The following is a 71,102-nucleotide window of genomic DNA, read 5'->3' as shown; positions in this document are numbered from 1 at the left end:
ATGAGTTCAATCCTTGAGGGGGCCACTTAGGGATCTGGGGCAAAGATCAGTACTTGGTCCTGCTAGTGAAGGCAGGGGGCTGGACTCAATGACCTTTCAAGGTCCCTTCCAGTTCTAGGAGATAGGATATCTCCATTAATTTAAGAAGTAATTAGCCAGCATATCTTGGAGGGCCTATTAAAATTGAGTGGCCCATCGAAAGAACATTTAACTGACAATGGACCATGGGAGATGCCCATCTACACTTAATGAAATTTCCTGCTGTGACTAGGTGAAATGCATGGACATGTGACTTGCCCATGTAACTCCAAACTCCATCTTGTTGCTGTAATTTTACACAGTAAGAACAATGGGAAGCCCTCCACATGGCAAAAGCTATAAAAGGCCCTGGAAACACCTCCACTTTGGGCTGGTCCACGCTAACCCCCCACTTCGAACTAAGATACGCAACTTCAGTTACGTGAATAACGTAGCTGAAGTCGAAGTATCTTAGTTCGAACTTACTGCGGGTCCAGACGCGGCAGGCAGGCTCCCCCGTTGACTCCGCGTACTCCTCTCGCGGAGCAGGAGTACCGGCGTCGACGGCGAGCACTTCCGGGATCGATTTATCGCGTCTAGACAAGACGCGATAAATCGATCCCAGAAGATCGATTGCTTACTGCCGGACCCAGAGGTAAGTATAGACGTACCCTTTGTCTTCAATCCTGCTTCTTACCTCTGGAGGAACTTTGCTACAAACTGAAGCTCTGAACAAAGGACTGAATGACCCATCCAAGCTGGGGATGTACTCCAGAGGTTTGACTTAGTCCAACAGTTTATTCCATCACTGCTACAAGCCTGAACCAAGAACTTTGCCATTACTTTAACCAGTTTTAACTCTCACTTTTCTTTCTTTTTATAAATAAACGTTTAGATTTTAGATACTAAAGGATTGGCATCAGTGTGATTTTTGGGTAAGATCTAAGTTATATATTGACCTGGGTGTGTGGCTGATCCTTTGGGATAAGAAGAACCTATTCTTTGAGATAGGTCATAAAGAACCACTCATCTCTGAATCCAGTGATTTTGGTGGTGATATAAGAACTGAAATGCCTGAGGAAACTGCCTTTATGTTTTCTTGTTAGCCAGTGTGGTGAAACAGGAGTTTATTTTGTGGCTGGTTTGGTATATCTTCTAAAAGAATAACCACCAGTTTTGGGTTGTGTTTGCCCTATTTCTCAGCAGTTCGTCCTGAATTTGGCATCCTCAGTTGTGACCCACTAAGGCACGGTTACTCCCACACGGGATTTTTCGATCAGGATGTTGAACCAGCCCATCTGGTGGCTATTCTGGTAGGTCCATCAGAGGGGGGGAAACACGTCTAGTGGGGAAAGCGGAGCACTGGGAGCCAGCAGTCCTGGGCTTTAGTCCTCTCTCAGTGCCTCAGTTTCCCCATCTACCCTGGGGCTAATATTTTTTTGGGGGGTGAAGTTTAATGAGCGACTGTTTGTGAGGCTCTACATAATCTTCAGTTGAAAGTGCACAGTCCATGCATGCATGTATCTGGCAGAAGCATCCCTGATGTGGATTAAATGTTGCTATCGCTTGCAAGGTCTGTTTTTTTCTTGTAAGGTCTGTTTTTTTTTTTTTTTTTTTTTTTTTTTTTTTCTGGCCACCGGGAAGAGCAACGCAGCATGTGGTGCTGGCCTTTAGGATCCAGCACCCTGTTGTCCCAACCTGAGCTGGGCGACACTAGGCTGCCTGTCGTGTGCTGTGATCTGTCGCAGCTGGAGAGATCTGGGGATAGGGTGACCAGATGTCCCGATTTTATAGGGACAGTCCCGATTTTTGGGTCATTTTCTTATATAGGCTCCTATTACCCCCCACCCCTGTCCCGATTTTTCACATTTGCTGTCTGGTCACCCTGTCTGGGGACGAGATCTCCTCTCTGGCGCTCAGTCTAAACCAGCTGTTCGTGTGTTAAGTGTGGCTGGTGCGTGCTCCAAGCTCAGCTTGGTAATTCTATTTGTATTTTTCGACTAGTTTCCAGTGAAACAAAAGGCTAACAGAGGAAATGAGCCAAGCGGATAACACTGCAGGCTGCCCCAGCAGACAGGCGACGTTTCCTACGTGAAATCCAACGCTCTGTTTATTTGGGCTCTGTTCAACTTTTGGGTGTTGCACAAACGTGTATGGTAACGAGCAGCGGTTTGTCAGCCCTGGCAGTCACCAGAAGGTCTGAACTACCCACACGGGCTTTGAACCCAGAGGAGCATGGTGGGGATCACATGAGGCCTTTCACCTCTGATCTTTGGGGATACTGGACGGCGAATTCAATTTCAGTCCAGCTCTGAGGGGGCATGTGCTCACTGCCCACTCCTGAGTGGCTGGCTGAGACCAGAGCAGCCAAGGGCTGGAAGAATGGGGGACTGCAGGCCAGACTGAGGGGCACTGTCAGAGTTGGAGGGTGAGGGGGCTGCAGGACAGGGCTATGGGGCATTGGCAGAGCCCAGAGGGCAGCAGGGCTGGAATAGTAGAGGTGCTGCAGGTCAGTAGTGGGGGGGGAGGGGCATCATCAAAACAGAGGTGGCTGTGGGTCAGTGTGGGGGGCATCGGCAGGACGGGGGGCTGCAGGTCAGTAGTGCAGTGGCAGAAAGGGGGGGCTGCGGGTCAGTAGTGGGGGGGCTCTGCAGAAGGAGGGGCCTACATGTCAGTACTGTGGGGCAGTGGCAGAGGGGGTGAGGGAAGCTGGCCCAGCACCAGCTTGCTGTACACTGGCCCTAGGCAGGGATATCCATCCCTCAACCCCCCCCCCCTTTTTTCTTCCCCAAAGGGCTGTTTCTTCCTCCCTAGGGAAGAACCAGGTCAGTGACGCACGGTGCCGGCAAAGGCAGAAGCAGGCGGGAAGTTTGCCCCATGTCAGAGCAAGAACAACGGCTGGTGTGGGGCAGAGGAGTGCCGGGGTTCTGTGTGGGGGACAGGGAAACGGGGAAGGGGTTCATGCTGGGCCAGTGACCCATGGCGATCAGTGCTTGCTTGCCTGTCACCACGCTGGAGGAGGGTGTTGGCTCTGTATGTAACCAGGGCACCCCGGGGGCTGTTCTATACAATTCCCCACCTACCTCCCAGGCAGTCACTATTCTTCTCCTTTGGTTTTCTCGGCTGTCTCCCTGAAGAGCTCACTGGCGGGAGGCACTAAAAGCCCAGGTGTGAGGATGCACTTTTCTCCCTCCTTTGTTATGGTGCAAGGACTGCTGCGTATCCCTCCAGGGCTGATGTTTCATAAATTAAAATCAATAAAGCTACCCAGACAACTAGCCTTTGCCTTCAAAAACATCTTGGCCTGGGGATGTAAGGGGTGGTGAAAAGACGCTTGTTGTATGTTTCAGGTGGGGCTTTGCCGCCTGCAGTCTGGTGTCAGAGGGGAGAGCACCCCACACTGGCTCTGCTTTTAGGGTGTCTCTTGGTAGCCTCTCCTATGTAAGGTAGCTTCTGTTAGGGAGGCAGGAGGCTTAGAACCCAGGGCTTGGGAATCAGGAGATCTGGGATCCATGTCTGGCTCGGCCACTGACACTATGGGTAGGTCCCCCACTCACCTGGGGAGCACTCCCCTTTCTCACTGGGCTTAAGGCACATTCGGTCACCGAGCAGGGCAGCCTCAAAAGTGATCACTGATTTGTATTACTCTATGTCCTCAATAGGCAAATTACCCACTGTCCAGACTCAATGTGAAGGAAAAGGGGATCGTAGGGGAATAGGCAGCATTTTACTGCTCAAATAAATTTACTCAGCCAGGCTAATGGTGAGAAAACGTAAGCTCTTGTCTGTGTGTATCTGTCTGTCTTTCCATCTTCCCAGCCTGTCTTGTCAGAAGAAGAGGTTGAGAGGGAATGTTTGTGGATACTTTTGACCTCCTCCTGTTCATCTCTTTGGGTTGCTGGGTGTTTTTCAGCCACACAGCTGCTGTACAAACAGTGGAATGGTGCCAGATTGGAGCACTGAATCTGGTTGCCCGGTGTGAACCTTACAGGGGCTGGGTTAATGATCACATTTAGAGTTGCCTGGTATTCAGTGAAGGCTTACACTGCGATCGCTTTCCCACCCTAACTCTTCTCCCCACAACCTTTCTCTGGAGATGTGTCTGCTCTTTGTATCGGCAAAAACAACGAGGAGTCTTGTGGCGCCTTAAAGACTAACAAATTTATTTATTTATTATTGCTCTAACACAGCTCCACTCTGAAACTTGTCACCAGGCAAGTCTCTGTATCAGGGTAATCACACAGAATGGCAACATTCAGGTCTCAGCATGGTTTGGTGTGAACAGACTCCAGCTCCCTCACTACTCTGGAAGTCAGTAAAACGAGCGGGGAGCTGGAGATACTCTCTCCAGCCCCCAAGAGGCACAAATCAGTCATGTTGCTTAGACCTGCGCCCATTCCGTTAGCAATCCAGTGATCTCCAGGCCTGAGTTAGCCTCTAGCTTTTCTCTGACTCTTGGGGGTATGGACATTAATATATAACTGATTAAAGGCTGGTAATGTTAGTTTAATGGTGTTCTGCCAGCATTTCTCTGCCAGCCAGTTATTTTAGCTGGATTTAAAAAGAGTTGGCTGCTTTTATGATCAACAAAAATAGCATCTGTTGCCCTGTGAGCTAAGTGCTCCTGCTGCAGGCTGTCGACTCATGGCCACAGGGTTCAGGGCAGAGAAATTTTCCTCTCCTATGCAGTGTTGCACAACTGGCCAGGTGCATGATGGTGAATTTCGCCTTCCTGCAAAATGTCGAGTGTGACTCCATGGTCTGTTCTCAGCAGTTCTGTCTTAGTAGGATTGTGATTTTAGTTAAAATCATCCTCCCAGCATTGTCTGTCGCTATTGTCTGATGTTCTGTCTGCACACGGCCCTCTGCTTGGACACAGTTATATTGATAATAAATCGATCAAGTAATTAAACAGAAGAAAGATTTCAGAGACCAACAGTGTAACTTCCCCAGTGCTACTGCAGTAAAGACACGCTGGCTCTGAACAGTTGGGCCCCCTGGACGGTGAGACCATCACCTGCCCTCTGGCCTGGCTGGCCAGTCTGTGGGTTCCTACACAGTATTCCCCCACAAGCTGTATAAACTTCCGTGGGCTTCAACAAACACTTCACAGGACAAAGGCTTCTCCTTTGCAGTTGCTGTCAGTTGCACCTGGGCAAAGCTGCAGTACGTACAATTAAATCCGTGGAGTTACTCTGGGATTATACCAATGTAACTGAGAGCAGAATCTAGCCCCAGAGAAACTGCCCCCAAGAGCCCTCATGACCCAGCATTTCTCATCCCCTGTTACCTTTGGAGGACATTGCCCAGCAAACCTGAGGGGGGAAAAACCTCTGGAAGTTTACAAGCAACAATTATGCCAAGTATATAATTGTGGGAACATTATTTATGAATTAAAGCAACAGAGGGTCCTGTGGCACCTTTAAGACTAACAGAAGTATTGGGAGCATAAGCTTTCGTGGGTAAGAACCTCACTTCTTCAGATGCAAGAAGTGAGGTTCTTACCCACGAAAGCTTATGCTCCCAATACTTCTGTTAGTCTTAAAGGTGCCACAGGACCCTCTGTTGCTTTTTACAGATTCAGACTAACACGGCTACGCCTCTGATACTATGAATTAAAGGTAGCTGATAGATATGGATTTATGCCATCAGAAAGTCTCTTCTCCAGTAGTCCTGGAGCATTAAGGGAAAAGGCTAGACTGGCATTTCTAGTCATGCTCCCTTCAAAATGGGGCCCAGCCCTAGCTGACTGAAGCCCCAGTAGGTGTGTGAAAATGTAAGAACCTACAATTTAAAAAAAATTAGGTAAGTCAAACAGCTATTAACAATGGCTCTCTTCTCTAAGTACCTTCCAGTGTTAAAGGGCTGGATGATGTCGTCAAAAGATAAAATGCTCAGAAAACCCCCCATACTCAGACTAGATTGTTTCAAGACAGTCATTGCGGGGATGGGCAAAAGGTAATTAGTTCCTGCAGGCATGTCCTGGGTTGTATTGCCCTGTCAAACAGAAAAACTTGGGGGCTGTATTGTTGCAGAATGTTTCTCTAATCAAAATGTGCCACATTCTGTATTGTAACAGTTAATGCGGTAACTTCCGGTGCTCATATGATAGTGATTTGTAAAAGTACTGATAACTTTCTAATGAAACCATTAGTTTTAAAGAAACAGAATTGAAACCAATCCAATGTTATGAGCTGGCTTTGGCTCTCCCATCCCTGCTAGAAACTATCATATTCCAACCCTGAACAGCAGACAAAATCTCACCAAAGGAGCTCTCAAGTCTATTCACTCTGATCAGGCTGGGAAGCGTTCACAGCCAGGGCCCAGCATTTGGACACGTCAGGAGCATAATGACATGGTAGCTGTTGTGGGGTGGGTGGAGGGATCCCTGTGTCTATAGTCTGGGATGAAAGTGGGTGATGTGCTGAGGCAGGAAGCTGGACTAGACCATCTAGTGAACCTTTTCCAACTCTCGTGATGTCTGAGGTAGGTATAGGGAGCTGCAGGCTGTTGTTACTGCTTTTGGATTGCCAGTAATGGTTCTCGCTGCTCTTTTCAGTGTTAGGTTTGGCCATGGTGGGTCTTTCCAGCTGCCAGTTAGTCATTGACTCAGTCAATGTCTTCCTTGCTCCAGCAGAGAAGGGTAGTTTGCCGTCAACCTTCCTGCTAGCAAGAATTGTCACTACCTCTGCGGGATTTTGCTTAATTACTTGTATGATTATCATCCTCCTATTTCTACTAGTTGTGCGCTGTCAGCATGCTCCATGACAGGTCACCTTAGTGAGGGTTTATTTTAACTTCCTATCTTGCTGCTGGGACGATGGCTGGGGGTGACCTTTTTAGAAAGGCAGCGGCTTTTCCCTGCTGTGCTCCACGGCCTCATCCCTGCTCGGTTTGCACCATCTGGGCTGTATGTGATCCCTGCAATAGGAAGAAATAAATGTCGTCCGAAGGAGTGAGTCATTGGCTGGCACGCACTAGTTCTGCATTTGCAAGTTGTTTCCTTTTAGCCAGGGAAGGGTTGCTTTATAGAGCTGTTCAGGAGTCATGCAATGTTTTCAGGCTCCCTGTTCGTATGGTAAATACAGAGATTCGCAAGAGACCGGTTAGCTGTTTTGCCCAAAAATAGAATTGTTTGTTAAAGTCGGAGAAACATTTATGGGGCATGGCTGCAGGAAAAGCAGCGCATATGTATAGAATCTGTCATGCTGAGAATATTCAGATGGAGCTGGGTTATTTTTCTTCATTAAATAAGTTTTAGTTCTGCCTAGATTTTATTTTATGCCTTGTTGGGTCCGAACTTCTTTTCCTGGTAATGCTATGTCTTTGGTTTTGTTACTGATGAATGCATTTAAAGGGCCAGACTTAGTCCTGGTACAAGTGGATACACCACCACTGAAGTCAGGCTGAATTTCTGCCAGATATCTCTTTTAATTAAATTTATTTTTTTCTGTCTATATATTTTAAATAAACTACATAAACTTCTTATTATATATTAACTATTTGCTATCTAATTGTAGCTATATGTGAAATATTTAATTTTGTTATATATATGAATGGTTAAAATATAAATCAATTAATTGTGTTACACAATTCAAACAAACCAAATTTGTTTATAAAAATCCAACTAGCTAAAGAAAAAATTAAGATAATGTGAGAATAGAGGCAAAATGCAGAGGAGTGGACTAGAGATGGGAAGGGAAGGAAGTAGGTAGAGAGGAGGGGAAGGCGAGGGGGCCTCATGTATTTAATAGGATCATTTGTGTCCCATCTTAAACAAACTGAGGACTGTCTAAATGTCTCTTTGCTAAGATGTGTTTTAAAGCAGTCTCTGTATATTGGCAGGACCATTCATTCTCACTGGTTCTAGGCCCAGGGCTGGCTTCTGAGCTGTGACACTGCCAAGGCTGCCCAGAGGATTCAGGGGGCCTGGGGTCTTTGGCGGCGGGGGTCCTTCCGTTCTGAGTCTTCGGGGCACTTCAGCGGCAGGTCCCGGAGCGAGTGAAGGTCCATGGGTCCATGTTTCGTCTGTGTCCCATCTCCATTTGCCAGCTCCCTGTAGCCCAGAGCTCTAACTTTTATTTGGCATCAACTGGTGCTTGATCTGTGTGGCTCCCAGTGGCTGGGGTTCACGTGACCCCTTCTCTACAGTCTGACACTTTCAGTTCTGTTTGAAAACACGGCACCTTCCAGCTGATGATGCAGCTCTGCCTAGCGAAACTAGATGAGCCAGATGGTCCCAGCCTGCCAGGCTCGTTCCATTGTTCAGACTGTGGCTCATTCTGAGACTGGTCTGCAGGACTTGCTGTTAGAACGAAGGCGGGCGGGTTAGGGATGCCTCATGGCCAGGTGCAGCAGCAGCTGTCTAGTTTGCTATAGGTCAGGTGTGAATGGTAAATACCCCATCCCCTCTCTCTGCTCTAACCCAGTCAGTGTATTAACCTACCTCGGAAGCACCACAGCTTTGAATCCCAGCAGCCTAACTCAGCCCTTCATCCTTCTAACTAGAGCTGTACGCAGCCCAGGCAGGTCCTGGGCAAATGTTCACTGATGTATCTCCCTCCCAACCAATAGCACCACGCTCTGCTTCAGTCCAAGGGCAGGCCTCTCCTGAGCAGAGAGAGCTGACGGGGCTGAGCTGAACCACCATGTGACAGTGTTGTGATGTACAGTGTTAAAACCACAAACTACTGTAACTCAGCTCACTTTCCCATTGACGTCACGACTCCGGAGATGAAAGCAGTAACTCACTGTGCGGCTGAGTGCTCATCTCTCTCACTTGAGTGAGTGCAGTTGCTATCCATAGCCACTACCCCATGACAGACGGATCTCATGTCTCATCTCATGCCAGGCCTCAGGCACTCTGAGGACCTACTGCCCATGTGGAACCTGTAGGCTTGGGAATCTTCAGCAGGGCTACAAATGTAGTGTCAATCCATGACTCATTCCTGTTCTGTATCCAGAAATTAACTTCTTCCTAGGCATGGCTTATTGGATCAGACCAGACGGAACCTCTCCTGAAGATTCTTGCATGGTCTCTTGGCCAGTTCTAAAAATGAAGGTGAGGAATGTAAATGGAAGACATGCCATGACTTAGTACAGCATGGTCCCGCTCATCCCATTCCTGGATAGCCTCGCGTTCTCCAGAGTGCCCCCTGCCATTCCGTGGGGAACTTAGATCGGGCTTTTCAGAAGCATTAATTGATATTTATTATTGATCTTTCAGTAATGTCGGAAGGTCCCATCCCCATTGTACAAACACCCTGCCCATACCATTTCAGTATAAGACAAGAGGCAATAGATGGATTATTAATGATCTGCTACAGTCAATAATAATCAGAGCCTTTATATAACAACAATACTTTTTCCTTCTATAGGACAATTATTATAAAGATCTCTAAGCAAGGGTCCCAGCCCCCGCCAGGATTCTCAGTTAGGAAATAGACCCTTTCTGGCAGAACGTAGAAAAGCTGCTCAAGAGACTGCCTGGGTCAGTGCACTCAGATACTAGTGTGCTGAGCACAGACACTCATGGATACACACATTGGTACATAGATAGACACGTTAATTCAAGCTGTGATGATCACTCTGTTTTTTTGTTTTTAAACAAAATTCTGAAATTCACTGGTTAATTCACCATTAAGACACAAAAAAGCCAGGAAACTCAATATCCTCGTCCTATAGCCCCAGTAACTTGTCCACATTGTCGGTATGGCTAAACAGGCACATGTAACACCAGCACTGCATAAATGCAAGGGGCTAAGAGGCAGTTTCTTTGCTGAATTTCATTGTTTGACATTTGGAACCATGGTTCATTAGTGCAGTTTCTGGCAATTCACTAATACACGCTCTTGTTATTAACTGAACCTGGACTGAGATATTGAGGAAACCGCTAGTGCCACCTAAGCATTTTCTTTCCTTCTCACTCATAACTTCCCGACGTGTTTGGACAAGATTTAAATGAATTTCCTTTTCCTCAGAAACGAGGCACTTTGCCAGCCAGTTGCAAACTCATATGACAACTGGTGTATCTGTCAAAGGGGACCTCTCTAACAAGCCTCTCTCGTTGTACAGCCTCACCGACGATCCATTGAGTTCATATCCGTCAGAAAATGCCCCATCACAGCCATGTTAAGTGCACAGTGCAGGGCCCAATTCACCCTCTGTGATGTGCTGCCCACATGGAGTCTGCAGGATGTGAAACCCTATGCCAGGGGTTCTCAATCTTTTTCTTTCTGAGTCCCCCGCCCCCATGCTATAAAAACTCCACGGCCCACCTGTGCCACAATACCTGGTTTTCTGCATATAAAAGCCTGGGCCGGTGTTAGGGGACAGCAAGCAGGGCAATTGCCTGGGGCCCCACGCTACAGGGCCCCCCGCAAAGCTACATTGCTCAGGCTTCAGCTTTAGCCCCAGGTGACGGGGCCTCAGGACCCTGGGCTTCAGCTTTCTACCCTGGGTCCCAGCAAGTCTAATGCTGGCCTGCTTGGCAGCCTCCCAAAACCTGCTCGCAGCCCCCCAGGGACCCCCAGACCCCTGGCTGAGAACCACTGCCCTATGCTGTGCCAACCTACGACATACTCCTTCCCATTATTTTCTTCCTGGGCATCACTCACTGTACAAGATGGACCCTATCCTGAGGCCTCCTGCATGGTCAGTCATCCTGAGAACTCTAATTTCACCTGCTTACCATAAAGGTAGAGCAGCGTCAACAAAAAAGGAGCACCAGGGCCAGGCATGCAAGGCCCCCCTCTATTATCACAGGCGGATGAGCTTAGACATTCAAAACTCCCTAGAGTGGCTTCTCTTCTCCAGAGAAACATCAAACTGATGAGGCTGGATTGCACCTGAGGTCCACCAAGTCCAGCCCCCTTCCTCCAACAGTGGCTGGTCCCAAATGCTTCAGAGGAAAATGTCTCCCCCAGTGTAGCAGATGTGGAGTAATCTGTTCCTTCATTAGGTCTCCTCCTGATCTCCAAGAGTTAGTGATTGGCATCGTAAGCCCCAACGCATGAGGTTTAATATCCCTGCCACACTACGTATTATAATTAGAACTCTGGACATGGAAGGGAATGGAAGTGAGCAGAGGAACATTTGGGCTGGAAATCAGGAATAAATTCCTAAAGGTTGTCTCTTGGCCTAAGGAATAGTTCCTTGACTGCACTGATGTCTTTCAAATGGATTCTCTTTTCATTGTGGGCAAGGGACTTTTTTGGGAGCCTTACGGATGAAACTTAAACAATACAGACTCTCCAGCGGGACTGAATAGGCAGTGCACTCTGTGACTTGTTCCATTTTCACAGACAGTCATTATTTCCCCCCTAAATATCGCTATCCGGATCAGACCAGTACAAACCTCTTCTGGGGCCTCCTGGACACCCACTCCTTTGGTCTCCTGGCCAGTTCTTGGCATAAAGGTGGGAGAATGTAAAGGGGAGAGGCCTATCACCCAGCATGGAGCCATCACCTATTCAGTTTATCTTCAGCACATACCAGAGATGCCTAGGCTCCTTGCATGAGCGGAGGCGGAGGCAGCAGGATGCATGACCTTTTGGAGCTATTAATAATGTTTTACACCCAGAAATAATCACAGCTTTTCTCACAGAAATGCCATCAGCTCTTGAATGGATGGAAGGAAAAATGGTCTTTCTGCGCGACTGGTGCTATCTCTTCCCTCCTGGCATGGACCTGGGCTGCACACAGACTAATTCCTTTCTGAGAACACAAGCGCGCGTTGTTAGAAAGCTCTCGTGACCGTAACGAGGCCCTCTCACAGCTGAACAGTGGATAGGCCATGGAGGCAGCACGGACGTGAGCCCAGCGGCATCACAACGAGGCATCTACCTCCCTGGGGAGTTCTGGGCTTAGAGCACCACGGCCGACAAGGTCAGACACCGAATGTCTGATTATTATCAGAGCTTTACTGGCCAGGTTCAAGCATCCCTTTCCTAGCATAGATGAGCTCTTGGCTGCGACCTGCAGCTCAACCCCCTCTTGCCGATTAACATCTAATGTGTACCGGTGGCATCTCCTGTTTCCTCTGCGGCTGGGGGCGTCACTTCCACCTGCCATTGTACCAGTGGCTGTGACTCGAGTGTGAAATCCTCACAGCTGGGTCATGAATCCTTCTTGCCTGCTGAAAGGCCTGATCAGCTCTGCCCTGTCAGCTGGGTGTGGGGCCACCAGCTTTCGGTACAGCCAGGCCAGAAGCAACAGTAACGAGGTTTCCAGTGGCTGGGAAGCAGAAGAGCAGGGGCAGGAGCTGAGTCCCGCATGGTGCTCAGAGGCAGCAGGAGCCAGGCCTGTGCAAGATGCCCAGAGGGAGAAGGTGCTCACAGGAGCCCAGTGCCGTGGCGGGCAGTGCTCCAAGGAAGTGGGGCACGTGGCGGCCAAGTCCCATCACGGCGCTCAGAGGGACCAGGAGTTTGGAGGATCTGAGGCTGGGTGTGGCACTCAGAGGGAGCGGGAGGTCCTAGGCGGGGAGCCGTGTCCCAACACAGAGCTCCAGGGAAGATCTCCCTTCGTGTCCCTGTGGTATTCTACGTGGCCAAGGAAGCCTGGGAGAAATTCCCTTTGGAGCCCATTTGCACCTCTGCTAACGGCATGGCTACTGAGCAGGGCTGGCTGGTTCCCCTGCCGGGCATAGCCAGGTCCCCTCCCCAAAGCTGGTGTCAGTGTTAATCTGCCTTGAAATGTTTTGCCACCTTTGAACTGGGTGACATTCGTCTTCATTGCCTCTCTGCAATGAAATGAAGGGTGAAAGCCTGGCCCTATTGGAACCAATGGGTGTTTGGCCAATCACTTCACTGGGGCCAGGACGCCACCCTGGGTGTAATGGATTGTGTGCCAGGAATTCCACAAACCAAAACACCCACTTTGTACCTTCTCTATTTTAATTTTGCACAAAACCAGAAGACAAGAGATTCAGAACAGGTCTGCTAGGAGACTGACAGCAGCCTGCAGTCAGGTCTGCTCTGTTTACTCTTCCAGGGTTGGCCCAGGGTCCCTGTAACGACACCCTTCCTCAAATTCCCCCATCCCCATGTGGCAAGGAATCCTCTTTCACTGCCCGCTGGCGCCCTCTATGGGAGAGTTGGTTTCATAGGCCTTTATGCAGAGGACTACGTGTTATTTCTGTCCACGTAGCTCATGTATGTGGGAACGATCAAACAACACATAAACGTCTGTATTTCTCAAACTACGGCATTAATTAGGGTCTGGATTGTCCTTCATGGAGCAGGGATTTCTCACGCCCTGGTGCCGCCATCACTCTCATGAGCAAAAGAAATGAAAAGTGAAAATGAGTTTCGCTGTTTCACAGAAACCTGAGTGGAAACCAAACCCGCAGCCCTGCCGTGAAATCACAGGCTGGCCCAGCAGTGCTGGAAGGACCCAAATCTCTGTGCAGGGCATGTGGGGCAGCTCCCACAACCTTATTTCAGGAGATGGAGGGGTGGGGTCAGAACTGGCTGCTCAAGGCTGAGAGCTTTGCCAAATAAATATAGGCTGGATGTCTTGTCTCCCCTGACCTTGCTGCTGTCTGGTCAGAGTCTTACATTTGGTCATTCCATGGCTTCTGTATTGTAATGTTGATTCTCTTCACACACACTGAATTTTTGTTTGTGTTACAATTTGTAACATCAGCGACCCAGTAGTTTGGAAAGTTTCTGTTGCCTTTTAACACAAATCTTTGCACAGGAGAATCTAATGTATATATTAGTTTTGCCGGCCTTGAAGTGATATATTCCCACTTTTCTGGCGTACGTTTTGAGTACCAGGAATTCATCTTCTGCTCTGAAGACCCAGGCTGGCTTCCAAAAGGCGGCAGTTTGGTGTAAATCATGCTGCGCTCAGTATCTTCTGTCTCTCTGACATCCTCCGCACAAGCCATTTGCACTTTTGTTTTGTTTTTATTGGTCTAATATATGGGAATAAATGCTGTACAAAGGATGATTAGCTGGCTAACAGACAAATAGCCAACAACGAATCGTCTATTTGGTATTAACAGGGACAATCTTTGTTACAGCATGTGCTTTGGCCCAGTCATAATTTTAAACGGAGTTGTTTAAATATGTTACTTAGCACTGTTCCTTCTCATAGCACAGTGCAAACATTGACTAATTACATCTCTATGAGGTCGGTGCTATCCCCCATTTTACAGAGGGGGAAACTGAGGCACAGCAAGGGATGTGCCTTGTCCACAACCATCCAGCCAGTCTCTGTCAGAGCAAGGATAAGAGCTCAGCATTTACTAGTTTCCAGGCCTGAGCTCAGCCAGACTTCCCTGCTCTATTAACTGACTGCTACTTGGTTTATAAGCACAAATGGCTGTGATAAAACCCTTCACCATTCCAACGATCTGGAGGGCACCCTTGGTGCTCCCAGGCCAGGGCTGGCCCTCTCATTCCACAACCTATATTGCCTTGTGCTGAGAAAGCCTTTGCACTGATGTAACTGAGCAGTGACCAATCAGGGTGCAGCAAAAATTCCCCCTCTGAAAGCAGCTTCTCCTTATTTGGGAGCAAGAGACACAGGAAAGATCTAGGTGGGGTTAGCCCTGTGTCTCCCTGCCTCGATCAGCATCATTTCCTGCCATTGCCGGGGTGCTGCAGTTACACCAGTTCCCATAAAATAACTCCTCAAAGTTGTCTTCGTACTGCAATTGACAGATGAAATCGCCTTTGTCCAGAAGCTCTTAGGAGCCCATCTGAGGCAATAAATAGTTCAGTAAGGGAAGCAGCTGCCAGGCAAAGGGCAGGGCAGAACATTCTGCATTCTGGATGCTGCTGCATCCTCATCTCGTGATGCTGTGAAAATACCAAGAAGCCATCGCAGCACAAACTCAGGGGCAGCGTTGGCACGGGTCCGTGGTAGGTGGCTGCCTACAAATATCAAATCAGGGGCCCCGGCAGCTGCTCCAGGACTTGACAGCTACACCCACGTGAAGCCCTGGGGAGTGGGGTTCCACTGCAGGTGCACTGGGGCAATCTCAGTGCTGAATTCCTGTCACAAAGGTCGCTCTGGGGGTATGTAAAGTCTGGGGGATTTTGTTTCTTGTGGGGATCTTTACTGTTTGTGGATGATAAGAAGTTCCCCATCCCAGCTCCTGGGCACCCACTAACTGCAGGGTCCCTTGCTCTATATTTATACCTTGAAAAAAGCCCCTCTAGTTGCCCTGATGCATCTGCTTTATGCCACACTTTGCCATTACTCAGGCGGGTTACTTACCACAGAGCTCGGGCAGCGAATGCGCCCCCTTTCCAGTCCATTTTACAGAAGTAGATTTGAACCTAGCACTGAGTTGTACATGGCCTTTAACCTTCTCCAGGTGCTGCTGGGAACTGTCTTGCAGCCCCCTGGAGTCTGGCTTCGAGTTTTGGGCTCAGATTGATCCATATACTCAAGTGAAACTCGATCAAAGCCCGTGGGTTTCATGTGAAACCACAGAAAATAGCCAGTTTGGGCTGGTTTCAACAGCAAACCATAGGGGGTCCCTATGAGCGTATAGTGAAACCTGACACCAGGTGTGGTGTCAGGGGCCTTGTAGGCTGTTGTGAGATTGCAATGAGTGTGTGATTAGACCCTAACTGCTGCAGGGGACAGAGGGTCTGTGTGTCCTTTGCTGTGGCTGGGATCTCCTCTCCTCTTTTACCAAGCTGGGGCCAAAGGTCCATGGAGACGCAAATCTGGCCCTAAAACCTTTTAAAGACTCTTGGTGGGTGTGGAGGACTAGTGGGGGAGGGAATTATCTAGTGACAAGACTGGGTAACTACAGCCAGAGATGAGGAAATCTGATAGCTGATGGGAGAGCTGATGTCCCCAGGTGAGTGGTGACAATCAGTGTTGAGAACTGGTTGAAAGCTACTGGAAGCGGTTGGGGTGGGTTGCAGCAGGGCAGTGCTGAGTGGAAAACAATGACCAGAGCAAGGGGCGCTGGGTGGACGTGAGAACAATCAAAGGGGTTTATTGCACTTTTGCTGCACTTCAAGTCAGAGCAGTTTAGATATGATGGGGGTGGTGCCTGCCGGTCAGTTTTTCTGCTTCCTGAAGGATTTTAGTAACAAAACCACCGGAAAAAAGAATTGGCTACCAAAGAGCTAACAAAGATCAAACAAATAACCCCCAGGCAGAGGAAGTTTTGGGGAGAATGCTGGAGCGGTGTTCTTGCTACTAACCTTATTCGGGGATCATCCTCTGGCTCTCACTGACTGTAAGGTTTCAAAGTAGCAGCCGTGTTAGTCTATGTCCGCAAAAAGAACAGGAGTACTTGTGGCACCTTAGAGACTAACAAATTTATTTGAGCATAAGCTTTCGTGGGCTACAGCCCACTTCTCTGTCGCCCACGAAAGCTTATGCTCAAATAAATTTGTTAGTCTCTAAGGTGCCACAAGTACTCCTGTTCTTTTTACTGACTGAAAGGTGCTTGCACTCCTTCCTTGCGAAGAGACTTCGTGTGCAGCCATGACACACTTACAATCTCATACCCCCGGTCTATTGCAATGGGCCTGTGAGTAGAATTCCACTGGCAATGGCTGGTGATGTATGTAGCCTTTCTACAGAGCTTTACAAACTCATGTATCAGAAGCATAACGAGTGGGAGAAACTATGAGCCTGGTTAAGCTTCAGTACACCTAAAAAACAGGCAGGCCTTTCTTCTGAGAGCTCTTGGGACCCATTCAGTCCATCTCCCTGGCAGCAAATATCACACTGCTCTGCTCAGTCTAATTCTGAACATGCCAAGTGATGGAGGGTCTACCAGGCATCTGCCGCTCAGGTAGGGATTGCGCTTGCTGCAGAGACCAGGATTAGAGCCCTCTGGAGACCAGGAGCAGCCCTGTGTTGTCTGGCAGTGTGGTGGGTGCAGCGTACTCCTCTTATGGGGGAAAATATCCCACACCACTCCCTTCAACCAGAAGGATGGTTGGCAGCACACAGGACCTTTCTAGAGTGATTACATCTGAGACGTAAGGGGGTTCGGGAGGACTCCTGACCACCAAAAATAAATTAAGCTGTTTTCTAATCACATGGAAAGTCAGAGTTTTAGAGGCAACTGTAGGACAGGCTGCTGGTGCTCAGTGCTTGAATTCTGAGGGGGGCTGGCTCTTCTTGCTACTGTTAGGGGCTACCTCACTTCTGTCACTACTGTTTAAATTAAAGCCAGCCACTTCACAGTCAGGGCCCCCTTACTCTTCCCCCCAGTAGCTCTGCATTGCTGCTGCTCCTCCTGAAAGCAGGGCAGAGCTGTCTGAGGCTGCAATGGCTTGATGTAATGGTAGGTAAATGATGCTGCCAGTGAAGAGTGACAGGAGAGCCAGAAGCTCTAGCCTAATCTGTAGGAATGTGAATCCTCCTGCTGGGTGCATTTACATTGCAATTACGGTGATATTTGTAGGGGAAACATTTCCTATTGTTGTGTTAGTTTCCTGATCCAGCTGGTTCAGACTGACCCAGTCTCCTTCTGTTTTTTTTTTCTTGGCCGAGCCACCTCTAGCAGCCTGGCTGCGGATGATGTAGGAATGTCTGTTGCTGTGGACACTGCTCATACTTGACATGTATGAACCTTCCCCTGCACAGTCCCCCTGGAGTGGGAATGAGACACTGTGACTGGTCACTGCATCCTAGTGGTACGGAGCTGGCTTTCCTCTTCCCTCACTGCACAAAAAGCCTAGCATCTTACTGTTCTCTGTGAAACTACTCTCCCCACTCTGCCCTCCAAAGCTGTGTGTGTCCGTCTGTCTAGGTGCGTCTGACCCTCACCACCACAGGATCTGAACTCCGTGTGGTTCATTATCCTTGTTTTCTCCCTTTGCTGCTGCCCCTAGCTAAAGTTTCAAACCACATCCATTAGGATAAGAAATTCAAGGATAGAACATGTTAGAACAGGGTTGAATTAAGGCAGGATTCTCTGGACCTATTGGGCTTCAGGAAGTGGGCGGGCATAAGCCTGCCCACTGCTAAAGGGTCCCCCCCCCCCCCCCCCAGCCTAAGGGGAGGATCCACAGGGCCTGAAACTCAAATAATTACGGGGGACAACTAATGTAAAAACAGGGACAGGAGTGCAGTCAAAGGGTCAAAAGAAGGGAACCTGACGGGGACACCGAGCAGAGAACCCCGGACAGCGCCCACTGCTCCTCAAAGGTGTCAAGGGAGCCAGTGGACGCCGCCCAGAGGAACTCTGCCCGGCTACGTGAACGGACAGAGGATCGGAAACAGGCCCCACAGTCACAGGAGCCTCCATCGGCCAACCTCCTCTCCCTGGTTTTATAAATGGCCAGTTTAGCCAGGGCCAAGAGGAAGTTGACCAGGAGGTCCCGTGACTTAGTGCGTGCGTAAAGTAAAGGATAGGGAGTGCGTAAATGAGAAGGTGAGGGGAAAAGTGCAACCAAAAACGCAACATAATATTGGTGAGGAGCCGGGATAGGGGCTGCAACCTGGCGCACTCCAAGTAAACGTGAGCCAGGGTCTCCCTCACGCCGCAGAAAGGACAGGTGTCTGGGACAGGGGTAAACCGCGCCAAGTACACGCCAGTGCTCACGGCCCCATGAAGGAGCCGCCAGCTGATATCCCCGGCGGGCCTCGGGACCAGGGTGGAATATAGGCTGGCCCACCGGGGCTCCTCACCCTCAACAGGTGGTAGGAGGTCCCGCCATTTTGTATCGGGGTGGGACACGAGGGTGAGGAAGTGAAGGGTGTGGAGCACGAGCGTGTATAGATGTTTCCTTGGCGCGGTCAGGAAACGTGAACTGGCTGCAAATCGTGCAGCTGGCTCACGGAGAAGGGGCGGGGGGGCCGGTTGGGTCCACGGGACAGGGGCCAGATAAAAAGGTCCGGAGGGCCAGGGGTGGAGGGTGGGCGGGGCGTGCCCTCGTGCAGGACCCGGTCGAGGTAGACCCGAGCGGCGGGCGGCAAAGCGGCCCTCACCTCCTGAAGTACGCGCCGGGGAGTACAAGGCCTGGAGAGCCCCATGCGCCGAGCAAGCGTCAGGGGATCCAGCCAGTCTCCCCGTTCGTAGTCCAGGAGGTCTCCGACTCTGGTGACTTCTGCCAGGACCAACCTCTGGCGCACCGCGGGGGACTCCACCACCTGCACACAGAGCTGGGGGTTGTGTAGCAGGGGCTCCACGAGGAGATCTGCCCCCCCGGTGGCCGCCACGGACCTGGTCACTGAGAACAGTTTCCAGGTCCGGAGGAGGCCCTGGTAGAAGACCGGCAGCCCGGAGAGGTCTCGCGGAAGGCCTCTCGGATCGAGATAAAAGAGCTGCCGGTCGTATCACATGGATACATCATGGTAAGGGGCAGAGATGCAGCTCCCTGCTATGGGCTGGGACAGTCTCCTGCAGGGAGGGGCCTGAGAAACTTCACCTGGAGCAAAATCAAGGAATTGGGAGTGGGCGAAAGACAAATCTCCATCAGGCAGGGGGAGGAGAGCGTCGAAGACAGAGTCTTGGGGCACAGGGGAGCTCAAAGTTTCTCTTTTGTCTTCTTTAGCCTTAATCCACCCCTGTTTAGCAGAGGGAGCAAAATATGTTTATGGTGCAAACCTCTGGAAACAGCCAGAGGTGAATCAAGAGGCATGTGTGCGTTGATATGGCAGCATGTCCTTTCCTGGGAGATAATCTGATAGCTGGAATTGGTGAGATACACTTTGAGCATCTCCTGGGGCTTGCTTTGTTTTTGAGATGGGGAGTGGAAACTAGGGTCACAGCTGTTATGGTCACAGTTGTTTCAATAAATAGCCACAGAAAGTCCCAGGAATAAATACCAAGGCAAGGCTGCCCCTCCTGTTTTCCCTGTGTGGAGGCAACTGCTTGGCTCACACACCCTTGTTTTATAATGTAACAGCTCAGCTCAAGAAATATCCCGGGCTTTCCACACTGTGTGAAGCTGCCTGCCAAAGCCCTGGCTGCAGGACCCTGATCTATGCAGCAGAGAGAGTGGCTGGCTGCAGAAATGGTAAAACTGTAGTCCTGAGACTGAACATTCCTATTAGAAGTGAAGACTCATGAAGCTGATATTGTAGGAGGAGGAGTTTTTTTGCACTAAAAGCATGAACCCCTCAGCTGCTTGGGGTGTAATTTGTTTGGGGCTCCTCACCCTAGGGCTTGTGTGTTTCATTCCATAGATGGGCAGGAGCCGTTTGAGAGGTATGAGGAGCAGGCCACCACGGAGTTATTTTGTCAGTGATGTGGAACTGGGGGTGAGCCGGGAGATGGCAACATTTGCAGAGTGCCTCCAATGATGTAGGTTGGTGAAAAGTGGGGAGGGCTGTGAGGGACTGCAAAGGGCAGCCTGGGGCCAGGCGAATGGGCAGCACCAGGGCAGGTGGGATTCAAAGCTGGCCAATGCCACGTACTCCAAGCTGCTCAGCTTCCCAAATTGCCCAGGACTCTCCCCATTTCCCAGGCTCCCAAGCACCCGCGTGTCTCTCCCATCTCCATCTGGGGAGCAGAGGGCAACTCCAAATCATAAATACCCTTTGGAGTCTTCCACATCTGGCACGGCCCTTCCCCCACTGATGCTGCTCTGTCTGGGACCCTGGGCAGTGTGATGGACAGAGGGGTGGGATGCAGGCAGGCCTCTAGCCCTTACGGCCGGGGCTGAGGAACGTATCCGGAGCAGGGTCTCTGGTAAGGCCAGGAGAGGGAAGCCAGAGCTGAGATGGGTGGGCACTGCCAACAGCACTCAGGATAAGGGGTTGGATGCCATGTTGAACGGCTCCATAGGAAGCTCAGCGCCGTGTGCAGAACAAGAGGTTGGGGTGAATAAGGAACGGGGCAGAAAATAACATGACAGTTGTTATAATGCAACTGGGCGCCCTCCACTGGGATAAAGTGGGGATGGGCTGCTTAGAAAGGAAAGGAATAAGAGAGGGCATTTTAGAGGTGTGCAGAAAAAATGTTATGTTGGAGAGAAAGTAGATCTGGCCCCCTTACTCACTCTCCATAGAACATCCCTTCTGGCCCGACACCTATGCAACTTGAGGGCAGCAAACGTAAAGCTGATAAAAGGCCAGGCATCCTACCATCGGGCATTTATCATCCTGTTCCCACTGACAGCAAAAGCTTCGAGGGATTTAAGATAGGTTAAATGTTTGCATGGATAATAAGAGATATAAGCTGTCCTGCTTCCGGGCATAAACCAATCACAGACTACCATAGGCTAAAGAGAGTCTTGATTAGAGAGGCAGGATTAGATCAACACATGGCTAAAAACACCAGTGACCATTACAAACACTGCTACCGCTCACACCACTGGTGCTCAAGAGACAAGGTGGGTGAGGTAACATCTTTTATTCGACCATCTGCTGTTGAAAGAGACTAGCTTTCGAGTACACAGAGCTCTTCGGGCGCTAGACATCTTCAACTCACCCCATTAGAAATCACAGCAGGGCTAAAATCATCCCAGGGCTTTTGAAAACTGTGTGTGTCACTACAGTAAGGAACAAAGAGTCCTGTGGCACCTTATAGACCAGGGGTCGGCAACGTTTGGCATGCGGCTTGTCAGGGTAAGCACCCTAGCGGGCCGGGCCAGTTTATTTACCTGCTGACGTGGCAGGTTCGGCCGATCGCGGCCCAAACTGGCCGCGGTTCGCCGTCCCGGGCCAATGGGGGCGGCGGGAAGCCGCGGCCAGCACATCCCTTGCCCGCACGGCTTCCCGCCGCCCCCATTGGCCCGGGATGGCGAACCGCAGCCAGTGGGGGCTGCGATCGGCCAAACCTGCCGCATCAGCAGGTAAATAAACTGGCCCGGCCCGCTAGGGTGCTTACCCTGACGAGCCGCGTGCCAAACATTGCCGACCCCTGTTATAGACTAACAGACATATAGGAGCATGAGCTTTCGTGGGTGAATACCCACTTCTTCGGATGCATCATTCACCCACGAAAGCTCATGCTCCTATACGTCTGTTAGTCTATAAGGTGCCACAGGACTCTTTGCTGCTTTTACAGATCCAGACTAACACGGCTACCCCTTTGATACAGTAAGGAAGAATCTTTCCCATCATTATTGCATGGCCAGACATTGAGATGTGGAGGCCTTGCTTCATTCAGCAATAAGACATGGCAGGGTGTGGTTATAATACAGTTCCATTGTCAGCGCTCTTCAGCAGCTAGGTATGAATGACTGCACTTTAATCCACACCCTGCAGGGCCCTGTTGCAATTATAAAATGTTCTTAGAGGAAATAAACACTAAATATGTACATAGGTAAGTAACTTTCCATTAAAAGAATACAGACTTGTAAGAAAACTAGTAAACATTTAGTTGAAAGAATTGATTGGTTCTCATTTGTTTTTTAGCCCAGTCAATGCTTGAGATTAGGTGACTGTATTTGCAAAATAAGAAACTAGGACATTGTTGTGATGATGCCATTTTTAAGGGTTGCAAAATAGTGATAAAGTATGTTTTGAGTTGTAAATGCTGTTGTTGGTATTGCCCGAGTCTGAATCAACAGCGCCAGGTGTATTTCTCAGAGTGGAGGATTTTTGTCTGATAACTTGGTGTTGTGTTGTTAACAGTCACACCTGAGCAAGAGAACAGCTTTCAATAGCATCTGTGCTTCTCTGACTTTTCACTCCAAACACCGATCTCACATTGAACAGTCGAGTTGCTGGACTGTTCAACAAATAAATAAACACAGAACAAATTCCATTCAGTGTAGCGATGGGTCTTGAATAAACATAGTGTAGTTGATTAAAAACAAAACAAATTTTGACTAATGAAATAAAAAAACAGGATAATTTAGGGCTTCTGGGACACTGAGAGATCTCATGAAAAACTGGCCCAAGTGGGCAATTTCTCTTCAGATTAGACTTCGTTTGGACGCCAGAGCAGGATGTGTCTGAGTTGCGTTGTCTCTCTAGATTGTAAATCTCTGGGAGCAGGGCTCATGCCTTCTTTGTGGGTCGTAGAGAGCCCGGCATACTGGGTGCTAAATGAATAACTTTCCTCTCCTCTTCTTCCATCCAGCTCTTATGAGCCTTGAAATATGGTGATGAGAATGTAGCTAAAGTATGCTGTGCCGAAAAAGAATTGTTATGGCTTTTTGTGAAGCCAGTGTGGCATTTTGCTCTGTATATGCAGAATACTGTACATGCAGTTCCCCTGTTTAAGTGGCAGTGCTTAAAGGCTGCTTAAAAAAAAAAATCCTAGGGATTGATTTGTTTTCCCAAAGATCAAGTCAAATCAACTCCTGTATCAACATTTAATTCTCTCCTGAGCAGGTTACACAGTTTACTTCACTGGGTTTGTGGCTGTTTGCCCAGTAGATAATCCTTTTCTGCGCTAGAGCTTGTTTTCAAGTTAGTTACTCTTTCCAATAACTATCTGGCATCAAGCTGGTCTTTCCCCTCCAGCATCCACTGGGCCTCAACATAATAATATTCACTTCTGCTTTCCTATGGCTTGGAGCTAAGGAAGGAAAAACATGCTACATAGTAGGAAAAAGTCCTTAACTGCAAAAGTAATTAGGCAATGGAATGGAGGGAGGCAGAAATAGCACTCTCTCGGCAAAAATACAAGAACAGGCTAGATCAGGTATTGGTGGGGATGAGGTCGGGAGAAACCCTGCAAAGTGCAAGGAGATCAGATTGGCTCATCCGGTCTGGTATTTTCTGGCCCTACTATCTCTGAGTTTTGTTCTAAATCTTGAAGTGAAGAGCTGCTTGACCTTTGGGTTGAACTCACTTCCCCAAACTGGAATCACTCCTCAGGCCTATGGTCATCAGCACTTTATCTGCATTTCTTGAAGTGCTCTGCAGAGAGGAGAGAGTAGACTCTACCCTTCAGGATAGATATGTGAGAGGTCCATGTGCTGCGGGAGGCATGCCAGCTCTCAAGTGTTCAGCCTGGTTTTGCCAACACAAGAGCAAAGGATGTGAGTGTGTTGCATGCAAACTTCAAAACTCTTTGCAGCGTGCCAGGCCTATTTAGGAGGTGAGATGAGCAGAAGACCTAGAGGGGTTTAGTAGTATTTCCATTGTCCCCAACCAGCTTCCACCCCATTTGTAAGATGGGGTTTGACTGTATTTATTTATTTGGTAGTGGTAAGAATGCTACCTGCACAAGAATCCTTCTCTTTTGCATACAGACTGGCACCTGCGTCTGGCGTCTGCTGGAAGGGAGGATGTTCCCTCAGGCACAGGTTACTTGCAGCCTGAGGGTCAATGTTGTTTTTATAGTCAAGAGATTAATATTATCATTAAAAACAGGAATCCTAGCCTCATCCTTGTGAGTAGGTGCCGTTATCCCCCATGGAGAAGCTGACGCTGAAAGGTTAAGGGTACGTCTACACTGCAAAAAAAAAACCCTGTGGCACCAAGTCTCAGAGCCTGGATCAATTGACTTGGGCTTGCGCTATAGCGTGAAAAGTGGCAGTGCAGACTTGGCACTTGGGCTGGAACCCAGGCTCTGAAACCTGGCGAGAGGGATGGGTCTCCGAGCCCAGGCTCCAGCCCCAGTGGCAATGTCTGCACTGCTAGGTTTAGCCCCATTGGGTGTATGAGCCTCAGTCAGTATCCAGGCTGTGAGACTGGCTGCTGCACAGGTCTGGGTTTTTTACAGTGTAGAGGTACCCTCAGTGACTTGCCCAGGGTCTGAACAGGCCTTTGAACTCGGGGGTTCTGGATCCCTGTGCTGTGATCGGGCCATGATTGGACTGTCTCTTTCTTGCAACAGATTTTATTTACTTCCAGCTCTGCCTGGCTGCTCTCTCCAGCAGCAGGGTGGGGAGCAGATCGCTTTTCTCTTTCCCTCCTCAGCATTAAATCTGTGTTAATCTTTTCCTCCTATTCCCGAATGACTCCAGACTGTAATGCTGGAAAGGGATCCGTGCACGAGGGAGTTAAACTATTCAATTTGGCTTCTACCTTTTTAAAGGCAGTTCATTTAGGAACTGATTCACAGAGGGCAGGCTGCTGTCTGAGAACAGAGGAAGTCTCCAGCTCCGTGACTGATTCGCACACTCGCTAGGGGCATCTGCTTAGAGCCTGTGTTCATTGGCCTTGCTAAATATGGGTTGTTGCTAAGAGCATGGCTCAGTTGAGGCAGGGTTGGCGGTGGATATCTGCATTGCAACAGGCTCTTTACTGTGGGGTTGTTATTATTTGCTTCTGCCAGGTGTCCTAGTTGCAAATCAAACTGCGAAAACAAGCATTATGATACTTCCTGGTTCAGAAGTCTGTGGTAAGACACAGCCACCAGCAGAACCGGCTGGCTGCGAACACTTTCTGGAGACGGGAAGCCCTTTCACTGCCTTCAACCCACTGACCCACATTCTCCTTCTTTGCATGAAACACGCCATCCACTTTCACATGGAAAACATGTATTGAACCAAGGGCCCTGCTCTGGTAGAGAGGTGACGAGGTAGCAACCGGGGTGTGCAGCTAGAGCCTTGCTTTTGTTGCTGCAGGGCTGGGCAGCATGGCCCTCCGTCTATAGCGGGAGCGGTTTTCTCTTTGATGTGTCTCTGAAGCAAGGTTAAAGCTGCCTACTTGCTTGTCTCGATGAATAAGAAACAATGTAAAGGAAGACACTGACTCACCCAGGCTGCCTGTGACTCATTGGGTAGCACTTGTCTCTGGTCCAGAGTCCCACCACCCCAGGACGTAGGCTGGCTCATGTCCATTTTGACAGTGCAGGGCAGTACTGGGGCGCTAGGGGTTACCTGGCTATTTCTATTGTTTATCATTTGTATTCATGTACTCCTCCCTGAGTACACGCTGTCCAAAGGGATACGAAGGCACAGTCCCTGCCTCAAAGAATTTAGTGTTGTAGCCCTGTCGGTCCCAGGATATTAGAGAGACAAGGTGGGTGAGGTAATATCTTGTATTGGACCAATTTCCTTGTTGGTGAGAGAGAAGCTTACACAGAGCTGCTCTTTGGGTCCAGAAGCAAGAATGTCTTGCTGTTATCCCACAGGGCTCCCATACAACAACCCCCGGAAGAGTGAATGCTCCTGCTCTCCCGCCAGTAGCTTGCACTGGACTTCAGTTACTCAGAATCACCATGGAGATGAGCAAATCTTCGGGCACTGGTGGCCATAGGAACAATCCTATCAGTTTGAATTGCATGGTGCCTCCTTCCTACCCCGCTAGCTGAAATGCTAACAGACAAAAGTATGATTCAGGAGTAGTGGGATTTTCTGCAACACTGGACATTCCAGGGATCTCAAAGCCCTGGACAGGACAGGCAGTTACACGCTGTCAGTGCACGGGCTGCAGAGGCACACAGGGTACTCAGGAGTAACTCACGCAGCTTGAGACATCAGGGCCATCCCCTGCTCTTAAGAACATGGCCAGGCGGATCGGCCACATACCATTGTAGACAGTCCCTTCATACCGTCCCCTCCATAAATTTATCAAGCTCCGGCTTCAAGACAGTTCATTTTTTTGCCCTCACTTGGTCCCCTGGGGAGCTTGTTCCAGAACTTCACTCCTGCAGTGGTTAGAAGCCTTCACATAATTTCAAGCCTAAACTTGTTGATGGCCAGTTCATATCCATTTGTGCATTGCAGTAGCTCAGAAGTAATTGACTTGCAGCCAAACTAATGCCTACTCGTTATTGTTTGTGCAGTTCCCAGGGAACTTTAGCACACTGTGGAGTCTGGGGCTTTGGAGATTGTTTCTATGACTGTGCAATGTACAGTGTTAGCACTGAGTGGGCAACAAGACTTCGGCGATGGAGACAGCCTCTGATTCTGGGAAAGTGTGGTGCTTCCTGAGAACCCCTCTGGGATCGGTTCCAAAGAGCTCGTCTGACTTGCTCTTGTTGTTTGATTTCCTCCAAGTTGGCAGGATGTGGCCAGATGGATGGAAATCATTAGCCGATCTCGGTATTGGGTAATGGACCCAGTGTTCGGTTTTGTTTACTGCCTGGCTCCATGTGTCTAATTTCAAACACAAACACTAGGGAAGGAGTTTTAAACCACCACTTACTAAACCCAGAGACATGTATAAACAACTGAGGAAACTGCAGCATCTCCACTGTTGTTTACAGTCCTGATTCTGAACTGATGGGGGAAGGACCCATTTGGCTGCCCCACCCATAATCTGTGGGTGTAGACGTCAGTGATACAGCAGAGCTAATCTCTCTCTCTTGCAGCATGTAAGGAAGCCTGGCTTCCTTGGCTCAGAAGTCAGACTCTGTGTGTGTGTTATGTGAGGAAGCTAGAACCAGTTTGTACTGGCGGAGACAGGCTAGGAGATTCCAGATACACAGAGCAATTTCCCAGAGTAGCACAGAACAATTCAGAGCTAGCAAACAGGTTCGCTCGGCTCTGTTCTAAATCTGCCCCTACAGGGCCCTTTTACTGAGAAACTTGTAACTGGAATCCTTCAGACATGAAAATCCAATGTTTAATAACATTGCAGCGTCGCTATCATCCGATTGGGTAGCTCCGGCGTAGCCCAGACTCACTACATTCTTCCTTCACTGACTGAAGAACAGGAATTGATACATTTTTGGCACATTGCTAGGGCAATTAGTAACCATCTGTCTCTGGGTTTTTGACCCTTGAAAGAGCAGGAACTTGGTGCTCTTTGAGCATGTGTCCGTTTGGATCCCATTGTAGAGGTGCATGGGCTTCGTGCACAGGAACGTGGCTTTTTATGAATAGCAGTGACCATTGGGGTCCCGTAGCACCCTGTGCCACCGTGTGCTCCCATGCGAGGGCACAGAGGGTGGAGTGGCCATGACCCTCGCTCAGTTCCAGGCAATGGAATCCAGCATGTGTCCGGCCCATGGCTCCAATGGAGCTTCACGCTCTTCCTTTTTCGAAGTAATTTGTGAAGAAGTCTGTCTTTTACCCTCCTCGTTCTTTAGCTCTTTAATTTGGATGCCTCCCCTCCCCCCAGAAAGGTAAAAGACACTCTCCTGTACAGGGGGGGAGGTGCCTTCACCTGCTGCTCTGGCAGACTCAAAATCCGGTGGTTTTAAACACTGCCCCAGCCTGCAACAGACTCATCCGCATGGTCAATGGGCCTGGCTGATGGGATCTTTAGTGAAAGAGAAGTTAAAATTGCTGAACGGCACACGCCAGGGCAGGGACCCCTTCTTGGGCACAAAGCTACTCATCTGCTTTGCTGCCATTCTGAGTGGCAAACTGTCAGGCACTGTTTGCAGAGTGTAACTTCCTAACAGGGGAAAGGGTGACCCTTGGTGTTCTGTAGCATTCCCTATAGATAGGGTGACCAGAGGTCCCGGTTTTATAGGGACAGTCCCGATTTTGGGGTCTTTTTCTTATATAGGCTCCTATTACCCCCCATCCCCATCCCGATTTTTCACATTTGCTGTCTGGTCACCCTACCTATAGAAAGGGGAAGAGCTAAGGGAGATCATCAGAGAAGGCCAAATGGCTGCTAGAACAGCCCCGCAGAGAGCCAGGGGTGCCACCGACACAGCCTGGATTTGGAAACGAGCCACTGGAACAGGGGTTGCCAAAGATCCTTCATCTCCAAGGAGTCAGCAACAGTTTAGCAGAATTCCTGAGCAGATAATCAGTGACCAACCATGAATAGTCCTTGCACAGATCATCCCAGAAGTGATATTCTGTCAGTGGGGTTCCTCCCCAGGATAGAGTTATTGGCCACCAAGGACAATGCCAAATGCCAGAACTTTTGCATGAGAGGAGGCCTGAATCCAGGGTCACTACTAGGCACCTTTCCCCTACAGAAGAAGAGAGGTTTGCTGTACGCATTCCCACCAGTTCTCCTGATTCTAAGAGTGATTGCCACGATCCAAAGGGACATGGTCATGATCATTCTGGTGGCTCTGTATTGGCTGAGGCAGTTCTGGCTGATGGATCTACCACAAATGGCCATTCAGCCTCCAAACCAGCTCCCGGACCACCTGGATCTGATCTCACAGCACCATGGCCAGATATTCCATCCAGACCCACCGCACCTGAGTGCATGGCGCTTGGGTGCTGAGCACCGTGGACAGGGGACTGCTCCTGACAGATCCTGGAAATCCTGATACAAAGAAGGAAAACATCCACCAGAAGAACATATTCTTCCAAATGTAAAAGTTCTTGGTGTGGGCAGCCCAACAAGGCCCATACGATGAATCTTCTGTTAGGCAACTTCACGATCTTTCCCAAAGGGAATGGAATTTCATCATTTCTCATCAAGAAAAAAGCTGTTTTGGGGGTAGTAATGTCTGTCTGTCCTTCCCCACCAGTTCCCTGTCTGTTTTTGCTTGTGTCTTAGGTTTTCTGTAATGATATATGTGTGTTTGTTTAAATTGTTTCTAAAAGTTCAGTAGCCATCCTAGTAACAGAAGGTTTTGATTCCTGGAGATTAACCCTGAATATGTGTGTGTGTGTGTGTGTGTGTGTGTGTGTGTGTGTGTGTGTGTGTGTGTACTAGTCTTGTTTTAAGTGCATCTAATGAAAAGGTTCCTATGCCTTCCCTTGGGAGACTCTTCCGTAGCCTAATTCCTGATTTCCCTGTTCTTCATTTCACTCAGTGCTCCTAGTGTTATAGTCTTTCGTAGAACCTTACATAATTTGTCTCCCTCCTTGGAGATCAGCCTCTTCACATATCTGTAGACCTACCAAGTCCCCTTGCTCAGCTGTTGCAAAGACAATTTATACATACTTATCTCTATCTTTACTGATAGTCTCTCTAGCTCCCTAATTATTCTTATTGACTACATGGAATTTAATTCAGAGACATGAACCTCTTTTGATAATATGTTAATCATTCTGAAAGCTGAACACAGTATTTCAGGTGCATTTATCAGAGCTACTGTTGGTCACACAGACAACTATTTGCCTGTCTCGTGATGTCATTTGCTTTGATCTGACATGCGTCAGTCTATGGTAGGCACCAAATGAACACGTTCCTCCTGACAAGTATAAGCTGAGCTCCCCCTGCTCTCTGCTACTTCTGGGGTGGCTCTCAGATGAATCTTTGGGAGCAGTGCACGAAGATTCAGAATGGGGCTGCTCCTGACGGGGGGAAGCATGCAGGCTCGGGTCGATGGTCTGTAGCGATAACAGCTGCACAATAGCCTGTGCTCCTTTTGGTGTTTGGCCTGTCAGTGGGCAGGCCAGGGAATGAATGTTTGTCTTGCGACGGGATTTGTAAGTCATTTTCATCTGCAACTGAATGCCATGTACAGTTACCTTGCTATATATAACTCGGTAATTTCAGGAGCCATTTCAGTGCCATTCTCCCCACGCAGACATGCCAGACAGTCCAGTCGAAGGGAGGTCAAGGGAGGACTTGCCCTTGCACTGAGCTGTGTATTGCTTCACTTGCTTCAGCAGACTCCTGTGTCATCCAGTCAGAGCTGTTCATGGGAGTTTCATCTGGGAAATATTTCTATGAAAAGTAAATCTAATTAGGAACCATCTATTTGCATCATATTGCAGGCTGAATGACAGGGCAGCCTAATTAGATTGTACTGCATAGGCTTGTGAGGTATTCCTTACTCAGAGCACATCATTCAGGAAACAAGTGGAAGCTCATAGGGACAGTGCGTGCTACCAGCAGAAATCAAGTCAGGCACCTGATGTGACTGAAAAAGGCATGTTTTGTAAATGCAGGAGCACTGCTCTGCCCTGTCCAATACAAGTGTATAGGGGGCTTTCCAGGAAGGGCCAGAGTTATTCTGTGGAAGGGTATAACGTGGGCCTAAATATTTTCTAGTTTAATGCCACATCCTGTATGCACATTAGTCTCAACCTAGAGATAGTGAGCAAGGAAAACTTCCAGTGGCTCTCTGATCAGGGGGTTGAATTTGTGTAGCACTCTGGAGAAACTGCAGTTTCTAAATAACTTTCCTGTTTGTTTTAAAGCAAGAATTAGAAATTGCCATCCTGGTTTAAACTTTTTGATCCTGTGTTGTTTACAGAACAATTTTATTCTCACTGCATCAGTGGCACTGAAAACAAGTGACGTGTGTTTGTATCGAATGCTTTACACAAGACATGGAACATTTCAGGAACCAGCCTACTGCATTGTACTGTAGCTGTCTTCAGGAGTGACTGCTATAGTTAGTTACAAAACACTTTAATTTATAACGTCCAATTTTGGCTTGCTCATAACTTTCCGGAAAAAAACCTGTTTAAAAAAAGCTGAAATTTTCCACACTTGGTCTCTTCTCTCGACTCTTGGAAAATTTGAGCTTGTTGTGTTTGGCCATTTTTCAGGGTGAACCTCCACCCCTACCCATATTTGCTGTTCTGACCACCGGGTATTGTCAAGTAGGTAACTCAAAAGGAGCAGAATTCTGACTCTTCAAACCTGGGAAGAAATTAGCTATCACTTATGGGTTTACAGTGCCCTTCTTAGGGTTTGAACAATTCTGGATTTGTGTTCTGTGTGAAAATACTATTTGGTGCATTTGCTGTGGTGTGTAGGAATCTCTTAAACCTGTGTACTTAATTTTTCATGATTGTTCAGAAGCACCAATCAAGACTTGGCATGCAGTGCCTGCTGGGTCGAGCCCATGGCTGTGATGTAATGGGGCAGAAACCGTACATTTTGGATTGTTAAGCCATGCCAGAAGGAAGCCGGAGGGAATGGATGTGGTTTAGTTAGCTCGCTCGCAGCTCTATTTACTTAAAATATCTGGGAATACCCAGCAATAAATTATACAGTGCAGGTGGTCATCATCTCCTTAAGAATTTCCACATAATCCTACAACCTGGTCCCAGTGTTGGGACCCTGCCACCCTTCCCTTGTATGAGGTAAAAGGGGGCTATAAAAGGACTGGGATCGGTGCCCTGTGTTTCAGTTATAGAAACGTTATATCCTTCTTCCTTCGCTCCCTTAAGGGGGGTTAGAAAAAAAGGGGGCGGTGTCTCCCTGCTGTTCCAGTCATAAGCGCCCCAACCCCCCTTACTCAGTTCCCTTAAGGGATGCTTTCCTTCCCATCTGTTTTATCCAATAACTTTATCCCTTTCATAACGAGTACATGCCCTGGACGTCTGCCACAAGTTTTACTTACTTGGTTGTGATTGTGACATTATAACCTAGCCTCCCTACCCCACTGGGTCCCAGACCTGCTGTGGGGAAGGCAAAAAACCCCATTCCACTTGGGCAATCTGACAGTGAGGGGAAAATTCTTTCCCAGTCCCCAAGGAAACCTGGTCCTTTTGCAAATAGCGTGGGTGGGTGCTCTTGCCAGGCTTCTCCAGTACTGCACGGGGTATAACTATCACCCCCCTTCCAGGCAGCAGGAAGAGCACCAGGCCCCACTGCTTCCTCCTTGGGCCCTGTAAGCCTTTCCCTCCAATACCTGTCGTAATACAGAGGGCACTCTTAGAGTCAAGAACCCCCTTTTCCTCCGACAAGTCAGACAAGGATCCACCGCTATAGAAGCTCCAGTGAGCACAACATCCTGTCTTCGGGATGTTTGCATTTAAAGATACGCTGCTGCACTAATCAGAGTCTGACCAGAACCCTTCTAACTTGTTCTGTTTTTATAAGGTCCCCCGTATGCCTAGGTACACAACATGGTGAGGCACAGTTACCCAGTTTCTGGAGCCTTATATAACACTAGCATGGAGTTTGCAGGCCACCAGTGTGACTGAACTGAAGTTGCCTGGTCCGGAGGTTGTTAGCAGCAAGAGAGAGAGGTTATATAAGTTCTTTTGCTGGCTGTCTCTTCGCTTATATGACAGCTGCCTCTGGGTCAGAAAAACATAATCAAGAGCTGTCTGATACATTTGACTCAAAACCCAATAGTTGTCAAATTTGGTCTTGGTTTGAATTCGATCTGTGTGTGAAATAGCAGTGATTCATTAGAACTTTGTGTGTGTGTGTCCACAAATGCTCTGTCAGAGTCTGCTTCCATCTAGAGCTCTAAGAAAGTACCGGGGCTTGTAAGTTCGCTTTGTTTGATGGAGTACGTTGCATAGTATCTTCCTGTACGAGCAGTACTTCCACTTCTGGCAATAGCATATTTGCCTATGTAATTGCCATGGGAATGGTAAAATTGTTAATGATCATGATGCAGAAACGGCAGACGTGTTCAATAAATATTTGTTTTGCATTTGGAAAGAAGCATCTTGATGTACTTGTATTATATGACAATGATGAAGTACTTTCCAATCCGTTAGTAACTAAGAAGGATGTTAAACAGCATCTACTAGGCATTAACATTTTTAAATCAGCATACTGGGATAACTTGTACCAAGAGTCGTAAAGGAATTGGCTGAGGAGACCTCTAGCCCACTGATAATTTTTAATGAATCTTGGAATATTGAGGAAATTCCAGAAGATTGGAAGAGTGCTAATGTAATGTCAGCATTAAAAAGGAGCAACCAGGATGACCCAAGGAACTGAAGGCCAATTAGCCTGACATCCTGGGAAAAATAATGGGAAAGATGATGCAGAATTCAATTGATAGAGTTAAAAGATATGCATATAATTAATGCCAGTCAACATGGTTTTATGGAAAACATGTCTTGTCAAACAAACCTGAGTTCGTTCATCGATGAGGTTACAAATTTGGTTGATAATGGTAACTGCGTAGATGTAATAGAATTTTGTAAGGAATTTGACTTAGTACTGCGTGACATTCTGATTTAAAAACTACACTATACAATACTGGTGAAGCACATGATAAATGGATTAAAAACTGGCTAACTGATAGATCTCAAAAAGTAGTTGTCAATGGAGAATCATCATCAAATGGGTGTGTTCCTAGTGGGGTTCTGCAGGGTTTGGTACTAGGCCCAACGCTATTCAATATTTTCATCAATTATCTGGAAGTAAATATAAAATCACTGCTGATAAAATTTGTGGATGACACAAAGATCAGCAGAGTGATAAATACTGATGAGGACAGGGCAGTCATACAGAGTGATTTGGATTGTTTGGTAAACTGGGCCCATTTAAACAAAATGCCTTACAGTGAGAGACTTAAAGAGCTCAGTTGGTTTATCTCATCAAACAGATGACTGAGAGGTGACATGATCACAGTCCCATCTGGCCTTAAACTCTATGAATTAGTCAAAGGCAACCACAGGGGGACTGGGGTTAGTCAAACCCAGGTACTTTTGAAGTTCAGGGTCTACACATAACATGGTGAATCCATTTTGAGCGGAAGGTACAAAAGTTTGAGTCTGGCAGCTTTTAATGCAGCTGCAAATTGGCTGAAGCATCAGAAATCCCCCCATAACATGCTTTGCAGTAAGGGTCTCTTCCAGTTCCCTGGAGTAGCTGCAGGATCGCTTTTGAAATCCAGCTAGAGATGCTCGTTGTTAATGAGTCGCCTGTTCAGCCACAGACTTGACTTTTTCCTGTTTAAAAAAATCCCTTTCTCTTGTTGTGGGAAGGGGGTTCTTTCCCTTAGAACAGCTTTGTAGCAGATACTCTGGGTTCATCATTTCAGAGTCACTGTGCATTTCCCCAAGAGTAACCAGCCACTGACCTTACTAGAAAAGAGGCTGCTGTCCTGAGCAGGACAAGCCAGAACACATCAGCCTCTGGCCAAGGGATATTCTGAGCTGCTTGTGACTGGAGTATCATCTCTGCTTGACACTTTCTGTTTCCCAGCTGCCTGCTGAGTCATGGCTCCAGGAATGTGTTTATCTCTAGGCTCTCCCCTGTTGACCAGACTCGGCTGGAGATGCCCAGCTCTGAGCACCAGCTAGGTAAAATCCAGTAAGACTGTGTGGAGTTGCCATGTCAAACAGGTGAGGGTGGGCTTATGCCTCCCCACAAAGGGATATACCCCAATGCCTGAGATGCTTCTCTGCTCCTTCCCTGGGCTTCCCTCTGCCATCTGAAAAAGCCTGGCACCAAATACATGTCTTGGTTTTCTTTTTAAATAAGAAAAATAATCCCTTCCCGTACTAGAGCTGTCCAGTGATGCAGAACTGTCATCTTTGTGGCCTGGCTGGCCTCCTTGCCCTCCACTCCGTGTCATGGGTACAGCATCTGCTTCCAGGAGCATCCCCAGAACTACTGAGTCCTGGTATCCTAAGAAATCCATGCAAAGCCCGAGGTGGAGCAGTCCCGGTGCAGGGTCAGGGCGAGGTACGTATGGGGTCTGCTCTGGGTGAAGTAAAGGGCATCTCCTTGAATCCCACCCCCCTTCCTCTCCTGTCTGCTCAGTCGCCCCCGTCCTGATGGGTTTGTGTTTTGTTCAACAGTAGGTGCCCGGCTTGGAGCCGGCAGCCTGCCTCAGTGTCTCATAAACGCAACTGACAGCCGGGAATGCCGAGGCTTTGTGGTTTTAAGCCTAGAAAGCGCAGTGTGAGACTGGACCCTGCCGGCTCCTCCGCTAATTACAGAGTTTAGGAGGCTGTAATCGGAAACTGACTGCCACCGTTTGTGTGTAAACACCTAATTACAGTAGTGGGTGTGTGCCACTGGGGCCCTTGTGCAGCGTGAGCAGCGAGCCAGGTCGGTCAGACACTGGGAGCGGGAGCCGGGAAACCTCGCCCGCTGCCTCGCCTCAGAAGTTACCTCAGGCAGCCCAGCCCAGCCCCGCCCAGCCCAGCAGCTCCCTGGCAGGGAGGCGGGAAACAACCAATTTTACCTCAGGCTGTGGGGGGTTGTGGCCTGGATCTCTCTGGGAGGGCTTGACCCTTGATCCCACTAGGGCAGGAGTTCTCAAACTGGGGGTCGGGACCCCTCGGGGTCGCGAGGTTATTACGTGGGGGGTCACGAGCTGTCAGCCTCCACCCCAAACCCCACTTTGCCTCCAGCATTTATAATGGTGTTAAATATATAAAAAGTGTTTTTAATTTATAAGGGGGGGGGTCGCACTCAGAGGCTTGCTGTGTGAAAGGGGTCACCAGTACAAAAGTTTGAGAGACACTGCACTAGGGGACCATGGATCATCCCAGCTCACCCACCCTCTAGGCCCTGGGCTTTCCTGGGCCTCTCACTGACAGTCGTGGTGGAAGGGGGACCCTGTAGCTGCCGCCACCTCTCAGCGAGTCAAAGTGGGGACAATGACATGGCTCCTTAATGCCCTGAGCCTGTCAGTTCTCAGTCCCCCCCGCTGTGTGTGTGTGCCCTGAGCCGGGGGCACAATAACTCCTGAAGGGCTCCTCGGTGCTACAGTAATACAAATAATTGAATCTTCTAGTGAGTGAGCTAGTCCCACTCCAGATATGAAATCTGTCGAGCCTTTCCAGTTCTAGTTTGTTAAAAATATCACTGAACACTTAAACCGGCAGCAGTGCAGTAGAACCAGCTCTAGAATGGTAAAGAAACAATCCAGTGAATGAGCAGAGGTAGCCTGGAGCCAGGCTGATGCCATTATTGTCATGCAGTACTTGGTGCAGAGAGGCCTCCATGGTCTCATCGTCAGGGCCGGCTTTAGGCCGATTTCCCGGAATCGGGCCCCGCGCCTTCGGCGCCTTTTTAATTTTTTTTACTCACCCGGCGGCGGGGGGGTCCGCTCTGGGTCTTCGGCGGCACTTCAGTGGCGGGGGGTCCTTCAGTGCTGCGGAAGACCCGGAGCGGACTCCCCGCCGCCGAATTGCCGCCGAAGACCCGGACCGCCGCCAGGTATTCGAATCGGGCCCTGCAGGTCCTAAAGCCGGCCCTGCTCATCGTCAGGGTGCTGTGCGGGGGTGCGCAGCCTCCAAATTCACTCTGCAAGTTCATGGACAAATTATGTCACAACACTGAGTTCTTTCTGTTCATGCAGATGCTGTAAACGTGTCTCCGATGAATGAATGTGTCATGACTGCTTGGTGGGTGCCACTGCAGGTTGAACCCAGGACCTTCAGGGCTTAAGGGTATGAGCCTCCGGAGGCTGAGCTCAGCACTACCCATGTGCAACCTTTTCTTGCTCCGCAGATTGCAACATAACTGAAAAAGCCCTCTGCTGTCACCAGTGACTTCCAGCTAATTTCTGGGAGCTTCAGTGCTTGTGCTGGTTTGATTTGATAGTGGATGTGTCCTGTTGGGTGCTTCAAATGCACCGAAAGGAAAAGAGTCTTGTTAGATGACTGTCCTGAAACGAGGAGAAAAAGCCCCAGATCATAGAGTTGCTGCACATGGGAATAGTGCAGCGTTCTCTCAGCACCTTTTCAGTTACCGTATCTGCACCCAGAAGTAGTTCTAAGTATTCTCAGGGGTGTGCGGTGTGAGGAACATTCAGCAATGATAATATCACAGGGACACCTCCTGGAAGAGATGATGTATCCCCTCCCAAGGCACACGAGAGTGAACTGAAAAGCACCAGCAGCTTCTAACTTCCCTGGGCAGAGAGATCCACAACTCCTCTTTGCAACCCTGACTGTTAATGGTGTCAAATGTACAGCCTAACACTCGCAGTTCAGTGACAGCTGTTGGAGCACGAAGGAATGGAACAGGGTGGGTGGGATACTTGCTGACTTGCTGTCCTGTTCTGGGAATTCGTGGTGGTATAAACAAGGGGATGACGCTATATTCTAGATAAAATGGATGTCCTGAGCCTTTGTCATTAAAGATCCCAGGGTGCTTGTCACGAGTGGGGGCTGGTGTCCTGCCCAGTTTCCAGTCTGGACAATTCCCCATGCCACCCCCAGAAGTGGCATTTGAACGCAGTATTCTTCACTTCCTCCTCCTAACGCGTGCGGTGTTGCTGTGCAGTTTAAAACCCCCTCGGAGGGAGCTCTCTGCAACGGGGAGTCAGATGGTCTCTAGCTATGGATTGTTAAGCATTTTGGGACCTTGCAGAGTGAGGGGCAATGGGGAAATCTCATGGTCTATCACTGAGCTGCCAACTTACCACTGCTCTCAGGACTGGAGGGTCATGGCAACTCTGGACTCATGACTCAGCGGGGGAATTTAACACGCAGAGCCTGCCTGCTGCAGTGGGCAGTGTTCAGAATGCCCCCCACGCGCACACGACAAAAGGGGTTTTAAACTTGCTTTGCTTTCTACAACGTTGTGCTTTCACTTTGACTGTGCGACGGGCCTGGCTGTCTTCCTAACAGGTCGGCCTCAGCTGATCGCCCAGTTACCAGGAGCCGGCCCCTCTCTGCACCACCATGGGCTTGTTGAGCGAGCAAGATTCATTTACTTCCTGGCTCCTCAGTCGTCAAGGCTCAGTTCTTGTTCCCGTTTGCCCAGTTATTCAGCGGCTCATCACTTAGCCCTGCATATTCCTGGGCTGGAGCCTGAGGAAAACATGAAGCTGAATTCAGTCCCATGTAACTCTGCTGAGGTGGGATGAATTTGGCCCATTTGTGTCAGTGTGCTTTCCGGGAAAGACATTGCTGTGAGGGAAAGGGCTAGGGGCCAGCTTTCACGTACAATGTGCTTTTGCTGCCACCCTGTGGCCTGCAGTAGGCATGTTATGGTATTTCCAGATCACTTTCATTGCTATCCTCGTGTGTGTGTAAAATTAGCCCCTCAATCCCTTGCTCTTATTCTGGAAGAGAAAGCAACAGTCTTACTGTGAGGTGCATGCTGGGCATCTTGGGGCACACCATTCTCCCATTCGAGACTTGGTCATTCAGTTTCCCTCATGATTTTACTGACATGTAGGCTACTGGCCTGAACACAGCACTGGGGGCCAGGAACTCAAGACTTCTAATACCAGACTTAACACTGACTCCCTCTGTGGGCTGGCTGTGTCATTTCATCTCTGCTTCAGCTCCCCGACCTAAAAGCCAGGGGCAATAGTACTGACTGTACCTACCTCACGGGGACATTGAGAGGATCAGGTGCTGAATGCTTGAGGAGCACTGAGAAGCTAAAAAAGCACAATGTTTTTATTTTCACTGGTACACTAGTAATGATAGCCTGTTAAATTAAAGCTAAGAAGGTAGAAATTAATAAGGGACTCATGCGCTCTGTCGCCAGCTGATATTGTGAACGCTGCACTAAGGGTGGTGACATCCAACTCTCAGCCACTGGAGATGTTGGAGCAGCAGAGAATGGATCCTGCTCCAGAGAGAACCCATTCAAGAACAGCTTTGATGAGCAGATTTCCCTGGACTGACATGGGGATGTTGCTGGACAGTATCCAAGACATTGTCAGGACTGTGAGGATGTTGGTTAATCTGTTGATGTAAGGAGAGGAATCTGATCTTAGATGCCATCATCTCGATCCTCCATATTTCTGTACATGCCTTCCAATATCACGTAGCAGGATGTGCCCTCTGCCACCAGGTGGCAGGACAGGACACCTTTCATGCTAGAATTATCCCTAAGCACTTCAAGTAATGAGAGAGACACTAGCAGCGCAAAAGCTGTGTGGTCAGTGCAGAGGCCTCTCTGGATGCAGCAGCCTATGTATTCTGCACTACGAAATAGCCCATCTATGGCTTGGAATATTAGAGCCTCTTACTGAGAGAGAATCGAGGTGTAAAATACTGGCTCAAACCCACCCCCTGCCCACATCTCTTTTACGCTCCCCTCACCAGTTTGAAAAGCACCCTGGAAATCATGTAGGCACGTAAGATTGACAGCCAGATCTAGTCAGGTATCCTGTTCCTGCAGTGACCTGAGGCTTTAGGGTGAAGATGGGGGCAGAAAAAAACACCAACCCAACCCCAAACACAAATGTGCAATGTTAGCTGTGAGAGGAGGAATCTTTCCTGACTCCTCCGGCAATCTGCTTATAAACTGAAGCATGAGATTGGATTGCCCTGGTCTGAGCATGTTCAGTTTCATCCCTGGTACAGACCAAAGGGGAGTTTTGTGATCAAAATACCCATGTTTTCCATTGCCCAAATGGCAGTAGCCAACATGTAGCAGGACAGCCTTGTGGGTAAGGCACTGGACTAAGACTCAGGAGATCTGTCTTCCATTCCCAGCTTTACCACGGTCTCCCTGTGTGACGCTGGTCTAGCTGCTTACCCTCTCTGTGCTTCAGTTCCCATCCGTCAAACAGGGCTAATGCTCCTCCTCCTTCTGTATGTCCTGTCTCTTTAGATTATAAGATTTTAGGAGCAGGGACCAGGACAATGGAGCCCCAGCCAAGACTGGGGCCTCAAGTGCTACCATAACACAAATAGAGCCTGTCTAGATGGGAAATTCATCCGTGTGTGCAGTGCAGCAATTGATCTTACCTGCTTTGTAAAACGCATAGAGCGACTGATGGAAAGCGCTAGGTGGTGGTATAGTTGCACAGCACTGACTGCCCCCACAACACCAGACACATGAAGGCTCTATGATGATCAGAAAAGACAGCAGCTTCCAGGGTGGCCAGCTCCCAAGCTCAGCTCCCCTTCCCTAGCACAGGAGTTGCTGCTTTGGAAAAGTTGGCCTCAGCCAGCATCACAGATCCAGGCTGAATGCAGGCTGGGGAATGCGCCGTTTATTCCTTCTTGCTTGTGTTGACTTATTCTGATTCCTCGTTGCAAACTGTTCTGGGGGGTGGGGGGCGGGGGGAGACCTTGCTGACTGCAGCTTTGTTTGGTATTTTTTATGCAAAGTCCTTCCATCAGCTTAAAGAGGGTTATTAAAATAAGTTATAAGTTCCTAAGAAGCACGAAGACCTAAAGCTCCTGCCTTCACAGAACAAAGAGAACATAAAGATGTTTTAAAATGCTGGGCCAGATTCTCAACTGGCCTAAATCAGCATAGCGCCATTCATGTCAATGCTGACTTGCACCAGCTGAGGACCTGGTTCTCAAACAATGTAATCCACGGGAAGGGGCTACCAATTACACAGGAGTTAATACTGAAAACACACTTCGAAACCAGGCTATAATCAGGTTGCAGAGACCTGCATTGGAAGCAAGATGAGAATCAGCCTTAGGTGTGTGGGGTAAATATTCTGCAGGTTGGTTTAGCTGAGACTCGCTTATTATTTTTATTTGTGTTGCGGTACACTCACTTCAGCGATGCCTGATGTTTATCTCGTAGTTAACATCGGTGAGGTTTGGTTTCGATAGATTGCATAATCAGTACAAGTCACAGCATCTTCTCCGAGTCCCTTAACAGCTCTCCTATGCAGCCTCTCTCCTTGGCTGTGAGTGGGAATCTTCCCTGGAATGTCTGTTCCAGCCCTCAGCTGAAAGGGCCAGCCCGCTCCTAAGGCAGAAGGGGGAATTTGATTCCAGACCCAAATTATTCACTCCTTCACCTCTGCTGAGCTACCACCAAAGGAGGCCAATTAGCGGTGAGCTGGTCAGCGACACACCAACATGTTTCACCCAGGCCAGCCACTATTATCAGATGTGACTCCTGCAGCAGTGCAGAATTCAGCCTACCTGTGACTAGACTCGCGGAGAGCCCTTAGCAGCATCTTGTGCTAGGACCCTGTCAGGGCCAACATTGCTGCGCACCCGTGAGGATGGCCGGTACTCTGAAAAGAGACCGACCACTAATGCCCAGGTGCTGCAGGAAGTGGTGATGGTTATTCCGCAGGTGATATCCTTCCCTCTGAATTAGAATGAAAGAAGCGCCCAAGCATGGGGTTAGGAGACACTCTCCTACTAGAGAAGGAAGGATCAAACTGGGCCTGCCCAGCCGTGCTTATTAAAAATCTCATGGCACTTTCCACAAGAGTGAATCTTGTTCATCCTGGTGCCTTTGCCAAATTCCAGTTCTGATCATTGCATTCCAGCTCCCTCCGTTTTCCTTGGTGTTTCAGTTGGATTGAATATTCCCTTCATGCTCTAAACACTCGTACACCGTGGCTGAGTGTTTTGAAGCAGCTGTCGTGTTTCATCCTGAAGTGGTGACATTTTGATGCTGGGTGAAGCGATCCATGTGCCTCGTCTGTAAAGCACTTTGTCCTCACTCAGAATGAAAGGGGCTCCCAGCTTCTAAATAACAGAGATTTTATTGCTGTACAACTTGGAATAGAAAAAAACCAGGGCGGGTGACTATTGATGATGATAAGGTCGGTGTCTAAAGTCCATGGAAAAGTGACAAGCAAGTGAGCAGAAGAGCTAGATGTCGCATCAGGAAGTGAGAGGATGATGCAGAGCGCTGATAGGTTTCTTAACTTGCCGCTACAGTTTCAGTGTTGGTGACTGGGTGAAGAACAGTCTTACTTTCCATTGCCAGGTCGAAGAGGAAAGAGCTCTCCAGTCATTTTCCAGAAGCCCTGACGCTCTGCTCCCTCCCCTAGTTGAGAAAGTCCCATAGTCAGGTCACAACAGCACAGATAAGCCAGAGGCCAGGGAGTGAGCTGTGATAAATGATTATAAAGACTAAGGATGAAAAACTGGCTTTGTTGGAGCTAATGCCAAAACTCCCATCTCACCCTAAGTATAGGCTCGATGTGTAGTTGGCAGCCGGTATCAAGCCAAGTGCCCCAGGGGTCAGTCCTGGGGCCAGTTTTGTTCAACATCTTTATTAACGATTTGGATGGTGGGATGAATTGCACCCTCAGCAAGTTTGCAGATGACGCTAAGCTGGGGGGAGAGGTAGATATGCTGGAGGGTAGGGATAGGGTCCAGAGTGACCTAGACAAATTGGAGGATTGGGCCAAAAGAAATCTGATGAGGTTCAACAAGGACAAGTGCAGAGTCCTGCACTTAGGAAAAAAGAATCCCATGCACTGCTACAGGCTGGGGACCGACTGGCTAAGCAGCAGTTCTGCAGAAAAGGACCTGGGGATTACAGTGGATGAGAAGCTGGATATGAGTCAGCAGTGTGCCCTCGATGCCAAGAAGGCCAACGGCATATTGGGCTGTATTAGTAGGAGCATTGCCAGCAGATCAAGGGAAGTGATTATTCCCCTCTATTTGGCACGGGTGAGGCCACACCTGGAGTATTGCGTCCAGTTTTGGTCCCCCCACAACAGAAGGGATGTGGACAAATTGGAGCGAGTCCAGCAGAGGGCAACAAAAATGGTTAGGGGGCTGGGCACATGACTTATGAGGAGAGGCTGAGGGACCTGGGGTTATTTTGTCTGCAGAAGAGAAGAGTGAGTGGATTTGATAGCAGCCTTCAGCTACCTGAAGGGGGGTTCCAAAGAGGATGGAGCTCGGCTGTTCTCAGTAGTGGCAGATGACAGAACAAGGAGTAATGGTCTCAAGTTGCAATGGGGGAGGACTAGGTTGGATATTAGGAAAAACTTTTTCACTAGGAGGGTGGTGAAGCACTGGAATGGGTTACCTAGGGAGGTGGTGGAATCTCCATCCTTAGAGGTTTTTAAGGCCCGGCTTGACAAAGCCCTGGCTGGGATGATTTAGTTGGTGTTGGTCCTGCTTTGAGCAGGGGGTTGGACTAGATGACCTCCTGAGGTCTCTTCCAACCCTAATCTTCTATGGTTCTATGATCTGGGCTTGTCTCCAAGGGAATTTGTGAGCAAATGACTGTCACCTGAATTGTAATGTTCTTACATCTGCAGAGATCTCACCCTGAGGATTAGTTCTCCCTCCACCCCCAGGAAAACTGTTCTGCTCTATGCCCACAATCTCCTGGTTCTTTCTAGCAAAGCTCTTGTTTATGGGAATTCCGACGAGATTGGAGCAAAGCCACACTTGCGCTCACAGCACCCCGTGGACTCCAGGCAGTGCTGGGGGCTGCTGGGATCACACGTGGATTCTAGGGACACAATCCCATTACTAACACCTTCGCTTGTTGTTTAGGGTTACCATATTCAAACATTTAAAAAAGAGGACACTCCACGGGGCCCCGGTCCTGCCCCCAGCCCCGCCCCAACTCCGCCCCTTCCCCGGCCCCACCCAACTCCACCCCTTCCCCACCCCCATTCCAACCCTTTCCCCAAAGTCCCTGCCCCAACTCTGCCCCCTCCTCTGAGCACCCCACATTCCCCCTCCTCCCTCCCGCTCTGATCTTGGTTGGGGGTTGCTAAGTGCTTCCCTGCTCCCCACTCGCCCCGCAGCCCCTGCACCCCCCCCTCCTGCAGCGTCTGTGCCCCCTGCTCCCCACTGGCCCTGCATCCCCTGCATCTGCCCCTGCAGCCTCTGCGCCCCCCACCTGCCCTTCCCCTGCGCCCCCTGCAGCCTCTATGCCCCTGCCTGCCCTGCTCCTCCTTGCCCTGCAGCCCCTGCACCCCACCGCCTGCCCTGCCCCTGCGCCCCCCTGCCCCTGCCTGCCCTGCTCCTCCTCGTCCTGCAGACCCTGTGCCCCCTGCTCCCCACTCAGCCTGCACCCCCCCGCCCCTGCAGCCTCTGCGCCCCCATCTGCCCTGCCCCTGTGCCCCCCTACCCCTGCAGCCTCTATGCCCCTGCCTGCCCTGCTCCTCCTCACCCTGCAGCCTCTGCACCCCCCCCGCCTGCCCAGCTCCCCCGCTCCCCCGGCAGCCTCTGCCTGGCGGGGGCTTCGGATGCTCAGCGGCGACCGGGGCAGCGCGGGTCCCTGCAGCCCCGGCACACGCCGCACTCCCTGCCCCGCGCCGCAGCCTCCTTCCTGCTGCGCGGGGTGATGGGGCCGCAGGAAGGGTCCCCCAGTGGCAGGGGAGTCCCCGCCCGCGAGGGAAGCCCGAGCCGTTGGCTGGGCCCGGCCTCCCCGTGGTCCTGCGGGCTCGGCTGGGGCGCGCGGTCCGCTCGGCCTCCGGGGGCAGCAGCGGCCCCTTCGCCGCCTTCTGCGGCTGCGCCCCCCCCCTTCCCCTGCCCGAGCTCGCTACAATGTAGCCGGGCGGCTGGGCTGCACTGCGGACCCGGCGGGTCGTGCTGGGGCCAGGAGGACCCTGGCTTATGCCTCCCTATTTCCCCGGACATGTCCGGCTTTTTGGCAATTCCCCCCGGACGGGGATTTGAGCACCAAAAAGCCGGACATGTCCGGGGAAATCCGGACGTATGGTAACCCTAGTGTTGTTTGTCTCTATTCCGGTAGTACCCAGCGGCCCAGTCAAGATGAGAGCACTGCACAAACGTAGCGTAGGAGACAGTCCCTGCCCCGAACAGTTTCCCATCTAAATAGACAGAGCGAGTGAGGGAGAAAGGGATGCAACGTACCAGCAGAACAATTGTTTGCACACTAGGTTAGTACCACAGTATTTGTTGTAGTTGGATTTTATTGTTTTATATAATTGTTTTTTGAGGCGAGCTATCTATTTTACTCTGTGGGGGGGGTGTTACATGTAATCTATGGCAGGGGGGAATAAGGAAGATAGGCAAAAAGAGATTCACTAAAATCTGGCACATTAATGATTTATTAATAATAAATTCACCCTACAAACTCCCACCACTTTGCAGTACAGTGATTTTTGGTACTGTGTGAGCTGAGCAGTTCTGCACGTGCATGAACCAGTGGCATTGGGACTAGATTCACCTTTTTAGGCAGCTGGTATCTTTGCAGGGTGAGGGACAAGGCAACTCCCCAACTGTGTCTCAGGTGGCTGTGTGCCCACTGAGCCTGATTCATATGCCGCTGACGTTTTTGTACAGGGAAGGTCACTGAGCATCTGATAGAATCAGGTTTTCCCTGGACTTTCCCGAGCTGCTAAATGGTTTTGAACATTCAGCCTGCACTGAGACTGTCTCCGAGAAATGTATCATGTAGGCCAAACCACAAGTTAACCCTCAATCCTCAGTGCTGATTCAACCTTGCCTTAAATGAGACACGAATTACCTGCAACAGCCTAAGCTTGAAACATGAAAGCTAGTCTCTGAGCTGCACTCACGGAATAAACTCTGAGTCGAGGATTTGCTCCTATTACTGTGTGTGGCATACAGGTGCTCTCCAAGCTTCCTACTATACAAACAACTGCTTCGTAGTATTAAACAGGCAGGGGTCATTGGCACAGCAGTTGAGTGAACTAGTCTCAGCTCTAAAGACTTGACTTCAGACCCTAGCACAAGTCTGAAAGGAAGATATGTTTGTTAGTCTCTAGCTGATCCTATTCTCCATTTTTGCATCCTAAAACCACCCCCTCATTTGGCATTATTGGGTATTTGTGCTTCTGTGCGTAGTGGGTGAACAGAGACTTGGATCTGTAACCAGCTTGTCAGTTTTAGTGACCAAAGTCTTTATCCAGGAATGATTTTGTTCAGCAGTTGGTATATCCTTTCCAATAGGGTCTGTGGTGTGAGGCCTGACTCCACAGACCGACACTGACTCAGAGACTCAGTGGTACATGGTTATCGCGAGCAGTACACACCCTGCTCCTGAGGCCTGTGAGCTGAGGGATTCTGTCTTGCTGAAAGTGAGATTGTTTGGTGTGGGGCAGCAGAGGGAATGCAGCCTCCTGAAACAGACCTTTACAAACAGAGGAGCATGCTCGTGTTCCTGATCAGTGCCAAGAACAAACCTCTGGGGGTTTCTTAGATGATGAGATGATCCCCATTCTGTAAGGAAACTCCTGCCTGCAAAAGCACGACCACCGGTTATTGCCACTGTACAGAATATCAAACAAGGAAATGACGAGGAGTCTGGTGGCACCTTAAAGACTAACAGGTTTATTTGGGCATAAGCTTTCGTGGCTAAAAAAACCACTTCTTCAAATGCAAAAGCTTATGCCCAAATAAATCTGTTAGTCTTTAAGGTGCCACCAGACTCCTTGTTGTTTTTGTGGATACAGACTAACATGGTTACCCCTCTGATACTAATCAAGGAAAGGGGCTCTGGAATATGAGAAAATAGGAGACCATGGCTGGACTGTGGGACCTTTTCTTGCACATCAAAATATAAAGGATGTTCGAACAGTTCATTCTTCCTATTCAGTAAAAACAACTCATTGTTTTTGCTGATACAGACTAACACGGATACCGCTCTGAAACCTGTCTTCCTATTCAGTATTTCATTGTGGGACTGGGACGCGTGTAATAAAAGACAGTCCCTGCTGCAAAGAGTTCACACTCAAAATCTGAAAACAGAGGCTGAGGTCGGAAGTCTCTCAGGAGATCTGCTGAGGCTCCTGTGTCCTGCACCATGGGGTCACTGCAACACTCGGTCTTCCCAGGCTGTCCCCAGCTGAACCCTCGTGACCAGGCTCACTCGTCCTGTCAAAGGTCAAAGCTGCCCCCACTCTTTATTATGACGGGCTTGTCTGAGAGCAGCAAGGAGAGCTGCACCAGAGGCCGAGAGAGCCCTGTCCGCTCCAGGGCAGCACCCTCATCTGGGTGGGGCTGAGAAGGGCCTGTGCCTGCTTCGGCAAGGTTATTTTGACCACAAACACCAGCGAATTCTCTGAAATCATCTTCTTCCTGTTCCTCTTCCGCTGGGGTCAGAAGCACCTGCCTTCTATACTCAAATGGCAGGTCATTCTCAGAGCCTGCCTGCCCCTCCTTGGCCTGTAACATCTCTGCCGTTTCTTCAGTCCCGGCGTAGAGATGCAGTGAGCGAGTCTCTGTGTTCGTGTCAGGCTCCCCTTTGTCTGAGATAAATTCGGTCACCAGCGGTTCTGTGGGGCTGACTTTCTCTGATGGCTCCACAAAGCCTAGCCGGGGCTTCACCTGGAAAGGACAAAGCACGTATTCAGTGCAAAACAGCCTGATGTGGGGCATGTGTGTGTCAGTCATCTGTGCGCTGAGTACAAACCATCCTGTCGACATGCTGAAGGCAGAACAGACCCTGGTGCATTTCAGGCAAGAAGCTACACAATTCCAAGCTCTCAGACCCTGCCTGGCTGCCACCAGGCTGCGGGACACAGGTCACATGTGCAGCAAGCTGGATTAGGGCCTATGATTGGATTCCCTCTAGCTACTGGCCACAGCGACTCTAAGGCTTGGTCTACACTTACCCCCCAAGTCGAAGTAAGGTACGCAAATTCAGCTACGTGAATAACGTATCTGAATTCGACATACCTTACTTCGAACTTACCGCGGTTCAGACGCGGTCCACACGCGGCAGGCAGGCTCCCCGTCGACTCCGCGGTACTCCTCTCATCTAGCTGGAGTACCGCAGTCGACGGCGAGCACTTCCTGGTTCGATTTATCGCGTCCACACCAGACGCGATAAATCGAACCCGGAACTTCGATCCCCAGCCGCCGAACTAGCGCGGCAGTGTAGACATACCCTAAGAGCCTGCTACTTGTGGAGCGCTTTCTGAACTTGGGTGGGAAAAGACCTGTGTTTCGGGAGCTGAGGGACCCAGTTTCAAATCCTGCTGCTGACTGTGGGTCTGTATATCTATGGCACCTGGTCCAGACCTTTCCCTCCCTATGTTAGGCCTTTTGGGGCAGGGTTTGGGGGTCAGATGTGCTCAAATTAATATTGTATTGGCACATTGTTCAGCAATTACATGAGAGCTGCAACGTCTGATTTGATCACAACTCCCCGTGCAACTTTGCTCTCCCTCGGACAATGTTCTGACTTGTGTCTCATGAGTTATCTCCTTCCCCCCAGCAGACCTGGCCTGTAGCTTCTTCCCAGGGGTGAGAGACTCACCTGGCTCATCTCCTCAGCTGGGAACTTGATGGCTTCGCTGTCCATGGGGTTGGGCAGAGGCGGGAACAGCACTTTCTTGGCCCTGGAAGACGAGGGCAGAGGTTGGTTAATGTGCAGAAGAGCGAAAGGGCAGGGAGAACGGGAGCAATGGGAGGGCAAAGTCCGTGCATTCACCTCTTTTTGATGAAGTGGTAAAACACAGCCAGGACAGGGACGCCTAGGAAAATACTGAGGTACCGGAGGTTGAGCTTCCACTCTGCAGGGTTGGGACCTAGGAGGAAACACAGTTCTGCTCTTAGAGCCCTCTGGAACCGGCATTACATGGGACACGGAAAACATGCGGGCTTTGTACAAGTGACCATCCCTCACCCTGCCCCGGTCCCAGTGTCCCGCTGACAGCACTTGGCGTTCGTTCCCAGCCAAGAAGGCAGTGAAGGGACTAGCCTAGCCTATGGCTGAGCCTCGAGGTGGCCACTCTGTGGGCATGAACATGGATAGTCTCCTTCCCCCAGCACAATCCCTGGTTGCTTTCCTTGGCACGCCACCCTTCCCAGGAGAGGCGTGAGTTGGTGTCCTGTGCTGGTCCCTTGTTTCTGCTGGGAACGTCCACACTGCAGTTGGAAGTGAGCAGCCCCGGGGGAGAGAGTGGGGCTAGCGGGGGCTCGAGCAGTGTGGACATGGCGGCTCGGGCTGCAGCTTGGATCTCGAGCCTGGGGGGACAGGCGGGCTTGAGAGCACAGCTCCCGCCGGAGCTGCTTGAGCCCCTCTAACACGAGTCTGTGACAGCTCCTGCAACATGTTCACTTCAGTCCCCGCCCTGGGCCAAGCAAACATGGAGGGAAGGATCCATTGGCTGTTACCGAGCTTCGTGGTCTTAAACAGGTGCTGGGGACTGCAGGGCCCATCTCGGTCTGCTGTGGCTGCCTGAATCCCAACTCGATAGGAGGTGCTGGGCTGCAGGTCCTGTAGGGTGTAGTGTGTCGCTGAGGAGTTCGCTTCATGACCTGATTAGATGATGACTGATTAATTGAGCTATCAACAGCATGGAAACCCCTCCCAATTCTGCTTTCTTTCTGAAACAGCTTGTCCCAGTTTCAGTTCTTAAACTGCTTACCACACCCTCCACCTACAGAACAGGGGCCCATCAGCCCCCTTCCTTCCTCCCGTCTCTCTTTCTCTCTCCCTGCTCTGCCCAGCTTCTCTCTGCGCTCCTGTCCCTAGATCTATTTGGCACATGGACTCACTGACCATTCTAGAGCAGGAGACAAAAGAATCAGGTGCGCTCACTGGCTGATTTCTGCCCAGCTCGGTCATGCGGACTGCCTGCCTGTGAGCCTGGCCATGCCGCAGCCCGCTGGGGTCGGTAACGCGTTGGAAGGGAGAAAGGCAAAGCGAAGTGTTTCACACTCACAGGCCGTTCCGTTGTCCTGCTCACTTGTGTAGCAGATAATGTATTTCTTCAGCATGCCGGGGCATTGGGAGAGCGGTGACGGCTTCCACAGCAGGAAAGCAGAGTTCGCTGTGATGTTCCGGATGTGAATGGGCCCATCAAAAGAAGCTGTGAAAGGGGAGGTCGGAAAGAAAAGCAGTAATTGGCTGAGTGCACATGGATTCCCAGCTAGAAAACAGGCCAGGAAGCCATGGATCGTCTCACCCCGGCTTATTTCATCTGCCCATAACCTGCTCCCTTCAGTTCACTGGATCACAAGCGACAAACTAAATGGTTTAGGGAAAATAAGCACTGACAACATGAGTCTTCAGCCTTTGCTTGAACACAAACTGAACCCTTAGAGGGCTGCTTGTCCCTAAAGAATTCCTGCCTCTGCGGAGTGAGGATTATACAGGCCTCTTGCTTTCCCACGAATACAGACCAGTGCTCTGAAGAGCCACCCTGCGAGCCATGCGGGTTTGGGAAAGGCCCCTTGTGTAGGGCTGGGGAGGACTTCCCCTTGCCCTCTTGCATCTGTTCTTGTCATGCACTTATTGCGTGACGTAAAACTGAGATGGTCCGTTCTGCAGGGCAGGGACTGTGGCTTTGTTTGTTTCTCTGAGGGGCCTAGCACGTTTCGCGCAGGGCCATAACGAATAATTTCTTGCTCCCTGGGTGAGGGCAGAAGGCTGCACGGAGGGAGGGGTGTTTCGGCTCTGGGAGGGGTTATTACTACGTGCAACTGGCCAATTTTTAGAACATGAGAAAAGAATCCCTCCCCCGAACAATGCATTTAAAAAGAAATAATTCTACCATCAGCCCCTCTCTTCTGATGATCACAGGCCCTGCCTACCCCAGGTCATCTGTGAATCACACTCTGCCCAGCACTTGTGTGATAAAAGCAGTTTTAGTGGGTCTTGCCCTTCCCCAGTGGAAACACACCATATGCAGACTTACTGTTTGTAGCAAAGTGGTACATGGAACCGAACGTCCAGTGCTTCTCTGGTCCCCCTCCGTGAATGGCAATTCTGTAACACTTCCTGGGTTTCACTGTCCCTGGAGCATAAAACCAGGAGACATCATCAAACCTCCCCACACGCCCCCCTCAGATAAGGGAATGGGAGTGACCTTTCTGTCTGCACTGCCTGATCCCCAGGGGAGGGCTTGGCTGCGCCATGGTGTGACTAGGCCTGGGCCACAACAGGCACTGAGAAAGTGAGGCAGGCTGCATATCTCAGCTGATTTCCCGACTTCGCCAAGTCGAGTGAGTTTCCAGCATAAGTAAAGGAACATTGTGAGAGGCCAAAACATGGACAGGCCCCAAATGACAGCTGGGCTCATCTGCAAATTGAACTTGGAAAGCACGGCTGGCTTTGGCACCAGATCGAACCATGCACTTGCCTCACCCTGACTCTTCCCGACTCTGGGCCATTGAAATTGATGCAGAGATTCAGGCTGACTGCTGGGGTTTTGGATCAGGCCGGCTGTTACCACAGGGGCATTTAGTTTCCAAACAACTAGCAGAAGAGGAGGGTCCCCCTTGGGAGGGCGCTGGGAGAGGGATGCTGAAGAAAGGTACGTTAAAGAGGTGGGTTTTGTCCTTGTTACCTGTATCCACATAGCTGTCCTTTTCAAATAATTGTTTGTGGATACATTCCTCTTGGTCCTCCTGCAGCTCTTCCAGGGGTTGCTTCTCAAAGCAGTAGAAGGTCCCATTGGTCTTTGCTGCCCACTGCACTGTCACGCTGCTGCCAGCCGAGCTGATGTTCAGAAAGCTCATTTCTGGGAGGAAATACAAGGAGACATTTCAGCAGAAACACGGCACCAATGGCACGAAGACATGGCACCAAATTCACGACATCCAGGGGCAGGAAGCACTGGGGCAGGGGCACAGTCTAGTTCTCTGTTCGCCATCTACCCAAAGCCCTGATCCTGCAGTTGCTCAGAGAGGGAGATGTGGGCTCTTGTCCCCCTGGCAGAGGCCTCACAACATTGAGAGCTTTGGGGATGCAGTTAGTTAAAATCCCAAAGAAGGAAATAACCCAGGGAAATGGCTGTGAGTTGCTATGCCATGGAACCCAATGCTCTGTCTTCAGTCCCTGTCTGGGGCCACGGCAGCAGGGCCAGCAGTGAATGGGTCTGGTCCTTTCAGGAGGCTTGTTAGGGTAGTGGCTCTTTGGAGGGACCGCTGGTCCGAGGCCGGGAGGGGGAGCCAAGGTCTCTGTACCTGTGCGATATTCTGGAGGAATGCGATACGTCTGCACAGGACCTCTCCCTGCTGGGTTAGATGCGCTCATAGAAAGGTGATACTCTGCCCCAGAGAGAGCCAAGGTCAGCGTCGTCTCGTCCTTTTCAGGGACCTCCTTCTTCAGCTCTGTGCACCTGCACGCTGGCATGTAGACAGCCAGCATGTAATTGACTTTCCACTGCTCCTCACGGGCTTCCTGACAGGGGTTTTGAAGGGTAACAGTAAGTGACAAGATCCTGGCTCCCCTGAAGCGCTGTGTGTGTGTGTGTGTGTGTCTTGGGTAAATGGTCGTGCAGTCTGGGCTTGTTTGCAGGCCTCATGCAGTGGCCAGGAAGTTGCTGTCACAGCTGCTGTGTTACTGCGGCCGTAACCACCCTCAGATTGAACACATCACAGACCCATCTAGGCTCTGAGTCGGGGAGGATGTCGGCACTACAGCTTGCATCCCGATTGGACAAAACGTAGCCCTGTCACAGGAAAGTTAAAGCACCACCTGAGGCCCCATTCACACTGCGCACTGGAACTGCATTGTGACAGGGTCCCTGGACCTGATTGCGTGTGTCTGGTGGTGGAGCTGTGTCCCATCCACACATTGCATTACCTGCCAATGGAACGTCACGTTTCTCTGCCCGTTCCTCCCGAGTCTCCCCACCGTGTAATTCACCTCTGGAATTTCTGGAACAACAGCAGGGAATTCTGGCCACCTGTTCGTTTATCTCTGCAAAGTCCTGCCCTCTGGCTTTCCTCCCCTCAGCTGCCACTTCTTGCCTAACTTCATTTTCCTCCCCTCCCCCAAAGGCAGCCTCTCTTCTAAGCGCTTCAGCCCACAGAGTGAACCATGTGAAATCTCGCACCCTCAGGAACAAAGATGGATTTGCTCCAGTCGCTCCAGTAGCTGCTCCAATGGGCCGTTTTGTGCCGAATCTGGACTTCGCAGGCTGCTGTTGTTCCCACGTTGCATATCACTAAAGCAAACCAAGACAGTGGGGACTGAGTGAACAATCCAGCAGGAGTTTTCAGCTTCATGTGTGCGCCGTGCCCGTCTGGCTGACGTGGAGCTGGAGCCTGGGCCTGTGGGGTCAGAGAGGCTTGGGTCCCCTGAGCATCAGAACAGAATTCATGGGACACTACTCTTACTTGGTGCTACTGGGGCTTAAGGCCACGCTCGTGTCAGATGAGAAATTACCTCCCAGCAAGAGAGTGAAGGAGCAGGTGGGTGTTTGAGGGACTGGCAGTGCATGGATTTGATCAGCAGCTGTAATTCTGAATGCCTGGAAAGGAGCAGAGGGTGGAGAGAGGAGGCGGCTGGGCACTCCCCCAGCTGCAGCGTGTCTCACAGAACAGAGGTTTTGCCACCACTTTCCTCTAATGACACCCGCTCCCAGTTTCTCTCCCTTTGAGGCCTGTGTATCCGTTCCCGTGGTGCTTCCAAGGGGGTTTTTGTGGGACGTGGGGACTCAGCACAAGGGCTTATAGGCTGTGAGCAGCCGCACAAATCTGGTTCATACATAAACCAGAGCTGGGCAATAGCGGTGTTGATTCGGAGGCTGAGAGGGCTCCTCTCCTAGGAACATGCAGTGATATCGAGAGGAACTCTTGGGCAGAAGGTGCAGGGAGGGTCCCCAGGCCTTCCCAGCAGGTGTTTCTCTCACTGTGCTGGGATCAAGAGCTTTAAATGGCATTGACTGTATCTGCGAGGGTACAGTGTAATAAGCTGACCTGTTATGTTGTTACCCTTGTATTCACCTCGTGTCTGACACTCCACCTAAAAACAAACCGGACAAGGCTTATACAAAGGCAGTATTTCTTCACCCAGCACCCAGCCACCCTGGGGAACTCATTGTCAGGGATGTTGTGAAGGCCAAAAGTATAACTGGGTTCAAAAAAGAATTAGATGAGTTCATGAAGGACAGGTCCAGCAATGGCTATTAGCCAAGATAGTCAGGGACACAACCCCATGAACTGAGTGTCCCTAAACCTCTGACTGCCAGAAGCTGGGACTGGGCGACGGGATGGATACTCAATAACTGCCCTGTTCTGTTCACTCTCCCTCTGACACAGCTGGCACCGGCCACTGTTGGAGGACCGGACGCTGGGCTAGACGGACCGTTGGTCTGACCCAGTGTGGCCGTTCACGTGTTCTTGTAAAGTGCTTTGGGGGTGGGGAGCCCACCTCTTATGAGCCTCATGCAAGGAGTTTTCTGCAAAACCAATACAGCAGGAGAGAGAGAGCCTGAGACCGTCAGGGGCAAAGCTGGCACTTTCTCAGCAGGAGCAACTCCTGCGGCTTCATTGCTCTGTGAGAAGGATCGAGGCACCTGCTCCATCCCAGAACAGTGCGGATCGCAGTGCTAAAAAATGAGAACTTGGGAGCAAGCATCCAAGTTCTGGCCCTCTGGCCTGGTCACTGTTTAATCCACCTCTGCCGGGATTACAAAGCCCAACAGGCCAACTCTCCAAATGATTATCTCCAGATGGTGTTCAGCCCCAGCTCAGGGCTCTATGCCATGACACCAGTGGCTGGCAGGGGAACCCGGGCCCACCCTCTACGTCAGTTCAAGCCCAGGGACCCAGCAATCAGGTCTGCTCAGTCCCAGTCCTTGTTGCTGTTTCCCTGGGCTCCTTCCTGCCCAGCCTCTCTCTCCTCTTGCCTCTTTCTGGGTTTGCCACTGGAGCTTCCTCTACTCCCTGTGGCTACTTCACTCCTGCCATGCCTCGTGCCAGAGTCCTTACTCCAGGGCAGGATCTCTGGGCTTACTCTCCCCTTGGAGTCTCTCCTTGTCCCTGACATCTCCCTCATCCCAGGGACCGACTGCAGCCTCCTTCCCAAGCAGCCCCTTTCTGCTCTCAGCTGCTTGGCTCTCTAGTGCTGGGCTTCACTCTGTTAACCCTGGTCCTCCTGCTCAGGTGAGCCCAAGAGACTAACTGGCCTCTCAGGCCCTCACTAACCCCGCCCCCCAGCGCTGGTGTGGGGTGCTGGGGCCTGGGTGCTGTTGGCCGGTGCAGTGTCTGAGAATGACTTCACTGGAAACAAACTGCGGGGTTTTATTATTATTATCTGGGTTTTTCCTCCTCTGTAATCCCTGCAAACAAGCCCCAGATCCTGTCACGGGGGAGAGCATAATCCATCCCTGGTAAAGAAGGGGAGCCTTTATTATTCAACGAAACAGATGGAAGGAGCAGCTGGGCTGCGGGAAATACGTCACCAGGGCACTGAGCTGCTCAGGCACTGAGTGCACTAGACGTGCTTACATAATGGTAATGACAATTAATGACCATCAGCTTCCACAACCAGCGTCCTCGCTGTGGGATTACTGGGAGGAGAAGTCGTGAGCCTGAGCAGGGTTGGGGTCACCCGCCTTAGCATCCCTGCCCCTTGGGACTTCACTTTTCTGAGGGCTGGTCACTGTGTCTGTTCAACCCACCTGTGTCCATTCAGTGCCCTTCATCCGTCTGTACCGAGCTTCCCTTCGTAACGGTTCGTATCTGACAGTCCAGTTATCTAGCTGCTGCAGTGTCAGCGTCAGGGTACCATTGGATTTAGAGAATGTTATTTGATCAGGCGGCAGCGGATCCAATTTGACTGGAATTACAATGTGACAATAGGAGTTATTGGGGCTTGTAATAGGTGGGGCAGATGGGTGGAGGTGGTGTGAGATTCAACAGGGCCAAGGGAACCTCAGAAACAGATCATGTGTGTGCACATACATGCAAACACATATATGCACATGCGCGCACACAAACACGGTGGTGTCCATGTCACAGAAAACATCAGCACAGGTGCCACCAGCTGCCTGCTGCCATGTTGGGAGACCCAGGAGAAAGGCCCAGAGCTAAATGGCTGTGGAAACTGAGCTCCTCTCTTCTGCTAGCCCCATCTGGGGCAGAGCTGGGGGACACAGTGGCGGGATAACATGTGGAGCCTCCCCTGCCACTGTCTTCCTTTGGGCAGGACTGAGGATGTCAGTCCAGCTGCTTTCACAAGCTGTAGATTTTGCATCACAGGAAAGCAGCTGTTTGCTTCCTAAGGAGGCTCATGCGGCCCCCTGCTAACCCAGCTGCAGCAGCAAGGGAGCTGGCATTAGCCCCCGCCCCAGCAAGGGCCAGTGTTATAAAGAAAGCACACTTCAGAGGGACGCTTACTGGCATTCTCCAGTTGCAAAGTGATGTTCTGGGTCCTCTCAACTCTGCCTCCACTGTGGGATTCCACCCAGGCAGTGAGGTTCGGTAGGATCCGCAGTTTCCGATAAGAAAAGCGGTAGTGAGTGGAGGACGCTGTGTTGAATTCCTTGCAGGGATAGGTGCTGTGATAACTACGGAAGGAAGAAAGCTGGTTGCTGCAGTGCCAGGGTGTGTCCGTTATTGACTGCAGCGTGTCCGGTATGCGGTGCCATAGTGCCGCTGCTACCCATTGTTACACAGGCCTTGCGTTGCTCTAGCCAGCCTTGCCCAGGGACTGCGAATGGGAGGAAAGCTGGAACCCCCTGCTCTTGGCGAAGGCCCACCCTCTGCCTTACTCTAACCGGGCTAGATCCTGAGTGTGTCTGAGCGAGGCCTGCGCCGGCAGTGCCAGGCACAGCTCAGGACAACATGGCCAGCGGTGATGGAAGGGAGCGAGCCAATCTCCTTGTCTCCACCCTCTTCCCTACTGCTTGAGCCAGAGGGCCTAACGCGCACACTCTGCAGCCCCAGCGCTGAGTCTTATCCCTCTGGCTGCGTGCTCAGGCCGCCTGGCATTCAAATATCTTCACCTTCCACATGTACAAACTGTCTGCAGGCTTCCGCGCAGGAACTCTCTCGCTTGTTTCTAGTGCCTATGTACAGGGTCCTGGCAGAGAATTTAGGAAGATGGATGAATGCTAAGTTCCCCACCTCCCTGTCCAGATCCTACCTACCCCATCACCTTCACTGGCATTCCACTTAGCTTCTCCTCCAGTGGATTTCTGTCTTTCTGTCCCCTGTCGCCTTCCCTGCCTTCTATCCATCATCCATCTCCCCAGCATCTTTATGCATACATTACCTGACATCCCAAAAACGTACTAGTGAGTTCATTTTGTGTGCTTTGAGATGTGCCATGATACCTTCTCCATCACCACCACCCACTCCCTGGTGCATGATGCAGGTGGGTTTTTATTTGCTTGATCTACCTATCCATCTCTATTGTGCCCATCAGGTAGGCAGGCAGCGTCATCACAGCACTATCCTTCCCATTCACGTGGTCCTACTGTTGGGGCTTCCGACTCACCAGAACTTAAGAATATAGGTGGCATTTCCTGACGTGGCCTTAGCTCTCCAAGTGCAGGTGAAATTGCATTGGATGCAGTTCCTGTAGCAAACCAAATCCGGATCCTCAGTGGAGCCTGCGGGACACAAAGAAGCAGTTGGAGTTGTTCTTTCCTGTTCGATTTCCTTAGCAGATGTGCAGTGTTAGGAATTGCCAGGACTATGTGTAGTGAATAGCAGGAGGCTGGTGCCAGTGTCTGTACAGGGCAGGGACTGGCAGGAACCATTTAGGCTACAGAAACTCAGGGGTTTGCCAAAGTGTTGTTTTCCTTTCCACCTGCCCACACAATGGGCTGCAGGCTTTCATTCCCTGCCAAGTGACCCTGCCCTCTGGAGCTGGATTCAAGGTCCAGGGCAAAACTTTACCAGGATCCATAGGAACTGCCCTACACGACAATGGGCTGTGCCTGTGACAAAGAGAGAGGCACCTTTCCAGGCCTGGCCTTCGATTCTAGCCTTGGGCTGCCTGATAATGGTAATGGGCTAAACCCCAGCACAGGGGTGAGTATCTGCAGCATGCCTTCTTCCTCTGCTCGCAGCACATGCTGCAGTGGCCGGGGCCAGCATTTACCTCCGCTTCTTTGTCTGTCTTTTGGGTTTTCAAGCCTTCAGAGATATGTCCCGTCCCCCGTCCCCCCCCCCCCCCCCCAAGTGCAAGAAAGACTATGGGATCATCTGGGGCTCTGTGGGAAGCCTGCTCTCAGCCTGTCTAACTGGGGAAAGTGCCTGCACCTTCTCCATTAGCCACAGGCTGAAATGAAGCAAGCCCCCCAGGCCCACAGCAGATCTGCCCTTCTCTGCAGGAAGGGTAAGAAGGGTTTGATGCTTCCAAACTGCAAGTGTGTCTGTGTGTGCAGGGGTATGTCGAAGGGTGTATGGGAGAGAGAGACAGTACGTGAGGGACTGTGACTGGTGCCTCTGTGTGTGCTAAAGAACATGTGCGGGCGGTGTATGAGTTCGTATGGGGCAGAGGGAGAGATTGGGGAGGAGAGAGAGAGATTCTGTTTGCATGTGGAGTAAGAGATAAGGTCTATGTGGCATTTGTGTTTGCATGAGGTGTGTGGGAGGGGGGAAGAATGTGTGTGGTTTACACTGCCCCCTTGCAAGGCTTCTGTTTCTCTCTGCTCAAAGTCCTGGTGAGCGCATCAGATCCCCAGAGGAAAATCACCTCTGTCTGAAAGGCACTAGGTAGCTACACCCCCTATGACTTACGGGACCACCGCTCCCCAGGTGTCGCGTTGGGATAGCCTGGGTGGAGGAATAATTTTCATATGTGACATGCAATGCAATTTAGTTTGTTCTTATTGCTTTTGTAACAGTATCAGGCAGGTTGTGTAAAAAGGCCAGTAGCTGCAGGCTGTGTCCTGCCGATAATAGCTTTCTTTGAAAGCGTAATAAGCCTTGTGGATGGGGGAAGCGGTAGATGTGGTATATCTTGACTTTAGTAAGTCTCTTGATACTGTCTCGCATGACCTGCGCATAAACAAACTAGGGAAGTACAACCTCGATGGAGCTACTATATGGTGGGTGCAAAACTGGTTGGAAAACCGTTCCCAGACAGTGGTTCACAGTCAGGCTGGAAGGGCATATTGAGTGAGGTCCCACAGGGTTCCCAGTTCTGTTCAATATCTTCATCAATGATTTAGATAATGGCATAGAGAGTACACTGATAGAGTTTGCAGACGATACCAAGCTGGGAGGGGTTGCAAGTGCTTTGGAGGACAGGATTAAAATTCAAAATGATCTTGACAAACTGGAGAAATGGTCTGAAGTAAATAGGATGAAATTGAATAAGGACAAATGCAAAGTACTCCACTTAGGAAGGAACAATCAGTTGCACACATACAAAATGGGAAATGACTGCCTAGGAAGGAGTATAGTGGAAAGGGATCTGGGGGTCATAGTGGATCACAAACTAAATATGACTTGACAGTGTAACACTGTTGCAAAAAAAGCAAACATCATTCTGGGATATATTAGCAGGAGTATTGTAAGCAAGACACGATAAGTAATTCTTCCGCTCTACTCCGCGCTGATAAGGGCTCAGCTGGAGTATTGTGTCCAGTTCTGGGCGCCACATTTCAGGAAAGATGTGGACAAACTGAAGAAAGTCCAGAGAAGAGCAACAAAAATGATTAAAGGTCTAGAAAACATGACCTATGAGGGAAGATTGAAAAAACTGGGTTTGTTTAGTTTGGAAAAGAGAAGACAGAGGGGAACATGATAACAGTTTTCAGGTACATAAAAGGTTGTTACAAGGAGGAGGGAGGTAAATTGTTCTTATTAACCCTGAGGATAGGACAAGAAGCAACAGGCTTAAATTGCAGCAAGGGAGGTTTAGGTTGGACATTAGGAAAAATTTCTTAACTGTCAGGGTGGTTAAGCACTGGAATAAATTGCCTAGGGAGGTTGTGGAATCTCCGTCATAGGAGATTTTTAGACAAACACCTGTCAGGGTTGATCCAGATACTTAGTCCTGCCTTGAGGGCAGCGGACTGGACTAGATGACCTCTTGAGGGGTGCCATAGGATCCAGGCAGCTGGCCATCTCCAACTCAATAAGGCTGGGTGCACTCACGGGCTAGGTGCTGAGCAAAGACCCTTTCCTCCCCCTCTGCCTCTCACGGGACCGGAAGCTCATTTCTCACTGCAGAATGATTGTGAAGAATCGGACACTTTCCCCCAGCCAGGAGCAAGGCCTGGCACTGCAGCACCTTTGAGTGTCCCCAGGGCACTATGAACGAGACATCTCGGAGGGGCTTGTGCCATTGTGGGGAGATTCGGGTCAGGACTACAAAAAGGAAGGGGAAAAAAGCAGCGATAGGAATAAGGTGATCAGGAAATGCAGCTCCCCGACCAGTCACGCTGCCAGGCCAGCTCAGCTCTCTGCACTAGAGACACGCAGCCTAGGAATAACTAACCCAAACGTTGCCACTTCAGGAATTCAGATGCAGGTCCAAACGTAACAGACGTTGGCCAGACAATACGGGCTCCTGAAATGGAGGGTTCATCTCCTCCCAGCTGCACCAGCCTCATAGTCATTGTGGGAAAGCTGCTCTAGAAGGGCTTCGGCCCGTGGCAGAACAGCAGAAACCTTTCCAGTGGCTCCTGCTCCCTTTGGCCCAGGGCAGATTCTCAGCACTGAGCCCTTGTAATTGAGTCGTGACCCCGTCCCTGTTGCTTTCGACATAATCCCCAACCCCAACCCAAAACAGCAACGATTTACTGCCAAACCCCTGGTCTGTGAGAGTGAGAGTAAGTGGAGGGGAAGCCTCATTATCATCCAGCATCGCTCCTCTGATGGTTCTTTTAACGGTATCTTTAATCTCCGTATACCACAGAATCACTTACCGCTCAGTGCTAGCGCAGCCAGCAACAGCAGCCAACTCATCGTCTGTCCCGTTGCTCTCACACAGTAACCGAGGGGAACAGGCACCGAGGGCTCAGCTCTTGCTGACTTTACTCCACGAACAGTGACCCTCCCGAGCCTCACAGAGCTCCTGGACTCAGAGCAATCTCTGACAACGCCTCTGGCACTCGCGTTTCTGATAAAAGGTGACACATTTCCCCATGCATACTAAAGGTGCTCACACATTGGAGCAGAAACTGAGGTGTCATTACATGCCTCGCTCTTACCAAAAGCAAAAGAGAAACAAAAAAACCTATTCCACTTTGATATGTGCACCACTCTGTTCAGTCACTTCAGGGAAGCATCACCAAAGCCACAAGATCACCACACGTAGAAACCGGAGAGAGAAGAGCAAAGTAAGCAAAAGCATTGTGTTCTTACGGACCCCACACCGGAGTACATCTCCATCACACAGGACTGACTCTGGAGTCAGTCCACTGACATCAGTTTAGTTACTGCAGATTTACACCAGCATAACTGAGATGAGAATCCGCCTGACACATCCAGGTGTGCATGAGTGTGTGTGTTTGAACGTCTCTTATATCCAGAGTATGAGTCTGCGTGTGAGTGTGTGTGTGCACGCGTTTGTAGGGACGGGTGAGTGTGTTTGCCGTGCATGAAGAAACTTCTCCTAGTTTTTCTGATGCTGGCATTTCTGGGTGGGATTTTCCGTCCCTGATTTATTTAGGATTTCTAAGGCAAGGTTATTTCAGAGAAAAACTAATCTCTTTAAAGAGGCGCTTTCATTATGAGGAGAACACGGAGCTGCGATTCCTCCTCTGATGAAATCGTTCCCTTAAGCCCTAGCTTCCCCTTTGATCGGATCCTGGCATGATCCCTTGCTTATGATACCACGGCCTGTTGTAGAAATAACTGTGACTGTAATAAATTCAGCACAGCAGTTTCACTGGAGGATCCACAAGAGGAGAAGATGGGCCAGGATAGGAAAACCTCTTTGTTTAAATAAAGAAGTAATTAGCAAACGTGCCTGGGGAGAGGACAAAGCCCTCAGGAAAGTTTACAAGAAGCCAAGTTTTATGTAAAATATGTTTGAAATTTTCCCCTCATGCCAGTTCCCTGTGTCTAGACTTGAAGCGAGTGGTCATTACTGCTGTTCACCCTAGAAGACTCTCTCTACATGAGTCTGACCTCTTGGGCTCTTAAGGTATGTCTACACTGCAATCAAACCAACAAACCCCACGACAGCGCCCGTCTCAGAGCCCCGGTCTGCTGACTCAAGCTCATGCTACAGGGCTAGAACTAGAAGTGCAGACGTTCCTGTTCAGGCTCTGACACCCAGTCAGAGGGTTGGGTCTCAGAGGCCAAGCTCCAGCCTGAGCGTGAATGTCTGCATGGCTGTTTGTAGCCTTGCGAATCCAGAGTCAGTTGACCGGGGCTCTGAGACTCTGTTGTGCTGTTGGTTTGTTTTGCAGGGTAGATGTAGCCTTAGAGGCACCTTCCAGCCAAGGGTCTCAAGCCCTTTACAAACATCAGGGAATGAGGCCTGCTACCCCCTGGCCCAGAGAGGGCCCCCCAAACAAGTGGTGGTATGACAGAGCCACCCAGGTTTGGCCCAGCCACACCCCCCCCCATCATGACAGAGGGGGCCGGGCCAAACCAGAGTGGCGCTGTGACCCCATGTGCCAGTCGCAATGCTCAGAGTAGGGAGCCGGGTGCAGCCCGTGGGGTAGGAGCCGCCATTGTGGGGTGAGGGTGGAGTGGGCCTAATCAGGGATGGGCCTATTATAGGGTCTGCTGGCTGCCATGAATATTCCTAAGTGTTCTGCCTCTTTTGCCCATAACTAACTTCCTCACCCTAATCATGTCAGGGTGTCCTTAGCCTATAGGCGAGTACATGAATTATCCCAAACTTGTTAGCACATACATCAGCTGGTTACTATAGCAATCCTGCAGCTATGCACCTGCTGAGGTTGCTATCTCAAAATACCCCCAAAACCAGGATCAACTGACTTCTCGTGGTTGCCAATCAGCGTTTTATGCAAGATCGCAGCAAAACTGCATATTGCACAATAAGATCTTGTGCACTGGTTCTCCACTTGTGAGGTAACTCCCTTCTCTTCATGTGTCAGTATAGAATGCCTGCATCTGTAACTTTCACTCCATGCATCTGAAGAAGTGGGTTTTTTACCCATGAAAGCTTATGCCCAAATAAATCTGTTTGTCTTTAAGGTACCACCGGACTCCTTGTTGTTTTAATAAGATCTCAAGGCATCTTGTGACTTAGGATCACTGCTGGTCAACTTACTTACATTAAGGCTCCTAGGCCCAACTGCCTTATGCTAATATTTGACAGGGTTGGGCATTAGTGCATTAGTGCTAGAGATGAGATCTTATCTTAAGGTAGGTTTAAAATCCAGAATGTACCGCACAAGCTACACCGAGGAGGGTGCTAGAAGATCGGCCCCAACCCTTGACAGGAGTAGAACCTGAGGCTTCCCTGGCCTCGCTTACATGTGCTTGGCCATTGTGCTGGGCCGCAGTGCACCACTGCTGCTCGCCAGGACAGCTCTTGCAGTGCAGAGCGCTCCCAGCCCTGCACTAGCAGGGCCAGACTGTACCCCAGGCACTGGGTGATGCAATGAAACCTCCTCTTCGTAAAACAGCACAGGGACCTGCAAAGGTTGGGAACCACTGACCGAGAGCCCAGCAAGAGGGCATGTACTTGGATAAGCCTGTGTCGTCCCTCCAGTAGCCTTGGCTTGGCAGGTCCTGGAGCTACTAATACTTCTGCAAATACTGTGGTTCCCTCGTCTGGTTGCCTGCGATTATGGAAGGGAGGCTGAGTGAGTCTAAGTCAGGGGACAGCAAACAGGGACAGCATCTTCCTGAAAGCAGCTTCCCCTTTGACAGTGCCACACAGGCTGCAGGGCAGATATCCGGGTACTCTGCAACTCTCTCTGAGAATGGTGAAAGAGAACCAGAGCAAGAGGAAATGTCTGCAGAAAACACGGTGACAGAGCTGCCATTCTCTGAGTGACAGAGAATTCACTTCCTCTCCTCTATCGTTGTGTCCGAGCCAGCAGTATCTTGCTGAAGATTAGAATTGTAGCCCAGTACTAGACCCAGAAAGCAAACCCCACTTTTGGAAGGATGAACAACACCTGGCCAAGCAGAGGTGTCCACTCCAAACTAAAGGTCAGATTATACCATGCGACTGAGCTGACCGCAGCTATCGCTCCCCCGGCACGCAGTCCCTATCAGCTGCCTGGTGCACCCGTCCATTGAGTGCCGCATGCGACCCACGGCGGGAGGAGGTGGCAGGTGCGAGCATGCGTAGTAGGGAAAGCTTGTTCCCTACGCCCCCACCTTCTCCTCCCCTCTCCTCATCCTATGCAAGGCTGTCCCCTAGTGCCTACGCAGCCCCTTTAACTCTCCTCCTGCCTGGATCCATGCCCAAGGACTCTCCCACCCTGCTCCCCTCCTACTCCCCCCGTCACAGTCCCTTAGACCCTCTCAGGCTCTTTCCCCATCTCCCTTCCTGAGGCAGCACTGTCACCCCAAGCTCGGGTTGGTAACTCTCCAGGATTGTCCTGGAATCTCCAGGAATTAAAGATGAGATTGGGTCATGTAATGAAACCTCCAGGAATACATCCAACCAAAACTGGGAGCCCTACCCCAAGCCTTCAACAAATCATGAGTCAGGTCCCCAAAAGGCAGGAGAAAGGCCTAAAGACACCATGAGACTTTAAAATAAAAAATAAAATACATTTGGCCTTCCTTCAGGTTTGCTGAGTTCATGGTTTCAAGCTTTTTCTCTCGGAGACTAAGGACAAGAACCCTTTTGAAATGAAAAAAAGAGGAGAGTCTCAAACGCCACATTGTGAGAGATGCACTAAAACTGCGAGAATTGACAACGATGCTAAGGTGAGCTTCCTAGGTTTCATGGAAATAAAGATCCTCTATGAAAAACGCATCTTTAAGAGACCATACCCTGGATGCTTTATTCATAGTACAAAATCACACACAGTGAATGAACTTTTACGTTGTTCCATTGCTGCAACTCCAAGTTGATAAAGGTCACAGGACAGCAGCCATCGAATAGGGAATGTTTCTTACATAAGGGACGGTCACAACATTTGGGATCATCCTAATCACCAGTGGTTGGAAATCCTAGTCTAAAGCGTTCCCTGTTTCAAGATGAAGCCTCAGCTATCCTGTGCCAGTCAACTGCAGATGAACGTGTGTGGGGTGGAGTGGGGAGGGCAAATGAAGGAGAAAGAGTCTTTCTGGTAGCACAGGCCTTACCTATTGAATGCTTCACAGGTCAGGACCACTGCCTAGGAGGACTTGATCCAAACCCGGAAGAGAATCCAACATAGGGTGCAGAGTACGGTGCTTTCTTTGGATTTAGCAGGCTGACTTCTCTGTGGTAGACAAGCTGCGGTTTTTGTGTGGTCTTAGGTTTTAATCTCAGGTAGGGGAGAAGTTCAGCCTGGAGGTAACGGGCTGGGTCATTAGGACTAATGCACTGCTGCACAAGATGCTGTTCTCTTGCTAGGTGAAGCTGAAGGAAGGCAAGCCTGCGGATGTTGCAAATATGCATTCAAGAGGATTGAAGAATCCAATACTACACTGGTGGGCAAATGCCATTAATTATATAATTACAAAACCAAAATTAAAATAGTTGTATATGTTTGTCACCCTCTAGGTCAAGGACCTAGTTTCTTATGTATTCATGCAGCACTTTGGGGACTCAATTCTGATTATGGCTTCTCTGCTATGAGGCTATGATACATGTTATTTCTCCAGCATGCTTTCTCCTTCCCAATAGTACACCTATATCTTTCCCAGATTTGACTCTAACTGGCTGTCATTCATCTAGGTACCGCTAGGGTGACCAGATGACCCAATATTAGGGGCTTTGTCTTATATACATAACTATACTTCCCCTCGTCCTGATTTTTCACAGGTAAACTCTCCCGGGGAAACAGCAGCCATCCATGATGATGCTTTGGCATCTGTCAGAGAGGAACAAAGAAAACCAGCTTACTACAACACTGACAAGCCCTACAGGATTTTATAGTTAACTGGCTGGCTGTCCATCCATAAAAGGGAGCTACCTCCCCCCGGTGCTTCATTTATCACAACAGCTTTGTGAAACCGGCCATCGGCGGGCCGGCCCCCCGCTGGCCTTGCGGCACCTTTTGGCTCCCTGCATTCTCTTTCCTCCAGCCCTTCCTCAGCTGGGCCCACTCAGTAGTTAAACCTGAAATCACCTAATTTCTCTCAGGTGGGGCCCGTTCTGTAATCAGGGCTGGCTTAGTCAGGGGCTCTCTATTCTTATCTCAGAGCTCTGGATGATCTCGGAGAGTTGATCTCTCTCATATATAAATATTTTATTGTCAGGCTTTGGCTCTGACCCTCTTACACCAATCACTGTAACTGGCTCTACTCTGGGTTATCTGGGTTCTTCTAATGATATTGGGCCAGCCAATGGTGCCATGCTGCATTCCATGAGCTGAGGATCTGGTCCATTGTTCTCATGGGAGCCATCAAGATTCCAAACCACCATTAATGGCCCACACTTTGCATAACTACAATAGGCCCTCAGCGTTATATTTCATATTTCTAGTTTCAGACACAAGAATGATACATACAAATAGGATGATCACACTCAATAGATTATAAATTTTGTAATAATACCTTACAAGAGACTTTCTGCATGAAGCATATTCCAGTTACATTATATTCACTCATTAGCATATTTTCATAAAATCATATAGAGTGCAACATCACAGTACCTTTCTATTTCCTCAGAAACCCCCCCTCTAAGCCCTGCTCCATTTGGATTAGGAGAGACAGATCTCCCAGAGATTTAACATTTGCTCCTGATATCCAGGCATCCCAATTTTTTACAATGTGGTAGGCGTGTTGGGAAAATGCCACGTCTGGTTTCCACCTTAGGGCTCTGAACCGCCAACGGGCATACTCGGGTGTTAGCCCCATCCTAATTCTGGCCTTTTGTTTAAAAAGTCCGTACTTGTTCATGTGTTCTTTAGGCATTTCAGCTGCCATCTCTGCTAGGGGTCCACTGAGTTGTGACCTCAGCTCCACCATATACTGCTCTGTTGGGATGTTGTACCCAAAGCAGGCCCTTTCAAAATGTTCTAAGAAGGCCTCTGTATCATCGCCTACCTTGTAGGTGGGGAATTTCTTGGAATGGGGAACAGTACCTGGAGGAGGACTGTTAGGGCTACCTGGTTGACCCAGTTTAGCCCTTTCCAGCTCCAAGCGCTCCACCTCCACCTCCAAGCCCTCCATCCGTAAGAAGAAATTCCTGTCTTCCGCAGTTAGAACTCGGTATGGGTCCATCTGGTTTCTGAACATTTAGGGTGCACTTGCTTCATATTTTTAAGCTTTTCTCTGCAATTACAAAGACTGGAAACTTATTTTTAAAATGAAATCCAAGATTCTAGCAACCAGGGTTTTAAGAAAAACACTAAGTATCACGAGACTCTCTGAAAATGGCAAGAGTTGGAAACACTGGCATTTGGGTCCATTCCGCTTCCCACTCTGCCCACCTATTGTAGGTGTAGGAATAGAACACTGCTCGGAGAGAGTGGTGTGAACCTGGCTGTAGGAGTGTTCCATAATCATGCTTTCCTACTGTGCCTGAGGGGAGAGAAAGAAGTGACAGAAAACAAAAAAGCATGAGGGGGCATGTGAGGATACAAAGGAGGATAGGACAGAAGTAGATGGTGTGATGTTTAGTCATTCAAGAATCATGCATGTCCGGAAAGGAGGCACAACAATTTAAATGCAGTAGCAGTCAGACCAGTGTCTCTCTGCTCAGTCTGGAAACATCTAGCTCACACTGTGAATGCTGTGAGGCTTAAAGCTATTAGCATATTTATTTAGATTTTAAACTAACTAAAAAGCTGTCTATCCAAGTCACTAACACCACAATTTAAATCTCAACAGCATTGAAATGATCAGCAAAAACTCAACCAGCTAGCCACTTAAAAATTCTTTTAGGCCCTTTATCATCCCTCTCAGCATTCTCCAAAGTCCTTATCAAACAGGGTGTGGTATTTTTTCCCAGCATGCCTAGAAGGTCACCAATTTCAGATTATCAGACTGAGTTCTAGAGTCCCAGAGCCCTCCCAGCCACCCCTTCTTTTAGAACGAAGGGGATCCAGCTTGAATGGTACTGCTGGCCACAGCTTTGGCATCATGGCCTGGGGAGAGAACTGAGCACGCTACAGTACAGCGCAGAGACCTGGCCGAGGGCAGGCGCTAACAAGAAGAGACTGGAGGTGGCCGATCACAGATGGCTGAGGAAGACGCTACACATTTCCTGGAAAGACAAAATAACAAAGGGAAGTCAGGGAGCTGCCAGAGCCAGACGTGTTAGAAAATATCATCAAAGAAAGACGGCTCAGGACGTCGGGACACGTACCCCACATGGAAGATGGGAGATGTGCTAAGCCAGCCTTGAACTGGGTGCCTGAGAGAGGAAAGAGAAAGGGAGGAAGGCCAGGGGGAACTAGCAGAAGACAGTGCCAGAGGATATTGAAGACACTGGTATCATCTGGGAGGAAGTATCACAACTAGTGACTGACCGTAATCAGGGGAGGAACTGGACTTCCCGACGTGTCTGCGGCACAGGAGGCAGCGGGGAGAGATGTTCTCTCAATGGCTGGATGCAAAGTGGAGTCTCCCTGCAAATACTGCAGTGCAGTCCCGGTCACTCAGGTTTAAAAGCCTGGCTCGCTTGGAGCTTGTGGGCTGCTTTTGCTGAAGCCAAGAATAATGAGCTTATATACAGCCCCAGGTTCACATGGCCCAAGCCAGGGCTGTCATGAGAGTTATGGAGATGCAGAGGAGGATGGTCTGTCTGGTCAAGAATCTCTTGGGGGGCCCTGAGCTAGAGGATGTGGACAGTGGCTCAGAGGAAGATGAGCCCAAACTCGAGAGAGAGAGCGAGGAAAGGGCCAGTCTGGAGCCAAAGGGAAGAGCTGCCAAGATCAACGACAGAAGAGGAAGGCAAAGGGGAGTCAGAGAGCAAGCAGACAGACGCACAGACAAAGGGAAGAAGGAAAAGCAGTTGGTGTGATGAAGTGGGACTGTTCTTAATGTTTCCTCTGAATACTGTGTGTGTGCCTCAGTTTCCCCTATGAATTTCTTAAGTCTCTAGGTGGTGGGATAAAGGCCAGTATGCATAAATGGCTGGCACTCTGTCTCCTAGCAACAAATGGCAGGACCCTTCCCCCCTGCAAGGGGATAGCTAAAGGTGAACAAAGAGATCAGGTGACCTCCTGGCTCGGGAAAGAGACAAAGGCCAGGAAGGAGGGGCTGGAGGGGGTTGCAGTTTGGAGCTGGCTGGGGACGGGGAGTGAGGGCAGACGTGGGTGTCTGCCTCGCTGGGCCCCAGAATGGACTCGGCTGAGGGGTCCTGTTCTCTGGACCTACAACAGGGCTGGCTCCAGGCACCAGCTTACCAAGCAGGTGCTTGGGGCGGCCACTTCGGAGAGGGGCGGCACGTCCAGCTATTCGGCGGCAATTTGGCGGACAGTCCCTCACTCCTGCTCGGAGCGAAGGACCTCCTGCCGAATTGCCGCCGCAGATCGCGATCGCGGTTTTTTGTTTTTGTTTTTTGTTTTGTTTTTGTTTTGTTTGGCTGCTTGGGGCGGCCAAAACCCTGGAGCTGGCCCTGACCTACAAGCTCTGTCTTAGACCGTGTTCCTGTCATCTAATAAACCTCTGTTTTACTGGCTGGCTGAGAGTCACGTCTGACTGCGAAGTGGGGGTGCGTGCAGGACCCTCTGGCTTCCCCAGGACCCCACCTGGGTGGACTCACTGTGGGAAGCACATGGAGGGGCATATGCTGAATGCTCCAAGGTCAGACCCAGGAAGGTGAAGCCGTGTGAGCTTCTTGCCCTGAAGACAGTCTGCTCTGAGGGAGAGGAGGCTCCCCAAAGTCCTGCCTGGCTTTGTGGGGAGCAGTTCCAGAGCATTGCCCGGGGACTCCGTGACAGTTGGTTACTATCCTGCCAGCAGGTAGCCTGCCCTGCTCTCCACTTAAAGCAGGGAGTGGCCTCTTGGCCTCATTGGGCTTTTCGATGTCAATCAGAGTTTGGGATGTGAAGAGCTGTGCTGGATGATGTGTCTCCTCAGTCACCCTGGGTTATCGTTGTGACATTCTGTGCCTCGTGGGAACACCCTACACCCCCATGTTCATCCTTATAGTATGATTGTGTGGTATCCAATGCAAAGTTTGTCATGTCGGGTGTCTTCGGAAGGCTCATGATGCACTGAGCATTGTTGTTATAGCGATGTTATAGTAATTGTTGTTACAGAATGTTACAGTAATGTTATAGGCTGTAATTTCATGTATATAGTTATGAGGCTGAAAATGTGTCTTCATGGCTTAAAATAAGCCCAGGCAAAAGCTCTCTAAGAGCAGAGGGGCAGTTCACACCTCATCAGGACATGTATGGGACAAACCCAGCCCAGCCTCACAGGAACAAAGGACGCTGGCCTAGGCAGCAACAAAAGGATCTGTTGGGTGGGTCACCCCCCTTCCCTTGGTCAGTTGGGGACTACGGTGAGGTAATGCTCACCTGGCCCTGAAGGTGGGGGGCAAAGCCAAGTGAGAAGAAAGAACATGATCAAAGGGAGAGACTTTGCCATGCGCTCTCTCTCTTCCACCTACATCTACAGACACCACCACCAAGCGACTGAACTGCTGATCAAAGGGGAGAGCCTGGCTGAAGAGCAACCAGCCAGCTTGTGGTGAGAAGCATCTAAATTTGTAAGGGCATTGAAAGTGTTAAGATCAGCTTAGAATGCGTTTTGCTTTTATTTCATTTGACCAAATCTGACTTGTTGTGCTTTGACTTATAATCACTTAAAATTTGTCTTTGTAGTTAATAAATCGGTTTGTTTATTCTACCTGAAGCAGTGCGTTTGGTTTGAAGCATGTCAGAGACTCCCCTTGGGATAACAAACCTCGGGCATAACATTTTCTTTGTTAAATTGATGAACTCATATAAGCTTGCAGCATCCAGCGGGCATAACTGGACACTGCAAGACGGAGGTTCCTAGGGTTGTGTCTGGAACTGGAGATATTGGCTAGTGTCATTCGGTTGCACAATCCAAGCAGTTTACATGCCAGAGGCTGTGGGTGAACAGCCCAGGAGTGGGGGTTCTCACAGCAGAGCAGGGTAAGGCTGGCTCCCAGAGTCAAGGATTGGAGTGACCTAGCAGATCATCAGTCCAGATAACACCAGAGGGGAACGTCACAATTGTTAATGAGACGCTCACCTGTTATATCCTTGTGCCTTGCTGTGCTCCCTGCTTTCGTGGCCCACGGTGGGAGTGTTAGTGTAGACAGACTCTGGTGCCTGGTGGCACTTTGCCATCTTTTCTAGCTGCACTGGCAGCAGAGGGGGGTGACAGTGACTGGCTGCTGCCGCCCATGGTGTGGCACCAGTAACAATGGTGGGAACCATAAAGAACACAGCTATGGCTAGTGGGGGCAGCACGTAAGCCCCTGGCATTTCCTTCCTGTTTCTATTGGCCCTGTAGCAAATG

General features: G+C 50.0%; 1 protein-coding gene across 1 annotated transcript; it reads right to left on the bottom strand.

Annotated features, from left to right (window-relative positions):
• Positions 1-46,793: 46,793 nt before the first annotated feature.
• On the bottom strand, positions 46,794-60,527 carry IL12RB1 (interleukin 12 receptor subunit beta 1). The gene is made up of 15 exons (XM_065422313.1): positions 60,488-60,527; positions 57,100-57,214; positions 55,998-56,167; positions 55,280-55,437; positions 53,574-53,619; positions 52,709-52,819; positions 52,456-52,529; positions 51,834-52,050; positions 51,215-51,388; positions 50,564-50,662; positions 49,589-49,735; positions 49,038-49,181; positions 48,352-48,448; positions 48,178-48,259; positions 46,794-47,243 (listed from the first exon to the last, which is right to left on the bottom strand). Exons 1-15 carry the CDS (start codon positions 60,525-60,527, stop codon positions 46,794-46,796), a joined length of 2,124 nt encoding a protein of 707 aa, XP_065278385.1.
• Between the last annotated feature and the right edge of the window lie 10,575 nt (positions 60,528-71,102).

The sequence above is a fragment of the Emys orbicularis genome, chromosome 24, assembly GCF_028017835.1.
Source record: "Emys orbicularis isolate rEmyOrb1 chromosome 24, rEmyOrb1.hap1, whole genome shotgun sequence".
NCBI classification, from domain to species: Eukaryota; Metazoa; Chordata; order Testudines; family Emydidae; genus Emys; species Emys orbicularis.
Note: the sequence above shows the minus strand (reverse complement) of the source record. Positions and strands in the feature narration are given on the sequence as shown.

Bases quoted from the DNA above. Each gene is read 5' to 3' on its own strand.
- IL12RB1 (XM_065422313.1), bottom strand. From the start codon at position 60,527: ATGAGTTGGCTGCTGTTGCTGGCTGCGCTAGCACTGAGCG. The intron at 53,620-55,279 runs GTGGGTTGAACA...GTTTGTTTTTAG, and splicing joins AGGGCACTGAATGGACACAG to GTGGAGTGTCAGACACGAGG. The intron at 50,663-51,214 runs GTAACAAGGACA...TTTATGCTCCAG, and splicing joins GGACAGCTATGTGGATACAG to GGACAGTGAAACCCAGGAAG.